Consider the following 72089-nt stretch of genomic DNA (forward strand, 5'->3'; position numbering starts at 1 on the left):
GGACACAGAACCCAGTGGTTTTATCAAAACTACAGAGGTGAACCCTAACCTCAAAATGGGTCACCCTCCACCGTAGCGACATCCGGCATACACTTGGGCAGGTGATGTTCCGGTCATCCACTACACCTGGGCGAAGACCTAAATGAGGCTCATTCTCCGGAAGCCGAAGAACTCCCAGTTCATTTAGGCAGCAAAGGTCGCATTTGAACTGTGGACCGAGAAGGAGCTGGAGCGTGGAACAACAGAGGCTGGCAATAGGAGAAAGGGGCCCGGAAAAGGAAGATCAGATTAGCCTTAAGGAAATGGGTGAAATAGAGTGAAGAATGTAAATAGCATTGAAACTTAATAAACAGGAGCGTGAAAAGGCAATCTAAAGTGTTTCCTGAATCCATGAACAGAAATGATAAGCGTGCCGACTCTGGGATTGAAGGTAAATACAGAGTCTCGTTAGCCGCTGGGAAGGGTCATCTTCTGTGACTCTCTCCTCAAGCCAACGGTAGCTGTGATCAAACCGCCAGTAGTTACACGTTGTGTGCTTGGCTGGTAGAGCAGCCTGGGCACTGTTGCCCTCTGACCTCAGATTGAGAAAGTACGTACCGAGCATTTGTCCACCAAGGAGGGCTCAAACATCGTCTGTCTCTAGGTCTGTCCTGATATCCAGCGGCTGAATAAGAAACGCTGTATTGCGCCAGGTGTCATCTTCGACGCAATGTAGGCATGTGGGCAACGTGAACCCCCCCCCCACCGTGTGTGTGTGTGTGTGTGTGTGTGTGTGTGTGTGTGTGTGTGTGTGTGTGTGTGTGTGTGTGTGTGTGTGTGTGTGTGTGTGTGTGTGTGTGTGTGTGTGTGTGTGTGTGTGTGTGTGTGTGTGTGTGTGTGTGTGTGTGTGTGTGTGGCTGCAATTTTGTAAGTGCGGCGGCCAAAATTAGGTGACCGTGAATTTAGACCCCATCGTAGATCATCAATCCGTCATTCAAATGCCCCGGATAGTAAATCGGTGGGTTGTTGCTATGCCCTGCGATGCGGCCGGTAAAAACAATAACAAGCAGTGAATAGTTAACAAGAGATAAGAACCATGATCAACGGCTACAACCCCAGTGAACAAAAAGGACTTAAGATTGGAAACTCGGTACGTGGTACTGCAGATCTCTCAATTTCATCGGAAGCAAACTTGCCAATATCGGTCTGATCTGCAGCCGATTGAAAGTGTACCGATTCTAAAGTGCGCAGGCTTTGAATTCTAGCAATGTATCCATTTTCGAACGTAATTTCATTCTGTTACATCGTTTTCCAATAATTATTACACTCACCATGTACACCCTGGTTGATATCGGAAAGTGTCAACAAGCCTGTTCCAGCAGCGAATTAGCCGAGATGTCAGGGATATGCCTTATAATCAACGGATCAGTGTACGAATCCATGCTAATGTTTAACTTACACTAACCGCCAATAATATGGAATCGTTGCAATACTCAGTATTGCAGCACCCAAAATAAGGAGGAAAAATAGAGTAAACCTAGAACCGATTAGGTTGTGGGTACGAGTTGCATTTTGAAAGAGAATTAGGGGGGTCACAAATGATTTGTGCCTCAAAGACCTGAAATAATCACACTTTAGGGTGATGCCAAACTTTTTTGGGTGCTGCAATATTCAGTATGAGTGTTGCAATATGCGGCTCCATATTTATGGCGGGTAGTGTATATACACAGAGCCGTAGTGTGGTCCCATGGCGCCCTTGGCAAGCATCCAGGTTGGGGCCCCATGATAATTAGACATCATTAATTTGCTCCAGTTTGTAGTTATTGTTTTTTTCAAAGTATCTTTAAAAGTTGTATTTTGGTGTTTCAGTTTAACTGGTTTTATCAAAATTTTCCAATAACTTTGCCAAAAAATACTTATTCTGATGTTTGATCAAAATATTTCTCAGAAGATCTGTCAGAGAATTTTCATTAATCATTAGACGAGCCAGATACATGCAATAATATCTGGAGGAATTCCTGAGGGAATCTAAGTTTCAGTTTGAATCTTTGGAAGGATTCCTTCTGTAATCACTGGATAAATTATTATCTCTGGAGGAATTTCAGCAAAAATATGCGGAGGAATACTTGATGAATATTCTGGAGAAATTTCAGCATGAATTTCCAATGAATCGGAGTAATTCATGCAGCAGTTCCTGGACTGGTTCCTCGAGCAGCTTGTGAAGAAATGCCTGATGAAATGCCTGTAAGAATGTGTAAAGAGCCACTGGAAAATTTTCTGAAAGAATACTTGGAAGACTTTTTAAAGGAATCCCTGAAAAAGTTTCTTAAGGAACCGTTTGAGGATAAAAAAAATCTTTAGAAGGTTTTATGAAGAAATCCCCGAAGGAAGTTCTGGAGGAATCTATGAAAGGCTTTCTAAAAGAAACATTTGGATGGAATAAATGACAGATTTTCAAACGGAAAATCTGAATAAATTTCTGGGTGAATTCCAAATTTCTGGTTTTCTGGAGGAGTTTATAAGAAAATTCATAAAATAATCCTAGTGGAATTCTAGCAGAAATATATGTAGTAATCCCTAGTAAGCATGGAACAATTTCGAATGGTATCAATGGAAGAGTTTCCATAGATGACTTTCTGAAGGACACTTTGGTCGAATTTTCAGAAAAAAATCATTGATTTCCCAGGAAGAATTTCTGAAGGAATTCTTTGAATTTTTAACGGAATCTCAGCAGCATTTTTCATAAGAATCCATGAAAGAATTACTGAGAAAATCTATTGAAGAGTTTTAAAGATATTGTTTGTTGGAATCTCTTGAAGAATTCCAAGGAAGTCTGAAGAAATTGTAGAGGGTTATTCAATAAAATTCTTAGAAAAAAATCAGGGTGAATCTTTTGGATAATTTTTAAATAAACTACTAGATAACTGTCTGAAAGCCCCCTTGGAGGAATTACTGAAAGAATTTAGAAATTCCCTTGAGAAATTTCAAGAAAAATCTTCGGAAGAATTATTTATTTGATTTTTTTAAGAACCCTTTAAAGAGTTTGTGATAGAATTTCTAGAGGAATTCTTAGAGATTTTTTCAAAGAAATCTTTCGAGAAACTTCTGAATTATTTTTTTTAAGACTTTTTGAAGGAAACCCAGCAAAAAATCAAAAGAAATACGTGGTAAAATTGATTGAGAATCTTTTGGAATATTAAATTTGTTTTGGAGGAATAGGAATAAAAAAAACTCACTGGTAGATTTTTGGGTGAAAACGACTCAAAAATTTCTGCTAGAATTGCAAGAGAAAGAAAAAGATTTACTGGAAATAACAATTGTATGAACTGATAGAGCATCATTAATTGTTTTTTCATTTAAAATACCTTTTCGAATGAGTGTAATCAATAATTGTACTATTTAATTCCGCCCTCTTTTGCTTGGGGAGCGTCCATATATCACGTCACGCCACTTGTAATCTTCCTGAGTGTCAGTTATTCATACTACCAAAATACCTCTTGTAAACAATGTGATTAAATGCGAATGAAATACTCGGACGTAACGTAAAGACATTTCCCAGTACGAATGCTCTGGTATTTACAGAGAGAAACTTTCACCAGACTTTCGTAGGCTTATTAATGTTGTTTTACTCATTAAAATAAGTATCTAATTTCCCAGGTAACATAATCATAAATTCAAAATAATCTAGAGAAATCTGTTTTTTTTTGCAGAATACGCTAGAACGTGATCAATCTTAGATATTGCAAATCATGAAATCTTGATAACATTCGAGAAAACCATACCATCTTCCTACTTTCTTCTAGCCTTAGGCCTTTTCGGCGCCCCTCTGAGGCTGGTGCCCTTGGCAGGGGCCAATCGCACGCTACGGCTCTGGTACAGGGGATATACATATGGTTCTGTCACATTCGCCCGAATTCCAAATGCCCGAATGACAAACCCCCGAATGTAACAAACGCCCGAAAGTCATTCGCCCGAATAGACCATTCGCCCGAAAAGACCATTCGCCCGAAATACCATTCACCCGAAAAGACTATTTACCCGAAAGACCATTCGCCCGAAAACCATAATAATCTTGGAAATACTTTTCTGAAATCAATACGACGCATATTGCTTTCTTTGAACACAGTCTGATGTAAGACTTATACTGTTAAAAACATTTTCAGCAATATAGCTATGAAAACATTCATTGGAATTGTCCCTTCTTTTGTTAATAGGCTTTTCTTTCTAGTTCTACCTTCAAGGAAATTAAATTCAATTTGATGCCAGTTTTTACCATAAATTTGCCCTTCTTTTAATCATGGGCTGTTCTTTTAATTTGTTATTTTATGGGGAACCTTGACGCTAAAACAATTTCTGGATTCAAAACATGGTTTCAAAAGAACAGCTTATTCAAATAAGAATGCTGCATTCTCGCGATTTGGTTTTTTTTTGCATCCGTTAGCTCACACGTTTTAATTTATATGAACTATTGTTCATTTTAACGATACGTAGTTATTCCGAGTCGATCAATCGTGAATACTATTAATTTATAAGTATTGACTACTCTGTGCTGAAGTTATCCTCTCGATCAACAATGCTATAACAATTAATGACCAATTATGTAATATTTTCACAAGAAATTAGGCCTTCTTCAAAACATAAGCCGTTCTTTCAAACTAAGCTTATATGATTATTATTGGCGCTAGTTCAGCTGTACTTGCGATTGGTCGGATACTAAGTATACCGTGCGTCTGTCCTTAAACTTTCATCCTGGCAAACTAGGAAAAAAACTTGTTCAAAGAAATTTCATGGAATCGGCGGTTGACTTTCGGGCGAATAGTCTTTCGGGCGAATGGTCTTTTCGGGCGAATGGTCATTCGGGTAAATGGTCTTTTCGGGCGAATGGTCTATTCGGGCAAATAGTCTATTCGGGCGATTGGAATTCGGGCGTTTGTGATTCGGGCGAATGGTTTTCGGGCGAATGTGACAGAATCATACATATATAGAGTTCATCAAGAATTCTCAAATTTTGACTGTTTGTCAACCTATTATATATGCATCATTGGTACAAATTTGAGCTCGATTGGTTAATCGCAGCTGAACTCATCAAGATGGGTCCAGAAAAGTTGGACAGCTGAGTCTACACCGGCTGATAGTCAGGATCTGGGAAACCGATCAGCTACCGAAGGAGTGAAAGGAAGGGGTAATCAGACCCCATTCACAAGAAAGGCGACCATTTGGAATGTGAGAACTTCAGTGAGAGCACTATTTTGAATGCTGCCTACAAAGTGCTATCCCAGATCATCTTCCATCGTCTGTCATCTAAAACGAAAGAGTCCGTGGAAGTTATCAAGTCGGCTTCATCGACGGCTGGACGACAATGGACCAGATCTTCACCGTACGGCAAATCCTCCAGAAATGCCGTGAATATCACGTCCCAACGCACCACCTGTTCATCGATTTCAAAGCGGCACTCAACAGCCGGGGAACGATTTTCACAAAATCCGGTCAACTTGTGCGCTTTGCGTATGACTATGACATGCACAGTATCGCCAAAATATTTGGAACAGTGGCACACCTGCATGAAACGCAAAGCAGCACAGGCCGGACTGGTGGTGAATGCCTCAAAAACAAAGTACATGCTGGTAGGTGGAACTTAACACGACCGGATCCGTCTGGATAGTAATGTTACGATTGACGGGGATACCTTAGAGGTGGTGGAGGAATTCGTCTACCTCAGATCCTTACTGACGGCTGACAACAATGTGAGTTGTGAAATACGGGCTCCAGAAGAAGCTGCGGTCTAAAAACATTCACCGACGCACCAAATGCACCATGTACAAAACGCTAATAAGACCGGTGGTCCTCTACGGACACGAGACATGGACCATGGTCGAGATCACCATGAACCATGCTCGAGGAATCGCAAATGGACCACGTTCTGACTGACGGACGGCACTTCTCCGACATTATCGACGTCAGGACCTATCGTGGCGCCAACATCGACTTCGACCACTACCTAGTGATGGTCAAACTGCACCCAAAACTCTCCGTCGTCAACAATGTACGGTACCGGCGACCGCTTCGGTATAACCTAGAGCGACTGAAACAACCAGATGTCGCCTCAGCATACGCGTAGAATCTCGAGACCGCGTTGCCAGACGAGGGCGAGCTCAATGAGGCCCCTCTAGAGGACTGCTGGAGTACAGTGAAAGCAATCATCGACGGCGCAGCCGAGAGCACCATCGGGTACGTGGAACAGAATGGACCGAACGAATGGTTCGGCGAAGAGTGTAGAACGGCTGCAGCAAGAGACCCGACAGAACGTGGAACGCTACAAACAGAAGCGGAAACAGCAGACCTGCCTCTTTCGGGAGAAAAAGCGCCGCCTGGAAGAAGCGAAGTGCGAGGAAATGGAACTGCTGTGCCGTTCACAAGAAACACGTAAGTTCTACCAGAAGCTCAATGCATCCCGCAACGGCTTCGTGCTGCGAGCCGAAATATGCAGGGCTAAGGACGGGGGCCTCTTGACGGACGGACGTGAGGTGATCGAAAGGTGGAAGCAGCACAACGACGAACATCTGAATGTGTGCAGCGAGCGCTGACTTGGAAAACCAAGGCAGCGAGAGAAATGACTACGTCAACAACGATCAAGTCCCCACGTTGAGGGAAGTTATGGATGCTATCTAGCAGCTCAAGAACAATAAGTCAGCTGGAAAGGATGGTATCGGAGCCTGAATTCATCAAATTGGGCCCGGAAAAGTTTGACACGTGCTTGCACCGGCTAATAGTGGATCTGGGAGACCGAACTACTCTCAAAGAAGCGGAAGGAAGGGGTCATATGCCCTATCTACAAGAAAGGTCACAAGTAGGAGTGTGAGAGCTTCTGCGCGATCACAATTCTGAATACCGCCTACAAAGTGATATCCCAGATCATGTTCCGTCGACATAAACTTTAGATGATTTATTAGATTTGAACTTTCACTTAAGCATTACTGTTAAATCCCGGGCAGAAAAGAATTACAAAACAATTGCAAGTTTTACCATTCAAAAAGAATTACTGAATGGTAAAATTTGTCATTAGTTTGTTTGAAATAAGTGACAAAAGGGTAAAAATGATAACTGACATTGTTCGATAAAATAACTAAAGAATGTCAAATTTTGACATTACAATGGCAAACCAAGAACAAAAAAATTAAGATAGAGAATTGCAAAATATACCATTATTGAGTTATTGAAAATAGAACAATATCAAAATTAGTTATTCCCTTGTCATCCAAAAGAAGGGTAAGTTGTTTATTTCAATAACAAAATGAAAACTTATAAGTTTTTTGGATGGAAAGTATGTAATTGCAAATAAATATTAAAATTTACCATTAGAATAACCAAAATTCAAATTTTGTCATTTTGTTGTTCTTGATAAGTGCCAAAACTGCGAGTTCATCAAACTCGCAAAAGGTCAACAATATCTCACCAATTGCAAAATTTGTTATGATAGCAAAATAAGACATTCAGTAGTTATTCTTCCAAATTTTAAAATGACAAGCGAATAGAATATTTTGATATGATATCATATTATGCTATTCACATGTTGTTTTAAGCTCTTCATGAAGAACTCATGAATGACAAAATAAGTTATGACAATAAAATTTGTTATTCTTTTGTTTTTGGTTTGCCATTCACCTCTACCCGGGATGCCTGATAGCTAAGACCTATCAAATATATACGGGGCAGGGCCAAATGTCCTTTACAATTCGCGAATGACGTCAGAGTTAAGAATGCCATTCGCTTGTCTCTCTATTTAGCTGTATGTTTGCCCGCGGCTATCTTCCAATCACGATAATGAAAACAAGAGGCTTCGTTTCTAATTTACGTATTTGCAGACACGTGTCGGGTGCGGTTTCCCGCCAACACTATCTGTACTGCGATTCACACGTTTACAATTCCAAATTGCGTATGACGACAACGACGTCACTGGAGGGGACTTACTAAGGCAGGGGTTAGTTGATTGAAAATTACTACTTACCGCTAAACGGAAAGATCGTAATACAGCAACTCTGTTGGCAATCTGATGCTGGTGTATTGCGTGTTTCGTCGTGAATTTTCACGGTAAGATGCACTAGAACATTTGATAATTTGATGCCGTCTTAGCGTGATTACTGAAGAACAATGGCGTCAAAGACATCAAACCAATTATTCGCTTATGCACCTTTTCCTGCCACATTTTTCCGCGAAACCCACAATACAGTCGACGACACGACAGACGACAAACCAAAGCGACCGCGTGGTACAAATTCTGCGAAGAGGAATTTCAATTATGGCACGTTCGTTGAACCGGAAATGTTTCTAACCGCACATTTGTTCGCACATTATTTACCGTACAATCTCATCTGCTGTGTCACTTTTCCAGCTGCGTCGTGTGTGCACTGATGCTGTGATTTTAGCAGTCAGTGAATGCTTCCAAGCGCCAAGGACGTTGCAATTTCTCTAATCGTAGCGCGGTGGTTGCCGTCGGATCCACTTATCGTAGAATTAGAAGACAAATCTTCAATTTAAGCTGGCATCGGTGATTGGTTTATCGAGCAGTGTTATTATTTGCGACTGATATCGTCACCAACATTTCAAAAGGGCGTAACTGCTTTTGGAATCATCACCTTATTTTAAAGCTGTGGATCATGTGTTATGATTTCCATGTTTTTCACAACAAGTACTAGATGGGAAAAACTCTCTTCTTTCCGACAACCACGGTGGTTTGAGTGTAAGGGAGGCAGTACGACCTTCAGCTCTGAAAGAAGGCATTACTTCCAAATGCAGTTACGCCCTTTTGAAATGTTGGTGCCGATATGTTGGCTAACTTTATCTGGAATCTTCTATCCAAGTTTCTATCAGTGTACTTCCCATTGGTAAGAGCTACCGGCTTTTTAATTTTTGACATGCCAAAGCTTACAATTCGTGGAATGGTCACTCTACCGGAACTTCATTTTAATATTTGGAGGAAAAGGAAATTTTTCTTTCTTTCCGGGAAGTGGCGACGATACTGTAGCGTTCTACGGATTAGCTCTTCGGAACGTTTTACTCTGGGAAGCAGAATTAAAGAATTAGGGATTCCGTGAAATGTGATACAGACAAATAGATAGGGGAGACTGAGGAGACTTGATCCCTGAGGAGACTTGTTCCCCCCATATTTTCTCGGAATCAAAAACAGTTTTCTTTTAGCATATATTTTTCCAAAACAACATTTGGACAGACGACAATGTTTTGGCTACATATTGCATTATTTTTTAATGGCTGATGGTTTGTTTTCAGTCCTTCAGAAATCTTTTAGGCGATTCCGAAAAATCTCAATAACTTTGTGAAAATTGAACCAAATCGTGTCAAAATTTCACAGCACATAGTATAAATAAAATACTATCAAGCGTATTTATCCAAATAAGGTTGTTATATAAATATTTCAATTAATGTAGCTTAGTGTATACAACAGTGACATGGGGAGACTTGATCCCTCGAGGATTACACACACATTATACATGTGAAAAATAAATTTCTATTTACTCAGAATTCACGTATATTCAATGATAAAACGTGTCAAATAATTATTATTTTATTACACACCATTAAAAGGGGGACCAAGTCTCCCCATTTTCAAAATACGGCATATCCTTAACAATTTAAGGAAATCTTATAATTTCAAATACACCATATTCATCAAAAATATAAGAAAACTTGAAAAGAAAATGAACAGGAAGCTTCTGGAGTTATTTTCTCTTTAAATTAATCATGTGCTCAAAAGGGGATCAATTATGACCCATTTTTGAAAAATACATCATAAGACATGTCTCCATAAAAACACAGTTTTGAAAACTTTAACAATAACTTAAAGTCCTCCTGTTGTGTATAAACTTGCAATAGATGTTTACCTGCCATTCTGTACGAAAAATGGATCTAGTTTTGTGTTTTTTCTTAATGTTACAGGCAAATTAAGAAAAAGGAATCAAGTCTCCCCAGTCTCCCCTACTGAAGTGTGTATACTAACTTCTAAACGTATTCCCTTTCATATACACATTAATACACATAGACAAACACCAATCCTACTATGCGAGTTCATTCGATTGAAAAATAGTTGCAAGAGGAAAATAATAACCTTTCAGTTCGGCGGATTGGTAATCGGCGTTGACATGCATGAGAATTTCTTCGGCACATGTGATGCAGCAGCAGGTGACGGGAAATGTCCGTTGAAAATCGGCTGTTTGATCCGAATAGGATTGGGCAGGGAAGGGAGTACTTTGTATACATATACATTTCGCTTTTAACTTAATCAAATTATATGAATTGACTTGAATCTTTATACAGACTTAACACTTCTAAATTGAGCTTGCAACAATGTAAAATAGCACAGCCCACTAAAACCGTTAAAAATTGGATCTACACAGTTAAAAAAAGTTGCAGTTAATCGATTTTTATAAAAAAATACATGTGTTTTGTTTGTTTCGCCGCATTCACGGTTTCGATTCATGACGGGCTTGGTGGTCTAGTGGCAACCGTTTCTGATTCATATGCAGAAGATCCTGGGTTCAATTCTTGGCCCGTCCCTTTCCTCCTACTTTGTATCTTCCTACTTTCTCTACCTCCCTACATATACAACTCCTGTATATTTACATCTTCATATAGCCATCGGTAGAACGGAAACGGGTTGGAAAAGCTGTTTCCCTTCCTTCCAACCTTCACAGCACTGTGTCAATCTATCATATAACGCCTACGAGTTATGCAGCCATGCGAACTGTGCTGCATTATCGTCAGAGTATTATGTTTCCAGTTCAAAACCGAATTAGCGACATTTTTTCTTTGACTTCCGCTGCCTTTGCCCTGCGTTAAACACAATGTCGGAAGTGGGGCGCTGTATTGTACACCTGGTGTTCTATACAGCGCCCCACTTCCGACATTGTGTTCAACGCAAGGCAAAAGCAGCGGAAGTCAAAGAAAAAATGTCGCTAATTCGGTTTTGAACTGGAAACATAATAATAAATACACTAATCTATCACCTTATGCCTGGCATCCACGCACCAATGTATGAACCCATTGCCAACCATATCCCACCAACACTCCGACATCCGCATGAATTTGAGAAGACGCAGAGGTAAATTCGGTCTGCTGTGGATATAAACTATTGCAATCCTTCCCCTTCCCCACATTGGCCTGCAACCTGACGTGGTAAGCGCCATTGTCGCCTAAAATAGAAGATCACCAACACCCAACACCCACATACTGAAGATGCCTGCTTAGTTCCCGGCAGATATCTCATTGGTTCCTTGTGATAGTATAGCTGGTCTGGCGATACTGGAGTAGCATCCACGGGCGGGCAATCAAGCTCAGCCGCATTCACGGTTTTAATATCATTACGTTAAAATTTTTGTTGACCGTGATAAAATCGAAAAACAATTGTATAAAAGCTATGTTACCTGTTCCCAAGTAGAGCGGTTAAGTAAAATGCCTCATTTTATCGCAAATTATTTCGACACCTGATCTAGTATACCCTAAAACCGATCAGCACTAAAGTGCATAATTTCCAGAATACACCAAAAATGTGTAACCCTTACACATTCACAAAATCAGCTCCTGTGTCCACAAAATCGTGAAATTCGCAAAAATGGTTGTACAGCAATCAAGCTAGGTTTACTAGTGACCTTAGTAAACAAAAAATATCGACAATTCGCATCTAGAAGAGTGTACGAGCTGTTTTTGTGAATGAGTAAGGGTTACACATTTTTGGGGTAGTCTGAAAATTATGAGTACGGCTTACACACTTAGGTGCTGATTCGTTTTAGCGTGTATGGGGAGACATGTCGCTTTTTCTTGACGAAGAATAGAATGGACTATTTTTCCGCAAAGAAAATTGATACAGGTTGGTTCCCTTTTTTCAACACGGTTTGCAGTTGGCAAAAACGGAATAATTTTCTCTAACAAAATATTTTGCAACAATTCGATACGAATTGACGGTTGAACTATAAAGCACATTTTCAAAGTACACCTAGAAATAAAAGTATACACGGAATTACCACAGACAAACAGACGTAACACTTCGAACATTTTTCGATTCAAATTATAGTCCCGGAAACCTGTTCGCCCAATACTAAAAGTACTGAGTTTGGTCGATCATCAACTAGGTGGCGGTAGTGGGCAAACGTCAAACTCAAACAAAAACGATGCAAGCGCCACGGGTGACCAGTTGTCCAACTATCAAATTTTTAAATAGACCGTTAAATCGGTGTACGATGGGAAATGTTAGAGTGTTACGCCTGTTTGTCTGTGGAATTACTATTATTTATGCATTTTGTATCTGCATCTCTCTCACTCTCATTCTGTTTTCATGCTATCTGGTGCTTCGCCTGGGTTGACGAAACACTTTTCTTCAACCCAGGCTAAACGGTAGATAGCATGAAAACAGAAAGAGAGTGAGAGAGATGCGGATACAAAATGCATAACGGACCGTACACAAATTACGTCACGCTTTAAGGGGGAGGGGGGGTTTGCAGAGCGTGACGACCCTTACAAAAAATATTGAGGTCCCATACAAAATGTGTGACATAGGGGGGAGGGGGAGGGGTTTGAAAAACGTCGATTTTTGCGTGACATAATATGTGTATCACCCCTAAATAAAAGTAATTCCGTGTATACTTTTATTTCTGGCATTGCCCATTTAGAATCCGGACGAACAAAATCACGAAATACCTCAGGGAACAAACATAAAAAGTGAGCCTTTACAACAAAGATGATTTATTATAGTTGCATGGTAAAATATAATTGAAATTATTAATTTTTATTTTTCAAACGTTTAGATTTTTTGTTCCAATGTAGGTACCTACTTAAAAAAAAAATGATTTGATGCACCTCAGAGCTTCAAATGATTTCTTTCAGGATACCGATCGAATTATGAAGATAGAGTTGAAAATCAAAGAACATTCTTGAAATGTGGACAGGCCTACTGTTCATGTATTGCTTTGTAATCTTGTCGAAGAATGCCTCCCCTCCCACAAATTTGCTTGGGATTTCTTCAGGAGATTTTAAAGAAATTTCTCAAAAAGATTTGTCTTGAAACTAGGCCACGGGTTTCTTTCTATTTTTCTAGGTATTTCTTCAAGAGTTCTTTCAGGGGTTTTCAAGAAATTCTTGCAAAGATTGCTTTAGAAATTCGTACATGTATTCCTTCGGAAATGTCAGGGAATCTACTAAAATTTCCTCCATCAGTATTACTTAAGGATTTTTCCAGGAATTCCTCTAAAAAATTCTTGAGATATTCTTCGTGGAATTCCCTTAGGGTTTCCTTAGGAGTTCCTCTAAGCGTTTCTCCAAGTGTAACTCTTCAAAAGTTTTTTCTGGTGTTTTGGTCTTTGGCACTTCTCAAGGTTTTTTTTAAAGAAATAATTGAAGGAGTACCTGAAGAGAGTTCTTCATTTCTTCTAGGTATTCCGTTAGAGCCCTTTAAAAAAATCTTTCCTTCATAGTTTCCTCAGTTATTCCTTGAAGAATTTTTGATTAAAAAAATAACCTTCCGTAACTCGCACGGTTGGCCACCATCGCCAGCACCACGCTAATGCTGAGTACAAAAAGCGAGATTTTTCAACGTGTTGTACAAAATACAACAACACGATCGCTTTGGGGTTAACGGGACTTTATTTTATATCTTAACAAATTGTACAAGAAATTCTTTAAATCATTTTTGCTGAGGTAACTGCAGGAGTTCTTTCAGGGATTGCTTGAAAAATTTCACCAAGGATTCCTTCAAAAACTCTTCAAGGGAGTCCGTTAAAATTCTCTTCAAAAAATTCCTCAAAAAAAAAACCTCTAAGAATTTTTACAGAAGTTTCTCCACGAGTTTTTTCTTGGAATTATTTCCAGAGTTCCTCCAGAAGTTTTTTATATTTTTTCTTATGAATTCTTTTAGAGATATCTCAGGAATTCCTTCAAGTAATCCGGCAAGAATTTCTCCAATGAACATTTTCGACTTGCTGTCCAACAAATTGCGTTGCTTGATTACAAAGCGAAACAACAATTAACTTTTGCTCCGTCTCAAAAGCAAACTTATAGGGGATGGCCACAATGTTTGGGATAGGTAACTTTTTTTTCCTGTCACAAAAATGTTCAACATGCTGTAACTTCTCATGGAGTGAATCAAAAATTCTCAAATTTTGACTGTTTGTTCACCTATTATATGTGCATAATTGGTACAAATTTGAGCTCGATTAATTAATCTTTCGCAAAGTTAGAATCGTTCTGGTAAAACACTATTTTTTAGACAACTAATTTTTGAACTGTCATATCTCAGAAACCAGTGAACCGAATTGAATGAAATTTTCAACGTTTATCAACAATATATTGATATGTACTTAATACGACGCTATAAAATGTAATATTTTCTCACGATGAATAAAGTTATACTGGTTTGACATTTTTAATGATATGGTCTTCTACAAAGTTGTTCCTTAGGGTATCAACTATTATTTTTTCAATTATGAGCCAAATCAAACTCTTTAAACCAGCGTGCTGAATGACAGAATGTAGGTCATCCGATTTCCCATATATTTGGACTGAAGATCCCATACAAACCTTCAACTCATTTGCGCCAGCTCAGTTTTAAACCGATTGATCTGAAATTTTCACAGATTGCTCTTCTCATCCAAAGGCACGATTCTAGAGGGTGCCCCGTGGAATTTTTCGACATTTTTGTATTTGGGCCAGTCTATTCTCCATAGTTCTGCGCGGTCGATACTGTCGTATGCCGCTTTGAAGTCGATGAACAGGTGATGCGTTGGGACCTGGTATTCACGGAATTTTTGGAGGATTTGTCGTACAGTAAAGATCTGGTCCGTTGTCCACCGGCCGTCGTTGAAGCCAACCAGATAACTTCCCACGAACTCATTCGTTTTAGGTGACAGACGACGGAAGATGATCTGGGATAGCACTTTGTAGGCAGCATTCAAAATAGTGATCGCCCTGAAGTTCTCACATTCCAAATGGTCGCCTTTCTTGTGAATGGGGCAGATTACCCCTTCCTTCCACTCCTCCGGTAGCTGTTCGGTTTCCCAGATCCTGAGTATCAGCCGATGCAGCCAGGTGGCCAACTTATCTGGGCCCATCTTGATGAGTTCAGCTGCGATACCATCCTTACCAGCTGCTTTGTTGGTTTTGAGCTGGTGAATGGCATCCTTAACTTCCCTTAGCGTGGGAGTTGGTTTATTTTCGTCCTCCGCTGCACTAGCGTCGTCGTTTCTTCCGTTTCCGTGGGCTCCCGTGCCTACGTTCTCCACGCCGTTCAGGTGCTGATCGAAGTGCTGCTTCCACCTTTCGATCACCTCACGTCCGTCCGTCAAGAGGCCTTCGTCTTTATCCCTACATATTTCGCCTCGCGACACGAAGCCGTTGCGGGATGCGTTGAGCTGATTCTGATAGAACTTCCGTGTTTCTTGGGAACGGCACAGCAGTTCCATTTCTTCACACTCCGCTTCTTCCAGGCGGCGCTTTTTCTCCCGAAAGAGGCGGGTCTGCTGTTTCCGCTTCTGTTTGTAAAGTTCCACGTTCTGTCGAGTCCCTTGCTGCAGCATTACCGCCCTCGATGCGTTCTTCTCCTCCAAAACCGTTCTGCACTCTTCGTCGAACCATTCGTTCCGTCGATTCCGTTCAACGTACCCGATGGTGCTCTCTGCTGCGTCGTTGATGGCTGCTTTCACTGTACTCCAGCAGTCCTCTAGAGGGGCCTCATCGAGCTCGCCCTCGTCTGGCAACGCGGCTGCGAGATTCTGCGCGTATGCTGAGGCGACATCCGATTGCTTCAGTCGCTCTAGGTTGTACCGTGGCGGTCGCCGGTACCGTACATTGTTGAGGACGGAGTGTTTTGGGCGCAGTTTGACCATCATCAGATAGTGGTCAGAGTCGATGTTGGCGCCACGATAGGTCCTGACTTCGATAATGTCGGAGAAGTGCTGTCCGTCAATCAGAACGTGGTCGATTGGAGATTCCGTCTGCTGTGGTGATCTCCAGGTGTAACGATAAGGGAGGCTGTGTTGGAAAAAGGTGCTACGTATGGCTAAATTTTTGGAGGCGGCGAAATCAATGAGTCGTAGGCCGGTTTCGTTCGTCTGCTGGTGGGCGCTGAACTTACCAATCGTCGGTCTGAATTCCTCCTCCAGGCCTACCTGAGCGTTTAAATCTCCTATGATGATCTTCACGTCGTGGCTTGGGCAGCGGTCGTACTCGTGTTCGAGCTGCGCGTAAAATGCGTCCTTGTCATCATCAGTACTTCCGGAGTGTGGGCTGTGCACGTTTATTATGCTGAAGTTGAAGAATCGGCCCTTGATCCACAACCTGCACATTCTTTCGTCGATCGGCCACCAACCGATCACGCGTCTCTGCATATCACCCATCACGATGAAAGCTGTTCCCAGCTCGCGTGTGTTGCCGCAGCTCTGGTAGATGGTATGATTACTTCTAAACGTTCTCACCATGGATCCTGTCCAACACACCTCCTGCAGCGCTACGATGCTGAACCCGCGGTCCTTCAGTAGATCGGCGAGTATGCGGGTGCTCCCAATGAAGTTGAGAGATCGGCAGTTCCACGTACCGAGTTTTCAATCGCAAATCCTGTTTGTTCGCTGGGGTCGTTGCCGTTCTGTGGAGCTCTCAATACTATTGAAACGTTCTTGAAATCCCCGTAATCTCTTTGAAATTCCACTGAATACTCTTGAAAGGCTCCTGAAACCTCCGGAAACCTTCTGAAATGCCCATGAAATCCCTTAAAACAACCTCAGAAGGCTCCAGAGATGCCTCTAGAAAAAATCTTGAAACCCCTTGAAGCTTAAAACATCCCTCAGATTCCATAACCCCATTGAAACGCTATTGAAATACCCCAGAAACCACTTGGAACACCTTTAAAAAGCTCCAGAAAAGCCCCTTGAATCGTCCCAGAATCGCTACCAACGGCCCTAAAACTTTTCGGAACACCATTAAAACGTTCCTGGAACCCCCTGAAACTCTCTAGAACGACTCTGAAATGCCTTGAAACGTTTCTGAAACTCCTTGCAACGCTATTTAAACCCTACGAAATTATTAACTCACCGTAACTCGCGTGGTTGGCTACCACAGAAGCATCGCGCTGACGCTGCGTACAACAATCGAGCTTTTTTCAACATGTTGTACAACATACAACAGCGCGACTACTGAAGGGTTAATAAATACTGCCTGAATCTGGAATTTATTTTACCGAATAAAGAAGATAGTGGACCCCTAGACTTGTATGAGTAAAACTTGAGGTGAAACGAAGATTTGTGCATAAAAATCATTTTTTATTTTAAATACCTTTTGAATGTTAGGAATGATTGAAAATTCAAAAAAAATCAAGAATTAGCTTAAGCGTTGCACCCATCACATCTTATGACTTGATTACAATTATATTGGTGCAATCATTTTCTTGGCAATCACTTTCAATATGTTTTGCTTTATAACCTCATCCTCGTCACTGTCAGTGCCAGAGTTTATCCACTCTTACTACCATTCAACAGAATGTTGTGTCCTAAGCTCTACCAGCCATCATTCTTCGTGGAACCCCACGTTCCTAAACAAGTTGCAATTCATGGTCAAACAGTCCTCGATTGCACCCAGCTACTCGTGGATAACCGTCAGCGATTTGGCATGGTATGCTGCAAGAACACCAACCGATGCAATGACGGAAAAGCACTGTGAAAATCTATCGGATTCGATTGAGGAAAATAGCTTTGAGTGAAAACACCCGCATCCAACAATTTGTAGAGGGAAACCGGTCTCGTCAATGCAATGCTCTGTGTAGGCTGCTACCAAAACCCATCGCATCGGTGCAACAACTGAGTGGGCTTACCGGAAGTTCTCCGCCCAGCTACTACCGTTCAACTTTCATTGAAGTAGCGTCTCATGTTCGATACAACTTTTGTAAGTACAACAACAAGAACATTTCTATTATTTTCCGGGAAACACTTTTCTTCACTAAGGTGGGTGATTTCCAAAAGTGTCCCACGTGTTACTGATGGTGTCTACTGATTGCCCTGGGAAGCACCTGTCGTCAGGTGTGTGCTAAAGTAGGCATTGACCTTTTTCCCCTGATTGCCTCCTGTTGCTGAGAAAATTCCATCTTTTCGGCTAAACCTCAAGAATTTTCCGAAATGAATTTCAACGACTTGAGTCGCACTATGGATTTGCTTGTGATGGAATGCGAAACGGATTCCGAGCCATGCTTCATCCGTCAGGCCAAAGCCGTTCGCCTGTGGGATACGACCGTCCATGGCAACATTGATTCGGTAAGGAAGGAACACGGTTTTTGTTTCTGCCCTAAATTGCCACCAATTTGTTGCCTAATCTCCGGAACCGTTTTTTTTGTCCCCCGTGTCGTCGCCCTTCTCTTCTAGATGGTCTCACTCCATCGGAGTTTGAAATCGACCGAACGTGATCAATCGCTGCTGGAGGGTGCGGTTCTGCTTATCGGAGAAACTTTAGCCGAGTTGGAACAATCAATCACCCGGTTGGAGCAGTGCCCCCGGGAAGTGGCCTTGCCATCATGGCGAACCTCTGCGTCGTCATCTCTGCGGGGAAATTTGCTCCCAGACAGAAACAGATTGTGAGTTTTGATTTTCCCTCTCTTCTTGGGGCTGACCCTGAGTGCGGGTATTTATAAAACAATTAATTGAATCGGAAAATTTTCCGATGACTTCCTCGGTTTTGTCGGATGGCCACATAAACATAAATGTCAGCTATCGGATACTGTTGGAGGTGGATGCACAGATGACGGACCCGGATCGTGAGTGGCCACCTGATGCCAATATGCTGAAGCAGAAGATAAATGAGCATCGACGCTACTACGAAGAGGTGGGTGTTGGAAACTATCGTTCCATCTAATTCTAATTTAATACAAATCGAAACCGTGTTATCACAGACAAACAGACGTCTCACTCTACTCACTTCCCATCGTTTCACTTTTTAACGGATTATTCAATTATTCCGTAGTTCGCAAATCGCTCGCTCATGGCGCTTGCATCGTTTTTGCTCCTGTTTGACGTTCGCTCACTACCGCCATCTACTCAGTGGATTTGCGTACCACAGCATAATTAGCATTGGGTGATTATGTTTGCGTGACGATTATTTTTATCGCATTTTCTTCCAAAAGACACGTCTGTTTGTCTGTGGTGTTATCTTAAGCTAAGCATGATCCTTTGAATTTTTGACAATCTGGGTAAAATGGATTTGTAATATCTGTTTTTTCAAAGACTTTTTTACATTTTTCTGGTCAAAATCTGTTATTTCCACAGCTGCAATAATAATAACTTGAATCAAATAACCTATTGCAATAGGGCAGCATCCAACGTAACGCTAAAATCGACATTTTTAGAACCCCCCCTCCCCCTCCGTAACGCTTTTTTGTATGAAAATCCTAAAAAAAATTGTATGAATCGTAACGCTCGGCCATGCTCCCCCCTCCCCCTAGAGCGTTACTTAATTTGTGGACGGCGCCTAGATAGTGACTTTTTTGGTCAGATACGATTTGAAGTCCTGTTATTATTATTGAGTTTTGGCACTCTCAGTAAAAATGCTGGATACTTTCATCTACGCCGGTCAGTTTCAGTTGTGATGATTCAGGAACCGTGTAACCCATACTGCAGGTTCTAAGGATCCCCGCTTTCTGGATGCTGTTCAGGTCCTTCTTAAATTCCATCTTCTCCAGGGTCAGGAGGGATTTAGGGATAACTTCAGTTGCCGGTAGGACAACCGGAACTATATCAACGTCTTTCCAGGAGCCATATCTACTTCAATTCCTCCGCTAGGTCGTGTGTCAAGTTTGTTTTCGGATCTCCCAACGGATAGACTGTTTGTCTTGACTTCAGACATGAGAATGTTTATTACTTTCAAAAAATATCTTCCATGGTTCCTATCAGGAGACACTTGAAGTACCGATATATAAAAGCGCTATGTACAACGATCACCAATCAGCGATCGTTGTTCATGCGAAAGCGGGAGAGACAGAGTCCCTCAAAACTGCATGACTTTACCCACAGCTGGTAACAGCGTGGTTCAATAAATTTGTAATGCGACACTTTTCGTTTGTCGCCAAGGGTGCGAGACATTGAACTGAAGGTTCAATGTCGGTTTGAATTTACCTTCTCAGCATGATTCCACTGGTGTGGTCTGCTGGGAATGTATGATCGAAAGGAATGTGAATAACATGTGCGCTGCGCATGTTACACCATTCCCCTATGGGCCAGAAAGGTAATTGCATTCGGTTTATCTTCAAATGTCTCTCACAATTTTTGTTTGTATTTTATAAATGTATTTTTCTAACTTATTGCTTCGTAAAATTCCAATGCTTTAAAATGTCTTTTGTTTTCACACAGAAGGAGTTACGTGGCATCCCTTCCCCCCAATGGAGAAAAGGTTTGCTTTGCAACCTATTCCTATGTTGTAATGTTATTTAATTAATCTGGAAATATGTACCTGTTGTTGTTTATTGTCTTTATCAATTATAATTGCATTTGGTAAATTCAATGTTTTTATGACGAAAGGTCCACTATAAACTGCATCCAATTTGTGCCTATTTTCCTTGTGTAAATACACTGTGTCACCTAATTTTAAATCTGTTTGTGTGATTTTATTGTTGGCAATATTTGTTCTTTTGATTTTTTCCTTATTCAGTGTTTGCATAACGTTGTGGTGAGTAACTTGTAATCTAAATTTTAGTTCTTTTTGATATGAGTCAAAATTATACATAGGTTCAATAGCATTGCTGCAAAATTCGAAAGTGTTACATCTTTTTCCAAAAATTAATTCAAACGGCGTGAAATCATGTTGTATGTTTGGAGTTGTATTGTAGCAGAAACAATAGAATGACAGCCAATCATCCCAATCGTCTTTACGCTCGTTTGTAAATATCCTTAAGTATTCATTCAGACATTTATGGTTGCGTTCTAGAGCGCCGATTGTTTGTGGATGATACGCTGTTGAACAAGCGTGGTTAATTTGTAGTAATCGACAAACTTCATCGAATACGCCTTTGTATTCGGTTCCTTGGTCTGTTTTGATGAATTTCATTGGGCCATATATTAGGATACACTTTTCTACGATTGCTTTTGCAATGGAAACAGCTGATTTGTCCGGTACAGGGATTGCGATTACATACTTGGATAGATCGCATTGCAGTGTTACTGCATAACGGTTTCCTTTTTCAGTCAGAGCAAACGGACCGATGGTGTCAATGGACACAACATCGAAAGCTGTGTCAGGTGTAGTGGTTACTACAGCTGGAGTCTTTAATGGTATAGCATGTTTGCTTAGTTTGCAAAGTTTGCATGATCCAACGTAATCTGAAACTGTTTGTTTCATATTGGGCCAGGAATACAGATATTTTAGTTTCTTATATAATCTATTTATACCAGTGTGACCTCCAATCGCGGAGTCATGGTATTGTTTCAATATATTATTGATTTCAATTTCCGTAGAAATTTCAACTGGTCTTTTATAAATTACTATGGCTGTATTCCGAAGAATATCGTTGCCGATTTGCTTAAAGGTATTTATATCGATATATGAGAAAATATCATCGTTTAATTGAATTGCTAGTTTCTTTATTTTTGATTTCATTTCGATACTTTGTTTCATATTATTTTGTATTTTTGTTTGGGCAGGCCTGCCATCTATATTTTGTAGTACCATTTGTAAATCATTTATTAGATTCGAATTTAATGCGAGGGTGATTGGTGGTATCAGCCTCTTTCTGAATCTTTTATCATATATAACCATATCTAGACATGATGTATTATTATTGTAATTAAATGGTAACTTTGGCAAATCAAATGCTTCTAAACCACTGACGGCTTCGTACACGTGAAGTTGATCAGGCTTCTGTGTCTGACTGTCAGTTGGTGTAGCAGAATTTTTCTTTGTCATAGATCTAGTAACTATATACATGTTTTTAAGTGTATCTGACGTTATTTGGATTCTTGATAACGCATCGGATAACACATTTGTTGTTCCCTTAATATATTCCACTTCAAAATCGTATTCCTCCAAATCCCATCTCATTCGTGTGAGTTTAGATGAAGGATTTTTTAGAGAAAATAGATAGATAAGCGGTCGATGGTCTGTCCGAATAATAAATTTACGACCATAAATGTAAGGCCTAAAATAGTCGACTGCCCAATGTATTGCTGTTAGTTCCTGCTCTATGGTTGATTTGTTTGATTCGCCCTTTGTAAATGCCTTACTAGCAAATGCAACAGGTAATTCCAAATCTCCATGACGTTGAGCTAGAACTGCTCCGCAAGCTACTTTGGACGCGTCAGTTGTTATTATAAAGTCTTTTTGGTAATCCGGAAATTGTAATATTTGAGGTGATAGTAATTTCCTTTTTAGCGTTTCAAAGGATTTTTGACAGGTGTCGTCCCATTTGAAAACTGTTTCTTTGCGTAGTAATTTGTTTAATGGAGCGGTTATATCTGCGAAATTTTTGATGAAACGACGATAATAATTGCAAAACGCAACAAATCGTCGAACTTCATCTGCATTTTTCGGGATCGGATAGTTGGTGATTGCTAAATATTTAGTTTTATCGGGCTGTATACCATCCTTCGAGATATGGTGTCCCAGATAGGTAACTTCATTCTTGAAAAAATGGCATTTGGATGGATTTAGTTTTAGATTGAATTTTCTTAATTGTAGAAACACTTTACGTAGATTTGCAATGTGGTGGTCTACGGTACATCCTACTACGATGATGTCGTCTACATAGAGAAATGCGCAGTGCGGTGGTAGGCCGCTTAACGCGATCGACATCATACGTTGAAAAGAGTTCGGGCTAATATTAAGACCGAAAGGCAGTCTATTAAACTCAAAATGACCTGTGTCGGTGGAGAAGGCTGTAATTCTTTTTGAATTTTGTTCTAAAGGGATTTGATGAAATCCAGACATTAGGTCAAGTGTGGTGAAGTATCTTGCACGACCTAATTGATCTAGGATTTCGTCTATCCGAGGTAGTGGGAATTTATCCGGAGTTATTTTTTTGTTTAATTGCCGGTAATCAATTACAAGTCGCCATTTTTTACCTTCATTTGAAGATGATTTCTTCGGAACGAGTAAAATAGGCGAATTGTATGGAGAGGTTGAATTTTGAATTATTCCATCATTAAGCATGGTTTGTACTTGTTGATGAATTTCTTGTTTTTGTGACTCTGGTAACCGGTAGTTTTTGATATATATCGGTTTTTGATCGTTCAGTATGATATTTTGTTCATAAAAATTGTTTTGTGATACCGGATCACCTTGAAGTGAAAATATGTCATTAAATTCTACGCAAAGTTTTTCAAGTTTGTCTTTAAAAAATGGGTCATTATTTTCAAGTTTTAGCTCACTTTTCAATTTATTAGCTCGTTCATTATACTTTTCTTTGTTTGCGTTATTTTGCATAGTGCAATAATAAAAATTAGCTAATGGTTCGTGTTTTGGATGGAAATTTTCTGGTAATAAAACTTCCTTGTTTGTGGTGTTGATAATTCTAACACAACAATTATTTTTGTTCACTATAGTGTTGGTACAAAATACTCCTTGGCATATTTCTTCGGAGAAAATGACACTATCTTCTTGAATGTTAAAGTTTTCGAACTGTTTAATTAACTCACATCTTGCTGGAATAAGATTTGAGTTGACTTGCCTATTGACTATCGGTATTGTGAATGTTCCGAAATAGTTAGTCAATTTGAGAAGCCAGCTATCATAATCTACATTACATTTGTAGGTTATTAGAAAATCTCTCCCCAAGATTCCGTCAGTAGGAATCGGGAAATCATTTCTTACAATGTGAAATGTTTGAGGTATTTTGGTGTCATTTAGTATTATATTTGCTTGTGTAGTACCCAAAGTACTCACATTTCCATGACCGATTCCAGATATATCGCATTTTTGACCAGGATAATATATTTGAGTTGGTCTGACTACACCGCATTTGATAACCGATATGTCAGAGCCGCAATCAACGATAAACGATAATTTCACATCTGACATATCAACTATCAGTTGCACGTAATTGGTGGCAGACACATTTATCGTATATGCTGCCCCAAATGTACGCCTAAAAAAGGGTTGATATTTCCATTTGACGGTTGCGTAATTTGTTGTTGCTGTGGCATGTGAATCTGAGGTTGTAACGGCAGCTGAATTGCCTCTTGTGCTGGAAGTTGGTATTGGACTCCGTTTTGCTGAGCAAGGAACATATTCGGTGGATACCGACCACGTCTAGTCCAATTACCTCTTTGATTCGTGAAATTTCCGCGAGGTAACCAATTACCACCTTGATTTGCGTAAGCACCTCTATGGGAATGAACATTAGGAAATCTACCATTGTGACCATGATAATTCGATTGGAAATGATATCCACGTGAATTATTAGAATTATTACCATGGCCTCTAGGGTTTATTCTGCCACGACCTCGAGAGTGATTTACTCGACCTGCAAAAATTTGTGCATTTGTTGCAGGCGAAATGTTATTAGTGCATTCGACGTTTTCCATCACCTTCTGGATTGCGTCATTAATTTTTATAAAGGAGCCAGCTTTTAATATGAGTTTGGTATCAGTATTTTTGATACCACTTATTAAAGATTCGACTCCCTTTTTTGTTGCCATTATATTGGCTCTATCGACAGGAATTTGTTCTTTAACGTAGCATGATTTGAGCCGAGATGTCAGATTTTCAATTTCATTGCAGAAAGTTTCAATTGAGTCCTTCTGTTTAAGAGCCCTTAATTTTGCCACTAAACCATCGGATGTAACTTTTGATTCACAATGTTGTTGAAGTGCATCCATAATGGCTTGTAAATCATTAGAACCAGTTACTACCTGTCGTGCAATGCCCGATAGTCGAGACTTAACAAATCTGAATACCGTAACCTGGGCTGCTTCCTTCTGGTCAGCGGTGGCTCCATTAAATTCATTCTCGACCGTGTCGTTAAACAGTGTGACGGCGTCTATGAATGCTTCTAAATTTCCTGGAGCACCATCGTACATTTGCACCAAAGTAGTGCCCAATTTAATATCTACTTTCGGTGCCGCCATGTTTGCTCGTATTTTAATTTTAAGTTTTTGCACAAAAATGAAAACACAAGTCAAGGAAAAAATACTAATTTGCTGGATATTCGCGTATTCCAGCTTCGTTAATATTAGAGTATGTATGCCACTATACAACTCTCTCGTACACTTTGTTAGAAAACTTATTTCACTATGTGTAAATTTTGTTTCATGTTCCGCCAAATTGTTAATAATAAAATTATAATCTTCACGGGATTCTTTAAGTTTTTCGGTTAATGTTTTCTTTAGGTATTTTCGGTTAGGAGCTTTTTTTAAATTTAAAAGAGTTGAATTTAACTTAGCTATATGAACCTCAATGTTAAATTTTAACTCATAAATTTCCATTAATATTCCAGTTTATACTAATATTTCTCCAATGTCACCATAAATTTTTCATACCTGATTATCGTTCTTTTCACTGTTTCCATCATCACTTGCCTGGGTTATTGCTTGCCTGGTGTCATTGAATTCGCTGTCATCCGATAACGGCGGAGGCGCTCTCCTCAACGCTATTTCCTGAAGCAGTTCACAGAGTGTGTGCAGTATTTTCCCCACTGCTGATGATGAACGGCGGAGGCGCACTCCTCAACGCTCGTTTTGATAGGGTGTCATCTATCGTGCCTCGCCGAACGGGGTGTTCCGGGCATTCACTTACGGCTTCACTTTATTTTGATTGTTCTTCCGTTGTTAGTTCGTGATTACACTTTACAATTTTACGAGACTTTTCTGCACTAGCACAAATAGTTCTGCACACTACGAAAAACACGTGTAAAATTGTGTCATTTTACGCCGACATATTACAGCGAGCAAAATGACACGAAATTAGGTGCGAACTTATTTTTACAAGAGGAGCAGATGCCTGTAATTTTACAGTAAGATGACCACGTATCGAAACATAACCTCAAAAAATTTCCAGCCAATTATATCACCCCAGTTACTTTCGGTACATAATTGATAATGAAAAACGAAAGATATAGTTTTTTAGCTATTTATTAATTAGTTTTTCCTCATAGCTATCAGAAAGCTTCCAGATCACACTAACATTCAGTTTTCAACTTTCAAACAAATACCATCCATCGAGAAGTTCTTCTTTTCGGCACCGGCTCGTTGAATCGTGAAACAGTTTTCTGCTGCTGACGCTTGCTCCGCCGGGTCCAACAAACGCTGCCATTGGTTTTTCACACAAAATAAACTACATTAACACTGATAATAGATCAAATTTGTTTAATATTTGCAAAAAAGTTGGTTTATTTCGCGTACACGACTGGATCTGAAAGTTGACGTTTCAAACTGAGCCGTTAGTAAACAAAGAGTGATTGTGTCATCGATCGTGTAAATTTACAACGCGATGAACTAAATTATAAGCCTTGTGGTTTAATATCGTGGGCGTTTGCCAAATAAGTCCAGCATGACATAATATTAGTTTGATACTTTTCCTTTATATGATTACATCATCTAAGTCACAAAAATGAGTTCGTTTTACGTTTGTGTCTTGCTTAATTGTGTCAGTTTGTTCAATTACGTTCATGATAAATTTAAGATTTTCTTAGTGTGTGTGTTTTTTTTTTTCAATGCACGAGCAATTGTTACTGGGTTCATTCATTTATTCACTTGGACGCTATCTAGCTGATCCTGAGATAGCATTCTCGCGCGGTTAAAAGCCTTTCTCTCCCACTTTTTCTTTAACACACTGTGGATCAGGTAAAGGATTTGAAAAATGTTCATTCCTAAAATCAGCCATAATTTAATCTCGTGCGCCGCGTGGTTAATTTCGTTGTTTTCCACATGTTCTTCAATATTAATGTTTGTATTACCGTCTTGGTTTTTTGACTGCGGTTTGCCCATTTTTATTCTGTCGTACTAAACGGAACACACGAACACACTGAATAATTATTTCAATCTTCACCTTTTTTGTCTAGCACTTCGGGTTTTGATTTTCATTTTTCTTCATCAGGATACAACTATCACTTTTGTTTGAGTTATAGGCTCGGCCACTTGGCGCGGTTCGCCATGTCAAGTTTGTTTTCGGATCTCCCAACGGATAGACTGTTTGTCTTGACTTCAGACATGAGAATGTTTATTACTTTCAAAAAATATCTTCCATGGTTCCTATCAGGAGACACTTGAAGTACCGATATATAAAAGCGCTATGTACAACGATCACCAATCAGCGATCGTTGTTCATGCGAAAGCGGGAGAGACAGAGTCCCTCAAAACTGCATGACTTTACCCACAGCTGGTAACAGCGTGGTTCAATAAATTTGTAATGCGACACTTTTCGTTTGTCGCCAAGGGTGCGAGACATTGAACTGAAGGTTCAATGTCGGTTTGAATTTACCTTCTCAGCATGATTCCACTGGTGTGGTCTGCTGGGAATGTATGATCGAAAGGAATGTGAATAACATGTGCGCTGCGCATGTTACACGTGGTACTTCGTTATCTTACCCTACTTGCAGTAGGGTACAAATCGGTCAATCAAGTTGTGCTTTAAAGCAAGCTGTTGGTGTACAATCTTGGCAACTTCGTTGTGACGATCGAGGTCCTGTTACTGGTAGGTAAGGTAGCACACGTGCTACCAGGACGAAAGATCTCGGCGAGCTTGGCAGAGCAACGGCTTGTCGTGTGATCCCGTGTTCTACAACAACCTCTTTTCCTGGCTAGCGCGATCTGGAGCTCCTCTCTGGTCTCAAGGTCGGCTGGAGTGGAATCTAGTCGGCTAATCAGACCTCGGATATGTGGATGTAATGGAAAAGCTGGTGAATTACAATTTCAATATTTATTTAACTAGCAATTACAGAGCTGTGTGGATGATTGTGTGTGTGTGTGGGTTGTGCACTTCTTAAATAAATACCTATGGCCGGCCGGGAACTGCTGGAGAATGGGCGGGAGCGCTTGGTAAGTACTGGTCTCGGTCTGGGAGTTGACCAGCGACAACGACGGTTGTCTGGCGTACAAGGGTTACGGCAGAACTCAATGGGGTCCGAAACTCGGTGTAATTCTCGGTGTGGGGACACAATGAGGTTATGTCCACTGCCCTACGCGTTCGGGAACTTCACGGAGGTGGGACCCTCAGGGAACCCGACGGTATGTCGCGTCGGCCGAGCTCTGCGGGCCACCTTAGCACGTCCGGGAACTCCGGGTCACCGGCTCTATCCGTAACACCGGACAAAAGCGAATTGAGGGTTAAAACCAACGGGCAGTGCTGAAAAATTCATTTCATCATATCTGAATTCAATCACCTACAGCTCATTATAGAAGCAGAACCTGAGGATATGGTATATGAAAAACTTGTGCGGCTAGACCACTTCTGCAAGAAAGTCACGGAAAACCGCTTATTTTCGAATATTTAAGGTAAATGTCACGGACTACCTTCGAAAAATGCCAATGATATTCACGGTGAATATCATTTGGCATTTTTCAAAGGTAGTCCGTGACATTTACCTTAAATATTCGAAAAATAACGGGTTTTCCGTGACTTTCTTGCAGAACTGGTCTAGCCGCACAAGTTTTTCATATACCATATTCTCAGGTTCATCTTCTAAAATGAGCTGTAGGTGGTTGAATTTAGATATGACGAAATGAATTTTTCAGCACTGCCAACGGGTCCTAATAGTTTCCTAAAAGTATTCTCCCTTTTCACTTAGGTTTTCCATACCTGATTCTTACAAAACGTGATCTAATAGCTTTTACAAACTTTTCACTAACTGAATTCACTTTTGGGTTTAATCTGTTCTTTGACTTTTCAACGACTTTTTCGAATGAGGTTCTCTCGAGAAATAGGCTAAATCTTTCCCTCAACGCTGCCTAATCCCCCTATCATGCAATAGCCATCTTCTCCTTTGTGGAGCGGATCTGGTGTGATGGTTAGAACACTTGACTATCACGCCGAGGACCTGGGATCGAATCCCACTCCCGACAAACTTGCAAAAGTGTGAGTTCTCCCTTCGGAAGGGAAGTAAAGCGTGGGTCCCGAGATGAACTAGCCTAGGCCTAAAAATCTCGTTAATACAGATAAAAAAATCTTCTCCTTTTCCCTTTTCTCTTTTGATTCTCCTTTTCCACTAAACTATAGTTATTGGTGCTTTTATTGTAGTGTGGTGAATTTGTATGAATACGTGTAGGGGTATTTTTATGGCATTAGGCTAATTTAAATTTTTGAATAAATAACACGGAGACATGCAATGTATATTTTTTTTACAAATAGAATAAACAAATTACAACAAACATACAGACTTAATGTTACAAACGGTAACAGTCCTGCAACGACATGTTCGATCGTTTCCCCTACTGAATTGAACTTCCTGCAGCGGTCCTCCACGTCTTCGTGCAATATGTACCGCCGATAGTTCTTCGTCGCAATTACCTGGTCCTGGATGCTACCATGAAACCTTCTGTTTCCAAAAAGAGGTCACCCCGCACCAGTCTCGCGTTCGACGCCGCCTTATCGATGTGCTCTAGCTCCGGTTGATGAGGGTGGGTCCCCTGCAACTTCTTCTGCTTCCACGATACGATCATCTCGTCAATGGTCTTGATGTCGCAGTTAAGCTGGTAATCCTCCTGCGCCAGACGCAGAGCTCTGTAACCGTGGTCAGCTTCACATACAGTGTGGTACATTTCGTGACGGTTCTAGCTTGCTACGAAATATGCCCGCAACTGCTGGATCTGGGAGACACATAGTGCCTGGATATCGGTGACGCCTCCCCAGGTAACAATTTGATGCTGTACAAACGTTTCTCCAACTATTTTAAATCAGCCTTCATTTGAACAAAAGCTGAGCATAAGAGGTACAATCCTTTATTCAGCTCCTAAACATCTAATTTTGGTCATTTTATTCAACCTTTAGCTGATTTGAGGTCCATTGGAAGGAAGGTTAATTTAAAGCTTTATATGCGCTTAATCAGTAATCAATTAAATTTATTAATCGTGTGAAAATAAAATACAATCACTTCCGTGAGCCTATTTTTACCATTAGCTACGTCTATTTCCAGAGGAGATGTTAGGAATGTAAATTAATCTGTGGGAAAACTGGGAATTGAACTCGGACCTCCTTACCTTAGCACCTACACCACACACAATTGTATACATATCCTCGACAACAAGAGCATTACTTGTTGTGTCTGAATAGTCATGAACATAAGTTGAACTAAGTCTGTATTGACGCTGAAGAAGCGATGTGGACTTCACGAAAACCATGCTTGGGTCAGCTGTCAAAAATTATTTGATTCAAGGTTGAACAACAGATGATTAATTCTGCATGTTGGTGTATGTTTTAAAATTGGTTACCAAGATTAATAAAATTCTATTCAACTTGATATTCAGCCGTCTATGCATTGCTGACTGAAGAGGTTAAACAAGCCATACTTCAGACCAATATTCAGCTGTCTCTCACTGTTCAGCATTCATTGTTACTTGGGTCTTCCTCCTACTGCGCGTGGCAGAGTGACTCTCTCGATGGACGACGACTTTGGATGGCGCATGCGGTGCTTGGTGAACGCCACTCGTACTGCTCTTTCTAACGCCTTGAAGTCAGTCTTGGTCCACTTTACCACCCCAAAGCTGTAGCTCAACAGGGGCACAGCAAACGTGTTGATCGCCTTCATCTTCTTGCCGGTTGACGGAAAGCTCCTCAGAACACAGTTGGCACGATGCAAGAACTTGTCCAGCAGTTCCTTCTTGATCGCTGTGTGGCGAATACCTCTAAGTTGCAGGAAGCTGAGGTATTTGTACGCTTAGCCGTCAACCATATTCCGAATCTCTTCCTGTTCGTTGACGCGGAAACAGCTGGCGTCCACTACTTGACCCCAGCGAAGATGGACTGACCGACATTTGTCAATTCCAAACTCCATCCGGATGTCGTTGCTGAACATCGCCACAAGCTGCCATAGTTGATGCAGTTTCTGTATTGATTCCGCAAACAGCTGCAGGTCGTCCATAAGGAAGGTGTTTGTTATTCTTGTACTTCTTCCTCCACTTTTCATTTGATAGCCACAGCTGCATCGGTTCATTGCGAGGCTGAACCATGGCGGACTAAAGGTACTTACCTTACCGATCAGGCTAAGACCGGGATGGCCTCTGCTGTACATAGTAGCCGTCTCCATTCCACTCGGTCCATGGCTGTTTGTCTCCAGTTCCGCAATCTGCGTAGGGTCCGCAGATCGTCCTCCACTTGGTCGACCCACCTAGCTCGCTGCGCTCCACGTCTTCTTGTACCGGTCGGATGACTCTCGAGAACCATTTTAGTCGGGTTGCTATCCGACATCCTGATGACGTGACCCGCCCACCGTAGCCTTCCGATTTTCGTGGTATGGACGATGGTTGGTTCTCTCAGCAGCTGATGCAGCTCGTAGTTCAATCGCCTTCTCCAAGTCCCGTCTTCCATCTGCACTCCGCCGTAGATGGTACGCAACACCTTCCGTTCGAAAACTCCAAGGGCGCGTTGGTCCTCTGCACGTAGGGTCCATGTTTCGTGCCCATGGAGGACGACCGGCCTAATCAGCGTTTTGTAGATAGTTAACTTCGTGTTACGGCGTACCTACTTCATTCGATCGCAGAGTTCTGCGGAATTCAAAGTAAGCACGATTTCCTGCCACAATGCGCCTCTGAATTTCTCTGCTGGTGTCGTTGTCGGTGATCACCAGTGAACCCAAGTACACGAATTCTTCAACCACCTCGATTTCATCACCGTCGATATAAATTCGGGGTGGCGGGCGCGCTGATTCCTTCCTGGAGCCCTTTGCCATTGTGTACTTTGTCTTTGACACATTAATGACTAATCCAATTCGCCTGACTTTACTCTTTAGTCGGATGTACGTTTCCGCCATCGTCTCAAATTTACGAGCTATAACATCAATATCATCAGCGAAACCAAGCAGCTGAACGGACTTCGTGAAAATCGTTCCACTCGTGTTTATCCCCGCTCTCCTAATTACACCCTCTAAAGCAATATTGAACAGCAAGCACGAAAGACCATCCCCTTGCCGTAACCCTCTGCGAGATTCGAAGGGACTCGATAGTGTCCCTGATACTCGAACTACGCACATCACTCGATCCATCGTCGCCTTGATCAACCGTATCAGTTTATCCGGGAATCCGTATTCGTGCATAATCTGCCATAGCTGTTCTTGATCGATTGTATCATACGCCGATTTATTTATTTATTCACATTTACATTCATCTGACATTTTTTAGTCTTAATGAACTAAATTAACACTTATTTTAAATTAAAAACAAAATACATTTCACAGTTACAATTAAAAACCTTAATGACTATTATTATTAAGCCTACTTCGAAATGAGTCGATTGATAAGTTAAAGTCAAATATTTCAAAAACCCTATTGAAAGAAGCACACATGAATCTTATTGGATCGTGTTGAGCATACTGGGCGTTCCATGAACCGAGCTGTAGAAAGTCTCGTTGCCGAAGTTGTCGTTCCGGTGCATATAAGTTAATTTCGTTAAGTATTACGGAAGAGTCTACCTTGCCTTGTAAAACTTTCGCTATGAATATCGCCTGAGCATTGAAGCGTCTACGTTCAAGAGTATCCAGTCCAAGCAAACGACATCGACTATCGTACGAAGGAAGATTTAAAGGATCATTCCAGGGAAGATTCCGAAGTGCGTATCTAACAAACTTTTTTTGAATCGACTCAATTCGGATGATCCAATTTGCATGATATGGGCACCAAACAATCAGAGCCGACTCCAAAACAGATCTTACCAGCGAACAATACAATGATCGTAAGCACAATGGATCACGGAATTCATTTGAAATTTTAAAAATGAATCCAAGTTGTCTATTAGCCTTAGAAATAATATCGGTATAATGTCCGCGAAAAGTGAGTGCGCAGTCCAATGTAACACCCAAATCTTTAACTTGGTGAACACGTTCTAATTGAAGACCGGCAATAGTGTAAGGAAACAATAAGGGCTTAGCCTTACGACTGTACGAAATAACGTTACATTTACTAATACTAAGAGTGAGATAATTCCTAGAGCACCATCCTTCGAACTTATCGATCAGTTTCTGTAGATTCCAGCAATCCTCGAGGCCTCTGATCACCATGTAGATCTTTACATCGTCTGCATAAAACAAGCGAAATCCAGGTGGAAGCAGCATTTCAACTTCATTTATAAAAATGATTTATTTATTTATTTATTTATTTATTCCCCATCATTCATCTGACAACAGTGTCTACATGAATAAAACTTAAATTAAAATTACATTAACGCATTTGAAATTAACAAACGTTGCTTGAAACAGTTTAAACTAACAGAAAAATCAAACAAATCATACACACGATTGAACAAACAACACATTACACGAATTGGTTCATTCTGACCATAATTGGTGCGTCCTAACTGTAATCTAATAAAATTAGAGCGTCTTAAGCTACGAGATGCTACATTGATATTGATCTTGCAAAGAATGTTAGGTGCATCTATACTACCGACAAGCACTTTTTGCACAAATAATACTCTCTCCAGCTGACGTCGCCTGGCAAGTGTGTCCATTCCGAGAAGTCGGCAGCGATTCTGATATGGGGGAATTCTGATGAAGAGCAATGGCCCAAGATTACTCCCTTGTGGAACTCCGGATATATTGGTGAAAACTGCAGATCGAGCGGATCCAATTTCAACACACAGTGCGCGGTCGGTGAGATATGAGCTAAACCAGCAGACGAAGGGCGATGACATACCAATTTTTTTCAGCCTAGCTAGTAGAATGCCGTGATCTACTCTGTCAAAGGCAGCTTTGAGATCGGTGTATACAGCATCGACTTGAAGTCCAGAATCCATGTTACGGAGACAAGTTGTAACAAAGTCTACTAAATTTGTCGATACGGAGCGCTTAGGGAAAAATCCATGTTGATCCTGGGATATATAGTTCTGGCAGCTAGCAAAAAGTGAATCATTGATGATTATTTCAAAGACCTTAGAGCAAGCGCAAAGCGATGTGATACCGCGATAATTTTCGACGTTTGATTTGTCTCCTTTTTTGAAAACCGGAAACATAACGGAATCTTTCCAAGCAGTGGGAAATTTGCTCTGCTGCAAAGATGCATTGAAGAGCACAGTCAGAGGGTGGATGAAAGCTTCAGCACATTTTACAATCAGGCTTGACGGAATGCCATCCGGACCCGCTGAGTAGGAAGTTTTCAATTTTCCAATGGCAGATTCGACGTGACGGGATGTTATGCTAAAAGTGTTGAAATCGATTACGTCTAATGGTGTGTCCTGAAGAGCATCAGAGATCTCCTGAGATGATGCTGAGTCGTCGTTGAAAACTTGCTTAAAATGGGTAGCAAAGAGGTTGCATTTTTCAAGAGAGGTTCTCGCGGTTTCGTTGCCTAAAAACATTTCAACGGAAAGTCCATTTTGTTTTCTTTTTGAATCCACAAATGACCAGAAACGCTTGGGGTTACGACGTAGATCTTCCTGTGTGCGAATCACATATCGTTTGTAGAGAAAACGATTGTACAATCGGTATCGCTGACTAGCTCTGTTAAACTGTTGTTTCAGCAGTGTACATCTTGATGCACAATATCTACGCAAAGCTTTTGATCTTAATCTTTTAAGAGTGCGAAGACGTCTGTTGGACCAAGCCGGTTTACGAATAGGCAGACGAGGCGGTACGCAGTCGATGATAGCACGATTTACTACTTCGTTGAAGAATTCTACTGCACTGTCGATGCAATCCGATGTTTCGATGAAACTCCAGTCAACTGCTTGAATTGCTGCGCTTAGAGCTACGTAGTCAGCACGTCGAAAATCCAACCCTGAAAGATCTGCAATGTCTTCGAACCGAACAGCTTGACTCAACTTCACAGAGACTTGCAATGCTGGGTGAGCTTGGTCGAGGGTAGTTAATGGTTCGATCGCTTCCGAAACAGTACAATTACGGCGCTCGTTTGCCAGCACAAGGTCGAGTAGTCCACCATAACAATTAGCCACATGGTTGATCTGGGTTAAGCCATGAAGACAGAATCCATCCAGCAAGGAAGAGCAGGCTGCAGATATGTTCGAGTTTATAGCATCTACTGAAGGCAATCCATCATCAGAAGTTGACCAAGTAAGACCGGATTGGTTGTAGTCCCCGAATTGCAGAATTTGGTCCGAGAGTGTCATGTTGGAAATAACCGTCCCTAACGAGCTAATGTGGTTATTGATATCCAAGAGGTTGAATTTCCGGTCTGGTGGTAGATACATAACGCCAAGGTGAAAGCAACTAGAAGCGATTTTGATCCTAACCCACAGATGCTCAAGTGTATTGCAGACAATGGAAGGATCTAAGCAGCAAGACCAACGTGTGGAGACCGCGATAAGAACGCCACCGCCTCGTGACTTTGCACTGTTAGTCCTACTACGATCGTTTCGGAAAACGGTGAATGAGTCGCCAAACAGTTGGGCTGAGAATATACGTTCATCGAGCCAAGTCTCGGTCAAAACAATAACGTCGTAGTGAGATTCTGATGCGGTTAACACGAAGTCATCGATTTTAGTGCGTAATCCTCTAACGTTCTGGTAGTAGATGAGCAGTTGACGACCGTTGAATACCACCGAAGATTCGTGAATGTCTCCAATTTCACCAACGTGTTCATCACGGCTGCCGGAAGTAATATCATCAGTGCGAATAATGCTATTGGCTTGATCGTACTTGCCTAGAAACGTCGATTGGAAGACCCCTCCACCCGACCCAAACACAGGACCGGGACGACTGCAGGTCGCTGGCTGGATGGTCTGGACTGTGATGGGTGGCTTCAGGGCTTCCATAGAGCTAAGTATTGTGCGTCCCTGAGGCTGAGGAGAACTTTGGCGTTGACATTGGAAAGAACTGGACCGTGGTGTGATATCTTCGTTGGCATCCCTTGAGCTGCATGGTGAAACCTCGTCAGAGCATATACAGTTCATATATAGCGAATACTTGCCTGATGGCACAGGGCGGGAGACCTTTTCGCCAGACCCAAACACAGGACCGGGACGACTGCAGGCCGCTGGCTGGATGGTCTGGACTGTGATGGGAGGTTCCGGGTCTCCCGTTGTGCGAGTTGATGTGCGTCCCGGAGTTGATGATGAAAAACGATATTCGAAAAGGTGCGACTTATTTTGGTCGACTTCGCTAGGGGTAATAATGGCATCAGAGCTGGTTATGTTCATTGTTGAATTATACTCGCCTGATATCATAGGCTGGAAGACCCCATCACCTAGTCCAGACACAGGACCGGGACGGCTGTTGAGCGCTGGCTGGATGGTCTGGACTGTGCTGGGGGGCTCCGGGGCTTCCATAGTGCAAAACAATGTGCGTCCCGGGTGTGGCGAACAGGACGTCGATAGGTTGTAGGCTGATTCTACTGCGAATTTGGAAGACGAACCGCAGAGGCGTTTTTTGGTTGGGCTCGAAAGGACGGACCGATATACCCTCTGGCCAGTAAAACGAGTCGCCAACTACGTTTGAAACTGCTTTAGTAACCGTTACTTTGAAGGATACAAACGATAGGTCCTCGATCTGCTTTCCACGAGGAACCAGTTTCGTAACAGTGACAGATGATGGGTGGATGTTTGAGATATCCATAACATGCTTCTTGACGTCTTCATCGTTTTGATCGGGCTCGAATGGTGTCACGTAGAAGGACATGACGTCATTACCGGGCTGGGAACTACTCGCTACTTTCAGTTGTGTACGGTTAGGTTCGGTGTTCACATGAGGGCTAGTACAGCTGTTCACATCAACTGTACGGCCAGTAGATCTTTCACCTTTGTGATGGATATTATTGCGTGGTGACACTGGTATTCTATCACACGGAGAAGCGTTGGAATCGGTGGGAGCTGCTGGTGTCGAGATGTTAGTATGAGGTTTTCTTGTACTCGGATTTTCAAAGGCAGTTGAGTGGCTACCAACAATTTGCACACGTTTGTTGGAACCGATTACTATCTTATCCGGAATGTGTGCGGTTGAGCTGTTTATCTCATCCAGTACTTCGAAAAACGAAGTATCTTCGCAGGATCTAGATTGACTGATCGGGTCGTCAATGGTATCATCGAAGTTCATCTCATCTATGCTTCGAAGAAACGAAGTATGGTCCGCATCATCACTTGGCTTGGAATACCGTTGAGTTCCATTCAGCGTTTTGTTAATTTTTCGAAGGTTTTCGCCATAAAGTCCAAGCCGAGTATCAATAGAGTCGGTTCGTACCATCAGTTCACGCAATGCTTTCATAATGGTTCTTTCACGATCGTATACTGCTGGGTCGAAATTTAAGCGACATGGCTTGCAGAACCAAAAAAAATCCAATTTTCGACGTCCAAGAAGCAAAGTGTGATTTAGATATCCCAACGCATGTAAAATGGAAACTCATACCGCAAGAGCCACTGCATGTGATACACTTGCCAACGTCCATAGCTTTCGAACAAATTTTGCACGGATTCATCGTTGAGGGTCGTTGAGGGAGAAAAGTGTATCAAAGTATCGCAAAGTGCCGGTTAAAGAGATGATTGGTCAATCGCCTTTAGGTATGCAGCCTTCAAAACAACTAACGATTGCAAGCGCAGTTCAGCAAAAGCTCTCGCAGCTTTATTTGTTTGCAGGCAGATGGCGCTTCGAGAAAAAAAAACGATCGTGGAGGTACGAGTATAGAAAAATTAATAACAAATGTTCTTTTAATGCAAAGACACTGCACTTTTTCTACACAGAACACTAACTATCATACAACGTATCGTGATTCACCACCGTTCGATTACTACATATACCGACGCGGGCGATTTTTGATCGACGAATTTATTTAACTGTTTACAAATTTTGTTCTTAACTTTAGATTTGAATTGACAGTTTTTATTTTATATATTAACTTATTTGGTGTGCATGCTTCTATTAATTTTTTTAGCTAAGATTTTAATTTGAAAATAACAATAAAACAATACTAACAATAACAATTAGGAACAAGCTATAATCTTCGTATCATTTATTTTTATGCATTTTTATACGGCAAACAATACTTAAAGTAAACAATTTAGAATTTCATCACTCGCATCGTGGCACCAAAACATCAATCTATTCCGCAACGATGAGTAGAAGAAGCGCTAAAAAAACGATGTTCATTCGTGACACATGCCCTACCGCAACTGGTTCCGGCATATCCGGAAAATATGGCATGTTGTTTTTGTATTCCATGAATAAAAATCACATAAATTAGCCATTCAATCACGCTTGTTATTTGGTAAAACTCTATGATAAAATTGAAGTGGTGTTTTCAGAAAAAAAAATACTTGGAGAAACCACCCCAAGAAACAAAGATAACTGAAGAACAGTTTTTTAAGCTTAAGTTGGCTTAAGAATTGTTTGTTAAACTCTTATACAGCTAAAATGTTTTTTGGGTTATTGTGGAATATTCTTAACAGTACTCGAACGACTAATTTATTCACAATATTTACTTAACAATAATGTCAACATTCGACAACACAGACTCATGGTGTGTCTACATTACATAAAGGTCGTCTCTATATGAGCGTTGTCTGACTGAAACATAACAGAAATAATGGATCAAGTCCTAAATTATTAGAATGGTTTATTTCTTGGTAGATTTTTTCTGGAACTCCGAATTATTGATAATCTTGAGTGAACTCGAATTTGAAAAAAAATATGGTGGTCAGGGAAGTGGGGCAAGGCCCATTCTGCCCCTCTCTGGCTACGCCCATGATCTAAACTGACCATCTTTGAACGCCTTTTTCCTGCTACCGTCGTAGGAATGACAATGGGTCAGAGGGGCGAGATTGGGTTAAATCATTATCTGAAATATGTCATCAAATTTTCGCAATATCGAATCAAAAGTTTTATGGTGCCATCCTCGTAGTTGCCAGCAGTTCCTGTCAAAAAATTAGGTTTCTCTAGTGCAATTAGTTAATTTTTGATAAATCATCGGAAAAAGTTTGAAAATATGGCCTTCTTAAATGCCACTTTCATATAATACTAGCTGTCCCGGCATACGTCGCGTCGTACTGCCTGCCTAATGTGATTTTTGACATACATCTCCATAGGGACTTCCCCCGAAAAGTCATCTGTATGGGAGCCCCCCTTTTCAGCAGCCGGAGATGTCCTACACCAAGCTAAGAACCTTCCCCGGCCCAAAAATACCCACATACAAAATTTCATACCGATCGCTTCAGTAGTTTCTGAACCCATAATGATCAGACAGACAGACAGACAGACAGACAGACAGACAGACAGACAGACAGACAGACAGACAGACAGACAGACAGACAGACAGACAGACAGACAGACAGACAGACAGACAGACAGACAGACAGACAGACAGACAGACAGACAGACAGACAGACAGACAGACAGACAGACAGACAGACAGACAGACAGACAGACAGACAGACAGACAGACAGACAGACAGACAGACAGACAGACAGACAGACAGACAGACAGACAGACAGACAGACAGACAGACAGACAGACAGACAGACAGACAGACAGACAGACAGACAGACAGACAGACAGACAGACAGACAGACAGACAGACAGACAGACAGACAGACAGACAGACAGACAGACAGACAGACAGACAGACAGACAGACAGACAGACAGACAGACAGACAGACAGACAGACAGACAGACAGACAGACAGACAGACAGACAGACAGACAGACAGACAGACAGACAGACAGACAGACAGACAGACAGACAGACAGACAGACAGACAGACAGACAGACAGACAGACAGACAGACAGACAGACAGACAGACAGACAGACAGACAGACAGACAGACAGACAGACAGACAGACAGACAGACAGACAGACAGACAGACAGACAGACAGACAGACAGACAGACAGACAGACAGACAGACAGACAGACAGACAGACAGACAGACAGACAGACAGACAGACAGACAGACAGACAGACAGACAGACAGACAGACAGACAGACAGACAGACAGACAGACAGACAGACAGACAGACAGACAGACAGACAGACAGACAGACAGACAGACAGACAGACAGACAGACAGACAGACAGACAGACAGACAGACAGACAGACAGACAGACAGACAGACAGACAGACAGACAGACAGACAGACAGACAGACAGACAGACAGACAGACAGACAGACAGACAGACAGACAGACAGACAGACAGACAGACAGACAGACAGACAGACAGACAGACAGACAGACAGACAGACAGACAGACAGACAGACAGACAGACAGACAGACAGACAGACAGACAGACAGACAGACAGACAGACAGACAGACAGACAGACAGACAGACAGACAGACAGACAGACAGACAGACAGACAGACAGACAGACAGACAGACAGACAGACAGACAGACAGACAGACAGACAGACAGACAGACAGACAGACAGACAGACAGACAGACAGACAGACAGACAGACAGACAGACAGACAGACAGACAGACAGACAGACAGACAGACAGACAGACAGACAGACAGACAGACAGACAGACAGACAGACAGACAGACAGACAGACAGACAGACAGACAGACAGACAGACAGACAGACAGACAGACAGACAGACAGACAGACAGACAGACAGACAGACAGACAGACAGACAGACAGACAGACAGACAGACAGACAGACAGACAGACAGACAGACAGACAGACAGACAGACAGACAGACAGACAGACAGACAGACAGACAGACAGACAGACAGACAGACAGACAGACAGACAGACAGACAGACAGACAGACAGACAGACAGACAGACAGACAGACAGACAGACCGACAGACAGACAGACAGACAGACAGACAGACAGACAGACAGACAGACAGACAGACAGACAGACAGACAGACAGACAGACAGACAGCCCCGAAAAATGGAATTTCAAACTTTTTCGTTTTCGGTGCGTTCCCGGTCGATTTTCCAAATTATTTTTTCGTACGAACACGTCGGAACCCTGAACGAATGGAACACTGGAAGAACGATGTACAGAGGATAGACAAAATGATCGGGACAGGCAAAATTTTCCCTTCTCAAAAAAATTTCAAATTGTTGTAACTTTTCGAAAAGTGCATCGAATATTCTCAAATTATTACTGTAAGTTCATCAACTATTTGTGTGTCAGTGGACAAAACTTGAAAAAGATCGGGCCATACTGCACGAAGTTATAGGCATTTTAGAAAAAGGTAGAATTATCCGATAGTCAACTTTGAGCTGTTATATCTCCGGGTTCAATAAACCGAACGCAATGAAATTTTGACCATTCATGACTTATATAATGAGCTTTGAAAAACTTTTGACATAACTTAAAATTCTTAACACGGAAGAAAATTATAACGACTACATTATTTTTCTAATAAAACACCAAATTTTCTTAAATTTCAACATCGTTTCAAAATTCAAGATGCTAATTATAGTTCATTTAAATTCCCTCTGATTGTCTTGAATACAGATATGTTTTAAAGGAAAGAAACAACATAGGCGGCAATTCATTGAAAAAGTAATGGGATGCATATTAAAAATAGACCAATTTACTAAAAAATCATAAAATTAATTAAATCGCTATAACTTTTTCTCTGGTTAATAATTTCAAGTTGTGTCAAACGTTTTTCAGAGCTCATTATATAAGTCATAAATGGACAAAATTTCAATGCATTCGGTTCATTGAATCCGGAGATATAACAGCTCAAAGTTGGCTATCGGATAATTCTACCTTTTTCTAAAATGCCTATAACTTCGTGCAGTAGAGCCCGATCTATTTCAAATTTTGTCCACTGATACACAATTAGTTGATCAACTTATAGTGAGAATTTGAGAATATTTGATGCACTTTTCGAAAAGTTACAGCTAATTGGACATTTTTTGAAAAATGAAAATTTTGTCTATCCCGATCATTTTGTCTATCCCCTGTAGATCCGTTGGCCCATTCCCGAGCCTATTCGTGACATACAAACACCATTCCATTTATATTTATATAGATAGAAAGAAGATAGATTATTGGTAAGCAGGTTTGCTATTTTGTGCGAATGTTTGCCACATTCGCGAAATGATGCGATTCGCTTTCGACAACGAATACGTTTTCACCCTTCCACGCTTTATCAAACCAACCTCCCGTACGAATAGCACACGAATAGACTCGGCGCTGATCAGCATTGTTGGCTGCTCCTTTTCGCCGTTGAGCTGTTGCGTTCCAGCCAAGCATGTCTTTCCATTACTTTCGATGCTTTTCGATCAGCTTATCGCGAAGCATCGTAGGCAGGAAACGTTATTGGTGTGGTGTCGGTACATTGAGTTGTCCAAAAAATGTCTCACGAAACCTAATGCAAGCCTATCCATATACGTGAGAACAAAAGATGTTTACAAAGTTCTTACAGATATATTAACACGGGAAATCTGAACACAAACCACTACCACACAGGAATTTGGATTGGTCAATGCGAATGTTCTTCTGTGTGCTTGTCGAGCGTTCGTGCCGTAGCTTCTAAAATCAACCCATTCGGTGTTGTTCGGCTGTTCGGGTGAGCATGTGGCGGCACTTGTGAGTTACATCATGTTCGATTTGCCACCTCTTTGCCTCTGGTCATCGCCGAGCAGTGTACAGTTCAATCGCAAGCGATAAAAATACAATTTATAAGTTGATTGAGCATTCGTGAGGTGATAATTTGCATCATTACCAATGGTAAGTAGTATCAACCTGGACCAGAAGTTTATTAACTTGCTTTGTTGTTAATGCGGAACAAATTGGTTTCCCTTGACCCATTCACACCCTTCGAAGGGATGAGAATGGGTTAATTTTCATGCACTTGTAGTTTTAGGGAAAATTGCTGAACTCCAAATATGTTTTCATCATTTGTGCATGCATTTGCCAAGATCAAGTTCCAGTGATCAAAGGACTTTCTTAAACAAAGATGCATAAGTTATTCAACAGTTAATGTGGAAGAATGCTTTTGACCCATACTCACTCCCAACGACGGTACCAGCATCTGTTAAACCTCTTTTTTCAACTTCCTTTTCCGGGAGTTCCGTAGCTTTCGAAGAACGAGCCTTCATTGATATTTCGACCAAGTGTAGCGGATGGCCGAAACTTCACCTGCCCAAGTCTTCATCGCAACCTCGTCAACGGCGGAAAGTAACCCATTTTGGCAGTTCAAGGTTTTGGGGTCTAGAGTTCACCTCTTTGTTTTTGATGAAACCGCGGTAAAACCTCGGAATGGTGTCCCATATGGGATATGTGTGATATCACACAACCACAGAGCACACGCGTCACACTCTACTCGCTTCCTATCGATCTGCTTTTTAACGTTTTAATTATTCGGAAATTAGTCGATTGGCCACTCGCGGTGCTGGTATCTCTTCACACAACCGCCATCTTATGATGGCTTGATCAAACTCAGCTTGATTAGCATTGGGCGGTTGAATTTTCGCGACGTTTTTCATTGAAATTTGTTCTAAGTGTAGGCGTAATAAAAATAAATGACATCACAGCTCTCGAACACTACATAGCAAATTTTTCCACAGACTGCATATGTAAATATTCTAGGAGATGATATAATAATAGTTTAGGTACAAAAGCTGGGTGAAATACTTTCGTTGACTGTCACTCCCCCAGAAGCTGCTTCCCCCTAAGAATCTACGTAGTTTAAGCACGGGCCCACATTGGCGTGGACGTTACTCCGCACACTTTATTTCAAAAAAAAAAAAAAAAAAAACTTCACGCCCAAGGCCATTGCCCACGACAATAGACTTTATTATTTTTATAACCCCTATCGTTCCCCTTTCTCTCACGCAGAGTTTTCCCATCATTGGTATCCTTGCTTGTCAGGCGGAAACGCTGGCGGCCATCGACAAACAGCTGGTTGCAATCGACGACCGCTTGGAGAAGAATGACAATCTATTTCAGGATATGGGACTCCACGCGGACCGATGGTTGGGTGAGTTTTGCTGCAATCTGCTGGTGAGTGACCGGAAAAGTGGCTAAGCTGTGGGACTGATGAGTATGGCTGCAAGGTGGAAAGATATTGTGATTGGTTTGCTGAGAAATTTTAAGTGCAAACATTCAATATTGTATAATTTAATCATTCAGAACAAAATTTAAAAAATATGTTTCATACAGTGTATCAAACAATTGTCCATACAACAATTTTTTGGTCAAAATATTTTTTCATTCAAATGATCATAAATTTTTTATGCATCAATCAAATACGCTGAAATTTTGATCAATCATGAACCATATATCAAAGCTCCGTTGGTAAAATTTTGAGCGAGATCAAATTAGTTTTCTGAAAATTATAGAACTTTTAGAAAAACTTATAAGATTTTTGAACACATTTTTAAAACATTATATCTCAGTATGTTCGATGAAATTTTTTCATTTTTTTTTGTGAAACAGCTGATACCTGAGGCTTTCATATGCAGCTACTTTAGAGTAGAGGATTTATATTCACTACAGAAAATATGAAAAATGTGCTTATGCAGTTGGCGATATTTAAAAATTTCCCATATTTTGCACATATCATCTGCCAAACGTTTTCCACCAATAAAAGTGCATTAACTGAATGAAAAATACAAAGGACCTACTATTCATATGTAGTTTAGTAGGTCCTGTATAAAAATATTACATTAAGAGAGTTTAAAAACGTTGAAAACACTTGGCACTTTTATTGAGCAAAATATGATAAATTTCAAAATGACATTCTGAACATATACAGATTTTTCATATTTTTTGTAGTGAATATAAAACCTCAAACGAAGCTGCATATGAAAGCCTTAGGTATAAGCTGTAACACAAAAAAAATGAAAAAGTTTCATCGAGTACATGTTGAGATATAATGGTTTAAAAATGTGATCAAAAATATTATAAGTTTTACTCAAAGTTCTATAACTTTCAGAAAACTTATTCGATCTCGCTCAAAATTTTACCAACGGAGCTTTGATATATGGTTCATGATTGATCAAAATTTCAGCGTATTTGATTGATGTATAAAAAAGTTATGATCATTTGAATGAACAATTATTTTGACCAAAAAATTGCTGTACGGACAATTGTTTGATACACTGTAGGTTGGCCCTAAATAATTCACTGAAGTGAAATACATCATGCAAATGTTTTTCATCGCGTGTCGAAATGCGCAGGGATGAAGAAGGGATAATAGAGACAAACATATCTGAGATGATTGAAAGGTGGAAGTAGTAATCCGAGGAACACCTATGTTGCATGGAAAACCTAGACTAGATGCTGGGTCATTAGGCCGAAGGCCATTAGGCCGATTGGTCATTAGGCCGAATGGTCATTAGGCCGAATGGTCATTAGGCCGAATGGTCATTAGGTCGAATGGTCATCAGGACGAATTGAAAGTTAGCCGTTGTTTTTACCTTTTCCAACAATTTTTGACAAAAACTAGTTTAACAATGGAACTAGAAAGAATAGCCTATGTTTTAAAGAAGGAAAAATTTATGAATTGAACATCAGCAGTTTCAGCGCCAAAAACTATTTCAGCAATGATACTAGAAAGAACAGCCTATATTTAAAAGAAGGAAAAATTCATGGGTAAAATATCAGTAGATTCAGCATCAATAAAGTATCTTCGTGCCTGTCACACGATACACACATGCAAAATGGTCATTTGCAGAGGAAGCTCTCAGTTAATAAGCTGAGAAGCAGGCTTTGTCTCAGTGGGGACGTAACGGCAAGAAGAAGACCCAATGACCATTCGGCCTGATGACCATTCGGCCTAATGACCATTCGGCCTAATGACCATTCGGCCTAATGACCATTCGGCCTAATGACCATTCGGCCTAATGACCTTCGGCCGAATGGCCTTCGGCCTAATGACCTTCGGCCGAATGGCCTGACACCCCTAGACTAGTAGGGTGAATGATGGGAATCATTTCGACATATCATTTGATGGTATGTGGATGTATCTAATAGAATGATAACTATAAAGTAGCTCGGGTGATACTAGCGCATAGCATCCGAAGTGAATTTATTTCGTAAATCATAAATCACATGGCTTTTCCTCGAAAGTTTCACGAATTACCTAGCATCAGAATATCTATCATTCAAAATAACTCCATTGCATTAGTAGATCCGTTGAAAAGTGGCTGCTGAAATATGCATATACTGTGTTCAACAATTACCATAAATATCTTTCTATGTTGCACCCCATAATAACAGTCAGTTGGTATACGAGTTGATTGATCGATTGCCCATTTGACACGACCCCATTCAGGTACATTAATCGAGGCACACCCGTTCGTTGACCGGAACTTGCACTCATTTGCATCCTTTTTTTAACACCAAGTCATGATGCTTTTATCGCCATTATTGCTGTTACCATCTTCATCCCATCCAGGGCAACAACAGAACGCCCATGCATCGCAACCAGCATCAACGCGTTGCATTGGCAAAGACCATGGACCGGAGATTCCGGAATCTTGATGTTTGATGGAATTAATTTGTGCTCTCTCCTCCGTTGCGGTTGGCATCGCATCAAGCCATCAGTAGCATCAACAGCACCAGCGCAGCAGTGCAACGTTTTCCATACTCTCACAATCAGCCAAAGAATGAGCAACAACAAGGGAATGGGAACAACACGGGGTGGAAATCCCGAAAATCAAAGTGTCAATGGCAACAGGTAACCAACCAAAGCATTGTTTAAAACGCTCCACTCCATATTCCTGCCTGGCTGGTGGAAAGCCAGACAACGGCGAAGAAGATGCTTTTGCAGAACACTGATCTTGTTGGGTGGGCACGGGTATTATTTACTAGGCGAAGGCAATCCATTCATGATTTTACTCTGTGATTCATCCGGTGGTGCTGGTGATGCACGCCGTGCTAAAATGGGGATATTGTTGAAGTTTTAGGTAGGTATGTGGCTTTGAATTTGGCGATGTATTCCTAGTGAGTGAGTGGCAGTCAAAGACCGCAAAGTGATCAGGCGAAGACAATCAAAAATTGTTGTTCCATGTACTGCCGTGAATCGCATGTCAGTCCCATGTTTGCAGGTTTTCCTATGCATATGCATATGCATATGACAAATATGTCATCAACAATGTACGGTACCGGCCATCACCACGGTACAACCTAGAGCGACTGAAGCAACCGGATGTCGCCTCAGCATACGCGCAGAATCTCGCGGCCTCGTTGCCAGACGAGGACGAGCTCGATGAGGCCCCTCTAGAGGACTGCTGGAGTGTAATAAAAGCAACCATCAGCAATGCAGCTGAGAGCACCATCGGGAACGTGGAAAGGAGTTGACAGAACGAATGGTCTGACGAAATGTGCAGAGCAATTTTGGAGGAGAAGAACGCAGCGTGGTTGGTAATGCTGCAGCAAGGAACCAGACAGAAAGTGGAACGTTACAAACAGAAGCAGGAGAAAAGTGCCACCTAGAAGAAGCGGAATTCTCAAAAATGGAACTGCTGTGACGTTACCACGAAACCCGGAAGTTGTACCAGAAGCTCAACATATCCCGCTACGGCTTCGTGTTGCGAGGCAAATCCTGCAAGGGATAAAAATGGGAGTCTGACGCACGTTCGTGAGATGATTGAAAGATAGAAGCAGCAATTCGATGCCCACCTGAATGGCGAGGATAATGTAGGCACGGGAGACCTAGACAATGGAGAAAACGACTACACCAGCGTAGCAAAAGATGGAAATAATCGAATTCGCACGTTGATGGAAGTTAACGATGCCATTCACCAGCTAAAGATGATCAATGCAGCTGATTAGGATGGTATCGCAGCTTAACTCATCAAGCAGGGTGCAGAAAAGTTGGCCTCCTGTTTGCACCGATTGATGGTCAAGATCTGGGAAACCAAACAGCTACCGAAGGAGTGGAAAGAAAGGGTAATCGAACCAATTCACAAGAAAGATGATCTTTTGGAGTGTGAGAACTTCAGAGTATCCCTATTTTGAATGCCGCTTCTATTGTGCTATCCCCGATTGTCTTCCGTCGTCGTGAATTCGTGGGAAGTTATTAAGCCGGCTTCATCGCTGGCCGACAGACAACGAACCAGATCTTCACCGTACGATAAATCATCTAGCAATACCGCGAATACCAGAGGTTAAAATGCGTCACTTGTCCATCGACTTCAAGGCAGCATCCGACTTTATCGACCGCACATAGCTATGGAACATCATGGACGAAAACAGCTCTTTCGGGAAGCTAACCAGACTGATCAAAGCAATGATGGACGGTGTGCGAAACTGCGTAACGGTTTCGGGTGAACTTTCCAGTTAATTTGGATATCGCGGGGACTGCGACAAGGTGACGGATTAGCATGTCTACTCTTTAGCATTGCTCTGGAAAGTGTAATGCCTCGAGACCAGAGCATTTGGAATGGTAGCAGGGCTGTACACTCGCCTGAAACGCGGAGAAGCAAAGATCAAAGTGATGGTGAATGCGTCAGAAACATAGTACATACTGGTAGGACCTAGGCGGAACCGAACACGTGGTGGAGGAATACCTCTACATATCGGACCCTTACAGACGAATAACAACAATCTGAAATTTGAAGGCGTATCACCATTAGTGGAAGTTGTGCCTACTAGCGGATCCAGAAGATGGAGCAAACTAAAAAGAAGCTTCCTGAAATGCCTTCGTAAACTTTCTGAAACCCCCTCGAATGCCCTGTAACGTACTTAAGACCATTAAATATCCCCAAAAACGCCCCTGTAACACCTCTGAAGCCTGCTGAAAAGAAATTTTCTGAAATGTTTCCGAAAATCCCCTGAAACAACGGTGGACCCCCTGTAACGCCCCTGAGACTCTCCAAGCCCCAGAAAATACCCTTGTAAGGTCTCCGGATGACCCCGAAAACTCATTGAAAATACAACTCTGAAGCCAGCTGAAAATCTTCCGAAAATGCCTGAAATGCCTCCGAAAACTCCTAAAACCCCGTTAGATCCACTGTAATGCACCCGATACCTTTAAAAAAACGCCCACGTAACGCCACCAAATCACGGTGAAAGTCCTCTGAATGTTTTTTTTCCTCCCCTGTTGGGGAATTTAAGCCACTGCGTCCAATAAGCTGAACTTTTGTGGCATGTCCCGTTTTGATATTCGCATCTAGCCAGCTAATTACCATGTGTCAAGTAATCAGCTTCTGCCACGACGCGTCGTCTCCCAGTCAGGTGCAATGGAATTAATAAACCCCAAGACCTTCCCAGGTTCTGCAGACCAGATCTCACTGGGTTGCAAGCAACCACTATTTAGAAATCTTTGCCTGCGCATGTATAAAGCACCACAACTGCAAAGCAGTGCTCGGGCAGTGTCCAGTTACTAGGCCAGTGTATGTACATAGAGCTCTCTTGTTGAACTCTAAGAGCTTTTTGGTTTTATAAGCATTTGGTGTTATAAATCGCTTTGACTGATTGCAATTTTTGACATCCATCCAATTGGATATCACCCTCTGCTCAGCCCAGCGTTTCAGGTCCATTTTAATTGTACAGTTTGATATACCACAGAATGGTTCTGGGCCAACAAACTGTAAATTGGAACCACTTTTAGCCAGCTCGTCTGCCATTTCATTCCCTTCAATGCCGCAGTGACCTGGAACCCAGTATAAGTTTACTGAGTTCCCTTGGCACAGCCTGCACAGTGAAAGAATGCATTCCCAGACAAGCTTTGAAGTACATTTGTAAGCGCACAATGCTTTTAGTGCAGCTTGACTATCTGAGAAAATACAAATATTTGTATATCTGTATTTTCTCTCAAGGCAGATATTTGCGCATTTCAAAATAGCAAGAATCTCTGCTTGAAACACCGTAGGATAGTGTCCCATCACCACTGATGTTTGTATTCCAGGGCCGTAGATTCTTGCTCCCGTTTTTATTCCAACTTTTGAGCCATCTGTATAGAATTTGATTGATCCTCGACGAACAGTGGGACCTCCGACTTCCCAATCTGCACGAGTTGTTTCGTGCAACTTGTAAGGAACATCATGGTTCTCCACAGGTTTCATCCAGTCTTCAATCATTTTCATTACTGGCCTATTTTGGAAGTATTGTGAAATGCTCAGGTGACCTACAAGATCACCTGGCATAAACTTTTCAATTCGTTTAAGTCGCAGGAATTCCTTTTCTGCTTCTAATTGCACGTACTCGTGCAAAGGTAGCAGATTGAGAATCGCATCTAAAGCTTTTGATGGAGTGCTACGCATCGCTCCTGTAACAGCAATGGACGCAAGACGTTGGATTTTCACAAGCTTTGATTGCGTGGTAGCCTTTTTTGTTTTTGGCCACCAAACAAACGAAGCATACGTCACTTTTGGGCGGATTATGGCAGTATAAATCCACATTATCATTTTTGGTTTCAAGTCCCACTTTCTGCCAATAGTTTTGGAGCATAACCAGAATGCACTTGTTGCCTTACCGATCACGGACTCAATTTGAGCATTCCAGTTCAGTTTGGCATCCAGAATCAAACCTAAGTATTTGACTCGATCACTAGGATGAATTTGTATCCCTCCAAGCCTAAAAGCTTTTAGGTTGATCTTCCTTCTCCTAGTGAAAGGGACAATTACGACTTTTGACGGGTTGATGCTAAGGCCCTCCTTAATACACCATGAATGTGTATAGTTTAGGGCCCTTTGCATTCTCTCTGAAACAGTTTCGTCATACTTTCCTCTCACTATTGTGACTATATCGTCTGCAAAGCCCACAACTTCGAAACCTCTTTCCTTCAAGCTTCTTAGAAGATCGTCTACAACTAAGGACCACATTAGTGGTGAGAGGACTCCTCCTTGAGGGCAACCCTTTGTTGCCCTTACTGTTATAGAAGAACTCCCCAGCTCAGAGGTGATTTCTCTTTTTGCAAGCACAGTATGAATCCAATGTATGATACATTGGTCGAAGTTTTTATTCTCCATGGCACGCTTCATAGATGAATAGGAGGCACTATCAAATGCTCCTTCTATATCTAAAAAGGCGCATAGAGCTGTTTCTTTTGCTGAAAACGTTTTTTCCACCTTTGTTACTAGCGAGTGAAGTGCCGTAACCGTTGACTTACCAGATTGATAAGCAAACTGGAAGTCAGACAGGGGATGCTCTTTTATGTAAGAAGAATTGATAAAATCCTTCAAAACCTTTTCCATAGTCTTCAACAAAACTGAAGAAAGACTAATTGGTCTATATGCTTTCGGATGCGTTTTATCTCGTTTCCCCTTTTTCGGGATAAAGATAACTTTTACAAGTCTCCATTTTGATGGAACGAAATTGTTTCTGAATGTTTCTGAAATACCCCTGAAAATCCCTGAAATTCTCTCGAACCCACTGTAACGCATCTGAGACCATTCGAAACTCCCCCCCAAACACTCATGTAACGTCACTGAAACCCGCTTAAAATGCTCTGAATCTACACGAAAACTTTTGATACTTCGAAAACTCTTTGATACCCCCTCCGACCACCTGTAGCGCACTTGAGACTCTCCAGAACCCTTGAAAACGCCCCTGTAAAGCCTCCGAAGCTCACTGAAACCTCTTGAAGTGCCCCCGAAAACCCCTTGAAACACCCGCTAACCCCCTGTAATGCAAAAACATCTTTGTAAAACCTTTAAACGCTGCTGAAAAAAAAAAAAACGAAACGCTCTTGTAACGCCTCCGAAAGCCGGTGCTCTAGCTCTTACTAAAATTCTTAAAATAAATTCTAGAAACCCTCTCGGATCCACTGGAAAACTCTGAAACCCCCCCAAAACACTCATGCAACGCCTCCGGAACCCGCTGAAAGTTATCTGAATCTTCCTGAAATTCCTCCTGTTTCCAGAAATTCCACGATGTCAGCCCAAAATTCAAGATGGCGGTCTAAAATCCAAAAATGGCGGCTTCAAGGTGGCGGCTATTTAATGGTGTTTTAGGTTCTAAAACCATGCAGTATGGGTATATTTGGTATAGGTAAGATGTCTGGAGTCCAAAAATGATGACGAGAATATCCAAGATGGCGGTCCGAAATTCAAGATGACGGCTCCAAATTCAAGATGCCGGCTGTTATTCCATTAAATTAGCCTCTAAAACCATTCAATATGGGTACATTTGATAGGTAGAAGATGTCCGGCGTCCAAAAATGGCAACCGGAATATCTAAGATGGCGGTCTAAAATCCAAGATGGTGGTTCTAAATTCAAGATGACGGTTTTAGGCTCTGATAGCATGAAATATGGTTATACATGGTCAGCGTTAAGTCAGAGTGGACTGAAGGAGGTAAAGATATGCGAAGGAATTCGATAACTCTGATCTTCTCGACGTTTCTTTGATACAGATGGATCATTATAATGTAGGGTCTTGTACCATTTGGGCAGGTGTACCTATTTTGGGCATTTGCCGGTATAACTTAGTCAATTTCAAACCGATTGATTTGAGTTTTCGTATAGAGTTAGATACTGTACGTGCCTAACTCTACACAAAAATTCAAATCAATCCGTTTGTTATTGACTGAGTTATGGCGGCAAGTGCCCAAAATAGGTACATCTGCCCAAATGGTACAAGACTCTATACACAAAAGAACTACAGTTTTTCAGAAAATAATGCGCTTGATTTGATATCCTTAGTGCATGCAGTGCATTTCCCCGAAATCATTGAAAAACAGATGGTCCGGTCTGACTGAACGCCGACCATATGCTTTGGTGAATAAGTCCAGAGTCCAAAAATGGTGGCCGGATTATCCAAGATGGCGGTCTAAAATCTAAGACGACGTCCCAAAATTCAAGATGGTGGCTATTAAATGATGTTTTAGGGTAATAAATCATAAAATATGGGTATACACTGGAACCTCTTTTTATGCATATGGCTGGATAAATTAAAAAAGTGCATAAATTAAAAAAGGCATGAAAAGGGAAATTTATGCATCAATCAAGTTTGGGTTTTAATTCGAGAATCAAGTTCGCGAGAACAAGTCTTGCTCCTGAGCAGATGAGGTGGGGCTAAGAGGGTTTCCAGGAAGTTGCCAGTGAGCCCAAAAAGGGGGTTCCAAGAGGCTTCAGGGGCGTTTTAAGGGGTTGTTTCGAGGGATTTGAGGAGACTTTTAAGGGTGTTCTGTCAAGATTTTGTGGAGTTTTCATGGGATTACGGGGAATTCTGGGGTATTGCAATAGTATCAAGTAGATTTCAGGGGCGTTCCAAGGGGCTTTATTTATTTATTTATTTTATTTATCAGGAGCCTTTAAGGTGATTATATAACGAAGCCACAACTTGAATTTTCAAAAGCACAAATGTAAAGAACCAAATGCCGCATCGCGCTGAAAAGTTGATCGTTTAGTTAGCCGCTGGTGGTGACTAATCGATCAACTTTTCAGCGCAATGCGACATTGGGTTCTACTGATTTGTCCTCTTGAAAATTCGAGGTGTGGCTTCGTCATATCTTCACCTTAAAGGGCGTTGCAAGAGGTTTTAAGGTATTTCAGAGTCTGCTCTGAAACTTCCTGAAATGCCTCAAAAATCCCCCTTAAACCCCCCAGGGACCCCATGTAACGCACCTGAGAGGTTTCGAAACTCCTGAGAACTCCTCCGTAACGCTTCCGTAACGCCTCTGAATCCCCCGAAAATGCTCTGAAACGTTTTGAAATGCCTCCAAAATCCCCCTTAAACCCACTCGGACCCCATGTAAAGCACCTGAGAAGCTCCGAATCCAGCGAAAACTCCTCCGTAACGCCTCTGAATCCCACCGAAGAGGCTCTGAAACGTCCTGAAATGCCTCCAAAATTCCCCTTAGACCCCCTCGGATCCCCCGCACCTGAGGGGCTCCAAAACCCCCGAAACTCCTTCGTAACGCTTTCGTAACGCCTCTAAATCCCGCAGAAAATGCTCTGAAACGTCCTGAAATGCCTTCAAATCCCCCTTTAACTCCCTCGGACCTGATCTGTTCCGAACACCTCGCACCTGAAAAGTTCCGAACACCCTGAAAATTCATCTGTAACGCTTCCGTAACGCCTCTGAACCACGCCGAAAATGGTATGAAACATCCTGAAATGCCTCGAAAAATCTTCCTAAACCAATACCGCTAAAACGCTTCCGTAACACCTCTGAAACCAGCCTAAAATGCTCTGAGACTTCATGAAATGACTATGTATTCCTTTTCTCTCCTCTGTAAACAGCCCTAGACCACCGTTGCAATAGTTCCAGTCATTATTAAATTCTAAAAAAAACCTAATTAATCCACCTAGCGGTGATGGCGCCTTTCTCATGCCTTTGAAAACCGATTTCAATAAAACTCAAGTGACATGTTGATGAATATCAATGTGATTTATCACATTGGATGAATATCGCTCGTTCATGCGTTTAACAAAAATCTATTCATGGTACCACAAATCATATCGGCAACTATCGGCGATATTCATCCATTGATATTCATCAACATGTCACTTGAGTTTTATTGAAATCGGTTTTCAAAGGCATGAGAAAGGCGCCATCACCGCTAGGTGGATTAATTAGGTTTTTCTTAAAATTATTCGCGAAATTCCTACAGGATCCGCGTTGCTCTTCTAGGATTTCTTCCACCAATACCATATACTGATTTATACTGATTCCTCGGGAAATCAATTCTAAGAATCTTCCCATCCGGAATTCTTTCAGGTATTACTCCCGATTTTTTTTTCCAGAGATTCCTCTCGGAATTCCTCTAAGGAATCTATCTATATATCTATATGTATATCTTCCAGAATACAGTACGTCCTGAGATTTCTTTTGAAATGCTTCGCAGTGTTCTTCCTGAAGTTTTTCCAGGGATTTCTTTCAGAGTTTCTAATTTTTTAAGGGAGTTTTGATCGAATTAATCATTGAAGTCTTCCAAGAATTTCTCCTGGATTCACTCAAAGACTCTTCCCATGATTATTCTAGGGCTTTCCTCAGCGGTACCTAAGGTGTTTTCTGCAGCGATTCTTCTAGTGAATCCTCAAGGGATATTCCCCACGATTGCTCCAGTGATTTTTCTAGTGGTTCTCCCGGGATTAAACCGGAGTTTTTGCAAGAACCCATCTTGAAATTTTTCATTATTTGCAGTCGGTTGGCAGTCGGGGTTTATTTTAAAAGTTTTACTGTCTGCAGCAGCTAGTTCCGGAAAAATGTCTTGGTTCTCCACTGTAAGTAATTCGACAATTAATGACATCTGCCGGTTCCCTCTACCGAGTGGCTGTCGACGGTTAAGCCCGGAAAAAACACCCAAATTTCTCCACCGCCACACCACATTCGTTCTGCAAACGAGTCGGAATGCAGACCGATGATGCAGACCGATGATCCCCGCCGAACGACTGTCAACGAGATTCAACCGAATCCGGACTGTGCCGTCTGGACTGTGCCGTGTAACTGGACGTTGTGGAGAAGAAGTCTACAATGCAAGTCAGCACTTGGGTGACCTAGGTCGCCATTAAGGTTAGATCTTTCCTTTTTCATACTAGTAAGCATATTTTTCTATGAGTGCACACACAATCCCAACCAAACTGGAATAATATTCTTTATCCATTTCAATAGAATTAATTTTTGGTGATATTTTCGAGCGCCTTCAGTTCCTGAGTAGTGGGTTGTGTTTGGAGGGTCAAAAAGTTTTTTTTGCAATTTCTCATCGTAATAGGCTGTATTACCTCACGCAAATCTGACAGGAAAAGGTCTACTTTCCCATACCAAATTAACAGTGCTGTAATGGTTCATTACAGCACTGATTTGCGTTGTGTAATGAACCATTACAGCACTGTTTTCAGTTTTGGTCAACTTCTTGATGCTTTCTGGACGCAGTTTTGAAAAATTGTGACAACTGCACAGTATAACCTGTTATGATCAGATTTTCTTGAACATGGCTATGAACATCAGTGTGCAGTTTGATGAAAAAGTTTTGTTAAAAACTATCCTAAAGGGTAATTTATGAAATTGCAAAAAACGTTGTACGCAACTCGGTGCAGAACTCGATTTTTCCAGCACTCGTCGTAATTATCCAACTCGGCAAGCCTCGTTGGATAAATGAACGACTCGTGCTGTAAAAATCGCCATTCTGCACCTTGTTGCGTAAACTACTATTATACAACCTGTTGAACTCAAAGATGGCCTCATAACTTTTCCCAACCTGATCGCGGAAAAATCTTTCCAATTTACTTTGTATTAGGCCGTTACAAATATTTATTTCCCTTTTTGTCCCACCACTCTTTGGCTGGTCGAGGGGGGGGATAAAAATAATAAAGCATTTATTCTGAAAAATATTAAAAACTCATCGAATTTGTTAAAGATATTTTGGCAAGACCCGATATTTTGATAAATATTTTTTTATCTGCCCCCTCAAAATGCAAAATCCAGCCAAAAATTTTTGAAGGGGGGGGAGACAAAAAGTCAAAAATAAATTTGTATCAGCCTTATTTTTACGATTAAATATTTAATTGCATATTTCAGTATTAGCATAGACTAATTAGTGTATTAGTGTTGTGAGTGTTGTGAGTGGGGGGAGGGGTGGTCTGCAATGCTTTTTTTATTTCATTTCAGAGAGCGAGTAATGGCGCTTAAGCCTAGGCTTTCGAGCCCGGACACAGATCAAATACCTGTGTTCCATCCCAGGAGTTGGCATACCAATGGAGTGCGTATTAACCTTCTTAGCTTCACCACTCCCAATGATTTTTTTACCCAATCCTCATTCCCCTGTAAACGAAACGGTTGGTACGGTTGTCCCCGTTTTTTCTTCTGTCAAATTCGAAAACTTGTGTCAACCATGTTATTCATAAGTGGATAATCTGATTGCCACAATTTTTTGAATTACCTTTGAACCCATTAGCACAGACAAACAGACGTAACACTTGCGAAATTTCCATCGACCACGCTTTTAACGATCATTTTAAATTTTCATAGTTGTGGCTTTCACAACCAGAGGCGCGCGCATCGTTTTTCTATGCGTTTGACGTTTCACACTAGCGCCTGCTGTCGACGATATTGCACAACACAGTGATTCGTGCAACTTTTCCACCAGGTGATGGTAGTGTGAACTGGGTGATGGATTTTCATAAAAATCGTTCAAGGTGTTACGTCTGTTTGTCTGCGCCATTAGTCTGCACAGTGGGCCTGGCCGTTTTCATATTTGTATCACATCATACCTGATATGCTGCAAATATTAATGATGACAAGAAAATACCAGAAGTAATTTTGGTATTTCCAGGATGCTTTTCAATACTGGCTGTGCAAGCACTAGAATAGAATAGAATAGAATAGAACCCATCTTGAAATTTTTCCACAGATTCTTCCCGGTACTCTTCCAGAGATTCCTTTTTAGAAATTTTTCAAAAGATACCTTTCAGGCACTTCTATTGGATTTTTCTCAAGTTGTCCTCTGGAAAAAAAAAATCTGAAGTAAAAGCTCCCACGCGACGCGAGACAGACACAACACTTATTATTCTTACAAAAAACTTTAAAAAGGAGATATAAATACCTTTTTGAGTCGACCGGTTTCGGGCTCGTTGTTGCCCATCGACAGGACGATGTCCGATGTGTCGATGGGCAACAACGAGCCCGAAACCGGTCGACTCAAAAAGGTAATTATATCTCCTTTTTTACGTTTTGTAAGAATAATAAGTGTTGTGTCTGTCTCGCGTCGCGTGTTATAAGTGTTGTCGAGGTTCTTACGTTAGCGCAAACCCAAGAAGTGAAGTGAAAAACTCCCAGGGACTTCTTATGGAATCTGGGTTTTCACACAGCATTTTTCTTGGAATTTTTCCGGAATTCTCTTAGAAATTCCTTGTCGGAATTTTATCTAGGGATTATGACTGGAATTTGTCCAAGGATTCCTTCAAAATTTTTATAAGGACTTTCTCAAAAAAAAAAATTTCGTGGTTTCTTCAGGGATTTTTTAAAGAAATTTGGAAGAAAAAAGCAGATTATTCCCCCATTTGGTAATATTTTTCTGGAAGAGTTTATGAATGATTTCTTTAGATGAATTCATGAAAAAAATTCAAAGTAATTGATAGAGATTACCCATGTGATTCCTGCAAGCGTTTCCACCGATGTTTTAGAAAAATTTTGAAGACAATTAGTAGCAAAGTATTTATTGCTAAAATTTTTGAGATGAAATTTTGGGAGAAACAATCTTTGGGTCCTCCTTGAAATCATGGCTGGAGGTATTCGTGGGAAATCCGTTGGAAAATTCTTAAAAAAATTCTTAACATCTTTTCGTAAGTGTTTGTAAGTTTTTTTTTTTACAGAAAATTCTAGAACTAGAACCTTTCTCCAAACAAGTTACTTAGATGCCTATAATTTTCATAATAAACACCTTTGGATATACCGCACTGACTGCGGGACTGCGATTCACCGGTTGTAGTTGATGAAATATTACACATTGCGCATGTTCGCCGACAAAACCGAATGAATCCTGTTGCCGTTCACCATTTTCACCACATCAAATAGCAGAGTTCGGGTGCTTGGAATTTCGCCCCATTCGGAAGGAACTTGAACTTGGTCCGGCGGGGCCGGCCTTCAGTCTAACGGTGATTCTGTACGCGTAAACATTCGAAAACGATCTCGCGAACGGGTCCCATCAGAGCATCGGCAATCAGAAGTGGAAGGTGACTGAAGGAAGAGTGTGTGGCTGGTGTATGAGCGGTCTGGGGTCCTTAAAGTTGGTGCCATGTGATTTGGAGGTTCGACGAATCCCCGGTTGAAGTGTGGCGTAGGAGCGAAAATTGCCGCAACGTTGAAGAGGGCTTTATTTAGGAAGCATCTCTTTGCTGACGACTAGTGTCGGTAGTGCGTTGGAGATTTATGGGGTTCAAAGAATCAGTGTGACAAGTCAAGAGCAATGCCTGCAGAAGAAAAGGAGTGTTTGATGAGTGTTTTTGTTTGAAGAATACGGCCTTTGTGTCGCAATGGAGTGTTTTGGCGAAGGAGAGTGCTTAAGCCGTTGAGTCGTTCGGGGCCAAGGTGAGAGAGTTTGGAAGAGTCGTTGAATCGCTCATGTGACCCGAGGAAGGTGTATGCGCAATCAATTAGTGGGTGTTTTCTGGTTGTGATACGAAGGATTAAATTAGGAAGAACAGCCGAGGTGGGCTGCAGCGTTGGATGTATCTCTCGGCGGGATTGCAAAAAATTATGGATAATTCCCACGTAACGGCGAAGCACCAGCACCGGAGTCAGGATGAGATGCTGCCGGCAGAGCTCGCCCAGCAAACGACGAGTGGCAGCCCTGCGATGATGTTGAGCGGAGATGCTGGACCATTTGGCAGTTCATCCAGTGGAGCAGAGGGGGTGTTCTACCGAGGGCTTGGGACGCTGACGGGCAATGCCAGTGGGATGAGCAGCGGAATGGACATGTCCAACAGCACCGAGACTGGCATTGTTGCACCAGGTGAGTAATAAAGAGGAAAAGCTTATTAAAACGGAAAACGCCCTTCAGGTGCGGTGGATTTAATTTCATTTTCATTTCATTATGAAAGTTAGGCGTGTTGTGAGAATAGCCAGATAAATCCACCCACATCCACTAACACTAGTTTACAGCATTTTTGAACTCGGTAAGCTGATGATCATTTTTGGTGTAGAATCATGCCTTGAGTTCGAAAACGCGAAAGAAAAAAATTACAGTAGAGCGGAAATTTTTTCGACTTTCCATACAAGGTTGATGATTTGAAATCGATTTTTGTTCTATTTTTAAGCAAAGTCGCTCACTTCAAACATTTCATTCTCCGTGATCAATGCTCCGATTGAGCTGAAATTTTTACTGTAACTCGCCCACATATGATATGTCAAACAAACATCGAGAAAGAATTTTTAGGTTGTTTTTTTCTTATTGAAAAAAAAATACATCTCTTCAAAAATTTTTGGGAATTTTGCCAAAATTTAAGAAGATCGTCCCTAAAACTCGCCAATATCTTGAATTTCATCAATCTGACGCAAAACCTGTTTTCAGATGGTCGAATGGTATTGTATTCAGCTTTTAATTTATGGAAAAAGATTTAAAATTGGTTGAACAAAACGCAATATATTTTAATTTTAGTAAATTACATATTTTGAAGAGTTGCAAAACTCGACATTGGGCGAAAACTCAAAAACTGTTCTACTTAAATTTTTTTGAAGGTCGGTTTCGAAATCAGCACTAAATTGTGCTTCAAAAATGTTGGTCGTTGACAGAAGTTCACGACTTTCGTTTTATTTTGTAAACTTGTGTAATCGGCAAAAAGTATTTTCTAGAATCGATACAATATTCTGAAGTAGGAATGTATTGAACTGGAACTAATAAGGTATGTTATGCATCATTGCATAACAGCTTTTGAATAAAATCAAGGATTGCCGATTACGTAAAGGGTGATACGGTCAAAATTTGGTCACACAATTTGTTTCATAACTTGAGACTGCGTACACCAAAACAGCTGATTTTTGGACCAGTATTGATACATTATATGTAGCTTATACCATAAAATTTTCATCAAAATCGGTTTAGTATTTGCGGAGATATTGTGAATCCTGAAAACTGCAATTTTAAAATTTTGTACAAAGAGGGTTAAAAAATAAGAATACATTTTTACTCTTTTTTTTTATAGAGCCAGAAATACTGAACCAATTTCAATGAAAATTTTCCTGTGTGTAAAGTATACATATCAAAATGTTGTGTAAAAATTTCATTCAATTTGATCCAGCCGTTACAAAGTTATATTTGCTTAAGTGGCACCCGGTCAGTTTTTTTCATATTCAAACTGCTACAACTTTGAAAGTATTTATACAAAATGGCTCAAAATTTTACTAAGAACGTATTTTCATATCAGTACTATACTGTAAAATTTTGATAAAAATCGGAGCAGTATTGGTAGTTCTATAATCAAAATTGCGCTTTATTGACCTTAAATTTCCGAAAATTTACTATGGAGCGCCTTTGTACAAAATTTTAAAAAGGTAGGTCGATGGTTTTGTCTATAGATCAACCAATACTCAACCGATTTTGATGAAAATTTTATGGTATAAGCTACATATAATGTAGCATTACTGGTCCAAAAATCAGCTGTTTAGGTGTATGCAGTCTAAAGTTATGAAAAAAATTGTGTGACCAAATTTTGACCGTATCACCCTTTACAAACCAGTCAGTTAAGAGCTTCTGTACCTTAGTAGCTTTGTGATATTGGAATTCCTTTGACATATGCACTGACTATCCAATCATTCTCGACGCAACTGGATACATACATAGTGGTACCTGAAAACTCAACAGTGAATTGTGTAGTTACAATATTTTATTTCTTTTGGAATTTGTGATACAATTGGTTGTTTAAAACTCCCGAGAGAATTTGCTGCAATAATTCTAGAAACTTTCTAATGGTCTCCTAACTGAAATTCCTGATGAAATTTCTGGAGAAATTCCTAATGGAGCCAAAGGAGTTTTTGAAATAAAGGGCTGTGGCAAGCTTTTATTTTTATAATTAAATACGTAATTATTAGCTTCATTTGAAAAGATTACCCACAATGACAAAAAAGTTCCATATCGTTGTTGGGGGTGACAATGGATCAGAGGGGTTAGATTGGGTCAAAACATTATCTGCATTATCTTATCAAATATTGCGAATATCGAATCAAAAACATTATGATGTCATCCTCGTATTTGCCAGCAGTTGCTGTCAAAAATATAAATTTCTAGAGCAATTCAATTTTTGATAAATCTTTTTCGATGATTGGCTTAAAAAAGGCCTTTTAAAAATGCCACTTTTATGGCTCGGTGAAACATAACACTTTTAGTAGGATTGATACTTTTAAGAATCTCAAACTCTTTGCCATCACATAATATATAATTGTTAAGTAGTATCAACCTTGACCAGAACTTTATTAACTTGCTTTGTTTTCAATGCGGAACAAATGCGGTTCCCTCGACCCATTCTCACCCCCTCGAAGGGATGAGCAAGCACCATTGACAAATTGGTACCTACTATCTTTTATAACTTAACGCAGCACGATGAAATTGAATATAATAACATTATATTCTTAAAGTATTATTTAATCCTTCAGCTGTCACGCTGTTGTATTTTGTCCAATACGTTAAAAAAAGCTCGCCCAATCTACACAAATCAACGTGATGCTGGTAGCGGTGACCAATTTCTGGAAGATTAAGTATTTTTATTCACTCGTGTATTATTTTGCTCTGATTTTTTATATTGTTTAAGTCTACAAAACATTCATTAGAAATTATAGCAGAAATCTTTTGAAACTTACACATTTTTTTGAAGACTAACCTAGAATTTCCTGGTTCCTGTATGCATCCCTTTTCAAATATCTTCCAACACTATTCGCTGGGGGAATTCCTTCACAAATTATTGAAAAAAAAATATGGTAATCCTGGAAAAGTTCTTGGGTACATCCATGAAAAGATGTTTGAAGGATTTCTGAAATTTCCGAAGAAACTCCTGAATGGGTTTTTGAAGAGAAACTGCAAGGAATTTATTAAGAAATCACTTGAGTAATTGACTTAAGAAATCCCTGGAAGTCTTTCTGAATTAATCCCTGAAGAAAAACCTGGTTGAATCTCTGTTTCAATTCCTACAGGAATACCTGGAGGAAGCCCTGTAATATCCCTGGAGGAATTCCCAGTGTAATTCGAAATTAAACCTGGAGGAATTCCTGTATAAATTATGGGAAGAATACCTAGAGATATTTCTGAAGAGATCTCATGAGGAAATCCAAGAAGAAATCCTAGATGAATTTTTGGATGATTCCTGGGAATTCTTTGAGAATTCTTTTCCCCTCCAGAAGGGATTCCTGGAGGAATCCCTGAAGCAATTCCTGGGAAAATCTCTAGCGAGAATCCTAGAGGAATGCCTGGAGAAACTTCTGAAAAAATTCTGGGTGTAAGTCCTGGAGAGAATTCTTGGATAAATTCTTGAAATTTCTGAAAAAATCCCTTAAGAATTTTTAGGAGGATTTCCTGGAAGAACCCTTTCATGAAAAAATCTCTGAACAAATTCCTAGAGAATTTCTTGAAGAAATTCCTGAAGAGATTGCTTATATAATTTCTGAAGGATGTCCAGAAGCAATTCCTGAAGGAAATCCTGAAGAAATTCCTGGGGTTTTTCCTGGAGGAATTCCTGGAGAAGTTCCTGGAGAAATTCCTGAATAAAGTACTGGAGGAATGCATGAAGGAATCCCTAGAGGTATACCTGTGGGAATTGCTTGAGGAATCTCTGGAGGAAATTTTGAAAGAATGACTGCATGAATTACTAGAGGAATCTTCAGATGAATTCTGGGAGATTTTTATTAACAAAATAAAAAGAAAATCGGGTTAAGTACGGTTCCTTTGAATTCCACTAAGAATTTGCATCCTTTGACAGATACGTATTTCGACCTCAACTGTAAGGTCGTCTTCGGTGTCTTGTACTTGACTCGACTTTTATTTTTATTACTATTATTTTTCTATTTCTGAAAATAAATCTTGAGAAATCCTCGAAGGAACTCCTGAAAGAATTCCTGGGGGAATCCTTGAAGAAATTTGTGGAGAAATCCCTGGAGGAAACACTGGAGGAATATCTGGAGAAATCCCTGAAAAATTCCTGAAGATATTCCTAGAGGTTTTCCTGGAAGAATATTTGGATGAACTTTTGGAGGATTTCCTCTAGGAATCTTCGAAGGATTTCCTGGAAGAATGCCTGGAAAATTTCTCGGAAGAATACCTAGGAGAATTCCTTATGGAATTCTTGGATGATTCTCTGAAGTAATTCCTGGTGATATCTTTAGAGGAATTCCTGTACGAGTCTCTGGAAAAAAAAATCCTTGGAGAAATTTCTTAAAGAGTTTCTGGATAAATTTCTGTAGGAATTACAGGTGAAATTCTTGGAACAATTCGATAAGCAATTTCTGGATTCTGGTGGAAGTCTGGAAGGAATGCATTGAGGAAACCTTGGAGGATTTTTTAAAGGAATCTCTAAAAAAAAAATGCTGAAATTCTTGGAGGGATCCTAGATGTCCTAGCTAGAGGAATGGCTGTAGAAATTCCTGGAGGAATCTCCAGAGGAACTGCTGGAGAAATCTCTAGAGGTATTTGTGGCGGAATATCTGGAGGAATCTCTAGATGAATTCCTGGAGGAAATCTCTGCAGGAATTCCCAGAGGAATCTCTGGAAAAAATCCTAGAGGAATTCCAGGAAAAAAATTCGTGAAAAAATACCAGGAATAATTCCTGAAGAAATCGCAGATGGATTTGGAGAAATATTGGATGAATCCGTTGCTGAAGAAACTCCAGAAGGAACCACAGAAGTAATTTCAAGTGGAAAGCCTTAGGGAATCCCTTAGCAGTTCCTGGAGGAAGTACTGAATTTATTCCTGTAGGAAATCCTTAAAGAATACAAGGAGGAATTCCTGTAGAAATCTTAAGAAGTGTTCCTGGGAGAATCTTTGAAAGAATTTTTAAAATAAGTTGTTCCAAAAAGAATCACAGAAGGGATTCCCGAGTTAAAGCCCGCAGAAATTCCTGGAGGAATCCCTGGAGAATATCTCTAGAGGCATTTCTGAAGGAATTCCTGAATGAATTTTTCTGGGAATCCCTGCAGCAATTCCCAGAGGAAAAATTCCTGGAGGAATCTCTGAAGAAATTCGTGGAAGAATCCCTTGAGAAATTCTTTGAAGATTGCAGATGGAATCCTTAGAGAAATCCTGAAGGAATTCTAAGAAGAGTTCACGGAGGAGCTTCTTAAGGAATCTCATGAGAAATTCCTTAGGAAATAAATTCTTGGCAGAATTTCTGTAGGAAAAAAAATATGAAGGAATCCAAGTCTGCAATAATTTTTGGACGAATTATTGTTGGAATCTTTGGATGGACTCCCAAAATAATGTTTTGTACAATGTTTTAAGGAACTCCTGAATTAACTTTTAGCTTATCTCTGGCAAAATTTCCTTAACCCTCTTCATGCATTAGGGTCATTATGACCCCTAAACGTGCACTAGGTCGGCGAGGTGCGCGCAAGCTAATGCACGAAGAAGGTTAAGGGGTTTCTGGTAGATATTGCTGCTGAAATACTTCGAATTATTCCAGATCGAATTATTGGAGAAATTCCTGGAGTAATTCTCGAAAAAAAAAGCACTGGAACAATCAGTGGAGGAACCTCAAAGATATCCCAGGAGAAAGTCCCGGAGGATTTTTTGGTGTAACCCATAGAGGAATTCTTGAAATATTCACTGGAGTAATCAATGATGGACTCACTGAAGGAAGCTATGGAAAAATTCTGGAGGAATTTAGCGATACATTCTTGCATAAGTATAAAAATGTCTGAAGGAATCATGGGAGGAATTCTTGAAGCATTTCTTGGATCAAACCCTAAAACAATCACTATCGGAACCCTGCAACATACTCATGGAAGAATTCACGTAGGAGAAACTCCTGGATGAGTCCCTTGAGGAATTTCTGAAACAATCCCTGGAGAAGTTCTTGAATAAATGACTAAAGGAATTTCTGAAGGTGTCCTTGAAAGAATTCGTAAAGAAATCCCAGGTATTTTGCTCTTAGCATGACGTTTGTTTGAATTGAATACTAGTGAAATTCGTGTAGCATGGCACTCTATAGCAGCATATGGTTCTACATAGTCCTTCATTTCCCTACCGGAACTGGTTTCGGCATATCTGAAAAATTTGGCATGCTGTTTTTGTAACCCATGAATAAACATCACAAAATTTAGCCATTCAACCAAGCTTGTTATTTGGTGAAATTCTGTGGTAAATTCTATTGAAGTGATTCTAATTGGCGAAATTTCCTATGACTCTCGAGTAGAAAAGGTTTAATTAGTGTGGATAAAATCCTTAATTATAAGAATAGGTTATTTTTTGAGATATTTTTTCTGGAACTCTTAATCATTGATAATATTTGAGTTGGCTCGGCCCTGCCCCCCTCTGGCTACGCCCATGTCCGTAAGTCGGTCGGATTTCTCGGTAGGGAAATGGGGACGCGAATATTGAATGCGAAATCAGAAGCGCGCGATAACTTTCGTGGGAAAGTCGATTTTCACGGTTGCGAAAACGATCAATGCGGCGACGCGTTTAATATAGAATGATCGTTGACGTATGTGCATTACCCTCACTATTGCGATCAAATAAATAAATGAAGACCGTGTCGTGTATTTTCATATAACTAGTGGATCATATCACCTACTTAAGGTGGCTCCAAGATCCACACCTTACCCTATAGGGGTATACCCTACTAACACATACTCCTTCCCGAGACAACTGTGGGGATGCTGTGGATTCCACGGTTTCTAGTAACAACGGTTGTCGAACTAACATTCCTTCCCCTTTCCCGATGACCGTAAGGACGTGGCCGACGCCGTTATTGACTTTAAAATAATGAACTCTTGAATTGTGCGCATTGAGAGTGTGTAGCCAGTTCCAAGCACCATTCATTGGTTCTCTGTGCAACTTCGATTGTTCTAATCAATCACGGAGTAGCAACTACGATGTGTACGGTTATCTTTGCTTTGCTTTGTTTTGCCAAATTAGCAGTGCTGTAATAGTGTAATGGTCATTACTGCACTGATTTGCGTTGCGTAATGAACCATTACAGCACTGTTTTCAGTTGTGATGCTTTCTGGACGCAGTTTTGAAAAAAATGTGACAACTGCACAGTATAACCATGTATAGCCTGATATGATCAGACATAAGATTGTCCCAACTTGAAAATAATAGGATAAACATCGTACACCAAGAGTTTAGAGATTTTTCAGCCTAGCATTGCGATTTTCGAACGGTAACTTCGAGTAGGTAAACACTGTAACTCTGCTGAAGATCTACAGGGGATAGACAAAATGATCGGGACAGGCAAAGTTTTCACTTTTCAAAAAATGTTCAATTAGCTGTAACTTTTCGAAAAGTGCATCAAATATTTTCAAATTTTTACTGTAAGTTCTTCAACTAGTTGTGTATCAGTGGACAAAATTTAGAAAAGATCGAACAATTCTTCACAAAGTTATAAAGATTTTTGAAAAAGGTAAAACTATCCGATAGCCAACTTTGAGCTGTTATATCTCCGGATTCAATGAACCGAATGCAATGAAATTTTGACCATTTATGACTTATATAATGAGCTATGAAAACCCATTGACTTAACTTAATATTCTTAACGCGTAAGAAAATTATAACGATTGGATTATTTTTCTAATAAAACACAAAATTATCCAAAACATCAACATCGTTTCAAAATTCAAGATGCAAATTATAGTTCATTTAGTTTCCCTCTAATTGGCTTATATATAAATGCGTTTCGAAGGAAAGTAACAACATAGCCACCAATAAATTGAAAAAGTAATGGGGGGTCTATCAAAAATAGACAAATTTACTAAAAAATCGTGAAAAAAATAAAATCGCTATAACTTTTTCGCTTGTTAAAAGTTTCAAGTTAAGTCAAATGTTTTCCAGAGTTCATTATATAAGTCATGAATGGTCAAAATTTCATTGCTATCGGTTCATTGAATCCGGAGATATAACAGCTCAAAGTTGGCTATCGGATAATTTTATCTTTTTCAAAAATTTTTATAACTTCGTGATGAATTGTCCGATCTTTCCCAAATTTTGTCCACTGATACACAACTAGTTGAAGAACTTACAGTAAAAATTTGAGAATATTTGATGCACTTTTCGAAAAGTTACAGCTAGTTGAACATTTTTTGTAAAGTGAAAATTCTGCTTGTCCCGATCATTTTGTCTATCCCCTGTATCATCAAACAGTTTCGACTTTAGGTTTGTAATAATTGATTATTCACGAGTTGAAAAGTAAGCAACAAATTCAGCTTCCGTTTTGTCTGCAACAAAAATGTTCGAGATCATGTCATTATCTGTTACCAGTAGGGATAAAGAGTAATCGTCGCGCCTTCTTTGTTGCTTGTTTTGTGCTTCTTTTGTCTGACAATTCTCTTAACTGATTATTGTTATTGTTTATTTTAACTTTTAATTTTGAAAAAGGGAAACCCCCTTTGAAAGATTTTGGCAACTTATATTGATTATAATAGGACATTTCTAAGTGAAACACACATTTGTTTTCCTTGATCAAAAAAGGCTGACAAAATCGGGTCACCACTGTATTTTTATTTGACTACATTTTCAGGTAAGGGCTGCTGGTTCACCTCGGATCTGTTGTAGGTGTTCTTCGAAGAAATTTGCTTCATAAAATATAAGAATCATTCAAACCGATGAAAACAGTCACTTAAAAAAAAATAACTATATGAATCGCATTCCCTCTTGTCATGACAACAACATATTTCTCTTCTGGCATGCAGTAGCAAAGACAACGCCAATATATTAAAACCGTAACTCCGGCAAATTTGCTGTCAAGAACGTAACATCACAGAATCTGTCGCGTACCGTACATAGGTGGATGAACCGGGAGCAACTGCCGTCGCGTCGTTCATAAATTATACGACAAAAATGAGCATCCATCGGGGACAGACATTATTGTACCACAGTGCCATGTATCCTAAGGTCGACCTTCGACTAATGAACCATTATTTTCACAGCCACCCAAGAAGCGGCGGAAATTGCGGTTTTTAATGAACATGCTGGCAGGAACCATTGTGGTAATGCGGTTTGATCATGAGGCCGTGTAATTAATTTATTGTTTCAATACAATAGGCCTTTTTTATAGGGAAAATTGAAGACCATTGTGGCCACCAGAACTTTTGGTTTCGGCCTTGAAAATTGAAGGTGTATGGTTTCGATTTATTGCCATCTAAAGGTTGGCCAACAGAAATTTCTTCAAGCAACCGAACATGTATTTCATAATTAATTTTCAGGCTTGTACGTACTTATGGTGGAAGCATAATTGACACACAAAAAAGAAACAAATTGATGTTTATAAATGTGAGGCATTTGATTTTGATTTCATAATGAGCAAGTCCAATCCTAAGTAACTCAGCAACTTATTTGATTTACAAAAGTTTTTTTATTGCGGTTGTCAAAATGATCTTCATCTGAGCATGAGCATGAGATGACCGTACAATTCGTAGTTGCTACTCCGTTACTGACCAGAACAGTCAACATTGCACAGGGAACCAAATGGATGGGGCCTGGGTGTAGCCTTCCATCCTCAATGTGCAATTTTGAAGGTTCAAAACTTTATATTGTCAGTACCGGCGCCGGCCACGTCCTTACGGTCATCGGGGAAGGGAAGGAATGTTGGTGTGGCATCCGTTGCTACTAGAGACCGTGTGTACCTCCGCATCCCCACGGTTGTCACAGGAAGGAAGTTTGTTACAAAGGAAGGGAAGGGATAGAAAGTTACATAGATCTGGATTCACATTGGTAAATGATGTGAGCTATGCAACCCTTGATATGGTTTGGTCTTCCGCCAGCCGGCTGTCGGAAGAATACAATAATTTTATTGTATGTTTGTGTATTAAATTTAATTGTATACCGGGTATGAATATTTTTTAAACCACGCTTATGTCGGATCCACTCGTAATAACGCACGTTTTAAGCTTATCGTTTCTCAGTCAGAAAATAAACTGTATGCAACTCCGTTTAGTGTTACTGCCAATGCTGAAAAACCAAAACCCGCGCCGTAGCTTTACGAGTAAACTGGACAACTAAACAACTAGAATCGTTGCTTTTGAGTTTTATCTATGTTCTTGTATTACTTTTTTTCGCGTTCCCGTGTTAATAAGATTGGGGATAATAAACCCGTTGTACATATTTATTATCCGCGAATGTTCGCAACGCGTAATATAAGTTGAAGGTGTGATGAACAGAAATACATTATCGTAAATGTTCGAAAAAGATATCGAAATTATGGAACTCGGCACGAATAAATCGACGCGGAAAACGTGGTCTACTTGTCACTGTATCGTACGGTAATCTTGACCTTTCTAAAGAAAGAGATACTTCGCCGTTTTGATCGCTGATTGCCTGCTTGTAAATCTGAAATAGAAAAAACTATTAAATTGTGATACGTTCTCCACTGTTATATTTTTGTAAATTGTTATTTATATATAGTTTAAATTTACCTCCATCCCTCTGAAACAAATAGTATATTAGCAATGAAAAATAAATAGAATAAAATAAATAAATGAATAAATAAATAGTGTAAAAAAGTACACCAAATCTTGATCCTGGAATGTTCCTGCATTTAAATAAACCAGGCTGGAAAATAGCAAGATCAAAACTTGAAATGGTAGATCTTACACCGTAACGCACCATTCCAAGGTGATCTACCCACGTTACGGGTTGCGGTTGTCAAAATGACCTTCATCTCACCGAGAAACTGCAATAAGCTTTGGTAATATTTGCCAACGTTCCCTACCGTCTCACAGTTGTATGTTTGGTGAGCTCCACCCCAAAAGAAAAATGGAAACAATGATCCAAATGCTGGCACGTGTCCTTCCAGCAATAACTTCAAAACGAGTAGTAGGAGGAAACTATTCGGGGCCAAGTATTTCCAGCGGAGCAATAAATTCCAGCAATTTATCGTCCATCCAACTTCTTCTTAACTGAAAACGGAAGGGGTGGCTTATGTAATCTAAAGGTATTTGATGCGGATCGAGTACACCATTTTCTCTAGACTATTGTTTAGTTGGTACAAACACACATTCTTGCCCAAATTTGACTCTTGTATTATCTGATAACGATAACCACCTGATTGATATGGGTCCATTATATACGTAGCCTTAATGTAACCCTTGATTTGACCATACGGTCAATAATGTTATCAGCACTTAGAATTCTTAATAAAAAATAAGCACGACATCAAAATTACAAAGGGTCTTATATGTTATTAATAATCCTACACTGCCAAATTCATTCTTTTCGAAATCAAATCGATTACAGCACCGTAAGATTGCGTTCTTTTTGTTTAGGGGACGCACTAAACAGCGTAAACTAATTAAACTGTCGCAATCACCAAGGCAACCCGATCAGAAGCAATCACCAAGATTATAACAAAATTATAACAACCGTTGGTTGTTAGAAAAAAAAAACCAGATTAATCCACCTAGTGGTGATAGTGCCTTTCTCGTCGAATATGCACTCATGAACTTTTCGTCAACGTTAGCCAAAATGTTCCTGAATCCTTAAAACACAAAGAAAAGCAACAATTTTAACAAAGCCATCATCGATTTTCGAAACTTATTGATGATACATATTCCTATGTTATGTTCAACAGCAAAACAGAGCAGAAAAGTATCAGACCAAGTATCAGACCTCTCGAGTGACCGTTTGACCACCTTAACCCTAGTCGTGTATTGGGGTCATTATAACCCCATTCCATTCACTACGACAGCGGGGTGAGTGTCAGCTGAAGAAGGTTAACTTTATTCACAATCACAGATCACTTTGTGATCTTCGCTAATGTTTATTTCAGCATACTTTAGGCTATATTTTATTACCATTGGTAACACGGTTCATGTAAAATTTGACCTTCTTACGAGAAAAATGCAGAAAATGTAAATTTTCCATTCAAATTTCAATCCCAAATTGTGAGAAGTAATTTTAGAAGCATAAGAGGATTGAAGATTGAAAAACTGTATTAAAGGTGTTGATGCGATTAAATTATATTTTTTCCATAAAACATTGATCCATTCTTCTATAAATTTACACCACAGGAATCTGAAATGGTGTGACTTGAAGAGATAGCTTTGGTCACAATTTTGTTCTCTTGAAGACTTTGACCATTTCTTCACTTATAATCTCACCCAACGTTTACATGCTATCAAAAAAGCCACAATTTGATATATCGCTTTGACATTTATTTTGTTCACTTTTATAATTCCGCTATTTGATGTGCAGCTTGTATGGGTTTTGTTGGCGGGACACCTGGAACCGATTCCGGTTGTCTCAAATATGGTCTGAGACAAGTTTTTGTCAACTGTTCATCGAGTTACCTGAAAAGCCGAAAATTAATGTGATCTGAGGCTATTTTCTTGCTAACCGTTCGGCAAACATTTGAAAAAAAAAACCGCGATTTTATGTATCACATGCATGATTTTGGTTCACTTCTATTGAATCAGTTCTAGATGTGGCCTGAGACTATTTTCTGAGACCGTTCATCAGATTATCAAAAACGCCGCTATGGTTTAGTTCCGTTCTATATTTTACCACTTCCGACGCGTTACTCGTCTTGTCACCAGTTCTGGAACACTACCGGCTCTTCCAAAT

The 72089-nt window shown here is 40.5% G+C and overlaps 2 protein-coding genes across 2 annotated transcripts in view; both read left to right on the forward strand.

The window, feature by feature from the left end:
• Nucleotides 1-17930: 17930 nt before the first annotated feature.
• LOC109428119 (uncharacterized) lies at nt 17931-44029 on the forward strand. The gene is made up of 4 exons (XM_029851751.2): nt 17931-18275; nt 18384-18592; nt 18726-18840; nt 43841-44029. The coding sequence occupies exons 1-4, from the start codon at nt 18141-18143 to the stop codon at nt 44027-44029; spliced, it is 648 nt and encodes a 215-aa protein (XP_029707611.2). The 5' UTR covers nt 17931-18140.
• Nucleotides 44030-58349: 14320 nt separating this feature from the next.
• The window catches only part of LOC109428047 (adipokinetic hormone/corazonin-related peptide receptor variant I), a 142657-nt gene continuing 128917 nt past the window's right edge, over nt 58350-72089 (forward strand). The window contains exon 1 of the mRNA XM_062857179.1: nt 58350-59347. Within this exon, the coding sequence (XP_062713163.1) occupies nt 59062-59347 (286 nt within the window). The 5' untranslated portion in view covers nt 58350-59061. The remainder of the gene's footprint in view (nt 59348-72089) is intronic.

This window comes from Aedes albopictus, chromosome 3 (genome assembly GCF_035046485.1).
Source record: "Aedes albopictus strain Foshan chromosome 3, AalbF5, whole genome shotgun sequence".
Taxonomy (NCBI): Eukaryota; Metazoa; Arthropoda; class Insecta; order Diptera; family Culicidae; genus Aedes; species Aedes albopictus.

Excerpts from the sequence above, each read along its gene's own strand:
- LOC109428119 (XM_029851751.2), top strand. The coding sequence starts at position 18,141 with ATGAATTTCAACGACTTGAGTCGCACTATGGATTTGCTTGTGATGGAA. Across the intron at positions 18,593-18,725 it reads CTCCCAGACAGAAACAGATT|CTATCGGATACTGTTGGAGG; the intron begins GTGAGTTTTGAT and ends CATAAATGTCAG. Across the intron at positions 18,841-43,840 it reads ATCGACGCTACTACGAAGAG|AGTTTTCCCATCATTGGTAT; the intron begins GTGGGTGTTGGA and ends TCTCTCACGCAG.